We start from the raw sequence: 72,089 nt of genomic DNA on the forward strand, positions 1-72,089 counted from the left end.
CAGCCCCCCAGCCCCCTACCTGTGGGGTCACTGCTCCTCTCTGTTTCCCCTTGTTCTCTGTCTCTGCTGTAACATCCTTCGCTGTGCACCCTAGCACAGCACATATGTGACCACCGATGTGTATGCTAATTGACAATACTAATATGTGTATTTGTCAGTGGTGTGGAGTTATACACTTTGTTCTGATTTATATGACAGATGAGTTGATGGGGAAATACATTATCATTTGTTTAGTTGGTTTCCTGCTTAAATTTTTTTTTCCCATTTGTTTATATGTATGTATGTGTGTGTGTGTGTGTGCGTGTGTGTGTGTAATGTTAAATGCAATTGCATATTTTGAAGTTGTGCCTGAGAACAATTATTTTAAGAATTCTTGAAAATCTTTAGTTTTCAGAACCTGATTTTAGTCATATTTCAGTTTCACGTGAACCTTAAATTAAATTTAGACTGGAAACACTTGCATCATAACAACACTAAGTGTATTTATTTCTTTACCTACTTATTGGAATATCAGATATAGTTGTCATTAATGTCAAAATATTACTTATATATTACTCAAACTTGCATGGCAAAATTCGAAATATTTCATAAAAAGTAGTACTATTTATTATTATTATTATTATTTTTTTTTTTTTTTTTTTTTTTTTTTTTTTTCATCACGACCTTTGCTTGTCAATGAATCTCAGCCTCGAATCATCTGAATTCCTTCTTGACTTCTAAAATAATGCACAAGCTTATTGCTGCAAACACTGTTCTGGACTGGCACCGACATATTTGACCCGGTGAACAACTATATCGGCATAGAGTAATTCATCTCGCGATACACAACGTAGGCTATTTCTACCGAAGAGCTTGGTTTGAAGGAGTTTGAAATCGTTTGTCCTGCTCATTTATGGCACGGTGTAAGACAAGCTCCTTCTCAGTGGAGTTTGAGAGTGAAACAAATGCATCTTCAGGCGCTGTTATGAATGGTATTTACATGCGGTATAAGCTACTGTCTCTTGCACGTTTTCAGTTATCTTAGGTAAGCAGCGATTCATATTTATTCTCATTGATTATTTGTATTATTCATATGCATATATAGGCCTAAAATGGCAACGTCGGATTCCTAAATCTGGAGCGACTGCTGTAAATTATGATGGCATAGATAAAGAATGTAGTGCATAGATGCATTAACAATGATTAATTATCACAGACGGAGAACAAGTTAGAGAGAACAACACGATTTAATCCTATCGCACTGTTTTTAAGCAACAACGCCACACTTAAGAATGGCTAAAAGTATATAAGTATCACTTGAATACTATTCTAATAGTGGCAGGTAGGCTAGACAATTTAAATCTAAACAAACGGTAGTCCAAGATGGTCGCTGAGTCAGTTGAATTATCCTTGGCTGTAAAATGCGTATCCATTGCAGAGCTGATGTGGATCAAAGTCTGTTTGTTGTAGTTGATCATGGCGTTCGAAACTGTAGCGTCGTTGCACAAAAACATTCATACTAAGTTAAGTAAGTTTACTTTATTTGTCCACACAATGAGGAAATGTGACCTCTGCATTTGAGCCATCCAGGGTAGTGATGAACACCCCCCCTCATTCGTATGTTATGACAAAACACTTAAACAAGTGAACCAACAAGGCAGCAACATATAATTAATTATTCACATTGTCAGTATAAAGTATCAGAGTGATCAACATAAAGTACTGATTTGACCTAACATATTAGAAACATTTTCACTCCTCTTGAAGGACACAGAAGTAATTGTAAATTTGGAGAAAGATATAGCCTAACTGGAGAAATATGTATTCGAATATGATATTTCAGCAATGTAGGGCATTAATCAAAATGGCACTCACTGATATTATCTAATTTATATGATAGAAACAGACAAATTACGATTTTTGGGGTTTTGGTCACAGAAAACAAGTAACATTTCCAACATTATATTAATTAAGAGAATTCAGAGTACCCATTTAGCACACACTTCAGCTTCTACTTCTTCTACAATAATAAGGTAGTGAGTAATGTCACTCACCTGTTGATAATCCTGATAGATATTGAAGTCTGTGTTATTTACAAAGTTCTCTAAAGAATACAGTAAATCAAATCTCTTGTATTCAGATTAAGTCCTGTATCAGGAATATTCAGTGCATGCCACATACTGACCGGTTTTAGCATCCAACTCTCCCTAATATACCAGCCTGAATACATGACAAACTGGTTGTGTGGGTTTTTGTGTGGGTGTGGGTGTGGGTGTGTGTCCGTGTGTGTGTGTGCTGGAATGGGGGGGCATAACTTAGTATGATGACTTATTTGGCATATTTATCATAGCTTTGGTTTCTGTTTTCATGAAGCAATTACGCGTTGAACTTTATCGAACTTTTTTTTTCTTTTTTTAAACCCAAAAGCGTGTGAACTTATGTCAAATGTTTTCTTCCTTTCTGTTTCATGTGAAATAATATTGTAGAACTGTATTGGTATTCTTAATCCAGTGATTTTCTGTGTTTGGAGCAGCAGTTAATTAATGTATAATGATCATACAGCCTTTATTCAAAGAACAGTCTCATACTTTCTGATGCATGTTATTTAGTCATGCTCTCTGATCATGTTCATAACCTTGGTCTTCAGACCACACCTTCTGTAAGAGTTCAGAAAACTCATGTTCTGAGCTTTATTCTAATATTCAGGTAGGTTTTAGCAGTCAAACATTCTTCATGTCTGATCTCCCCCATTCATGAAGACTAAAAATAAAAAAAGACTGGACAAATCACAGAAGAAAAGGAAAGACTTAATTTTTGTGCTCACTTTTCTGTTTGTTTGTTTGTTTTTATACCCACATTAACAAAAGTTAACAAAGTTAACAAAGTAGAGATTTTTGTTTATTAGGGCCAAAAGGAAAATTCAGCCTGCAGCTGTAAGTGAACTCTGTTTATTGGTGTGACTCTACTTACACAAATACTGTCCATGTAACTTTAGAATCCCTCTTTTTGTTCCAGCATTTGTATTGTCTCAAAATTCAGCTTAATATGAGACAGTTGTACTAATAATTTTTTGATGAGTGTCAACATGCTCTGCATTGAGATGTGACTTGAAAATCACAGTTAATATGTTTGTGAATGTGTAATGAATCTGGTGACAGAGGCAGACCACAACTGCCACTGTTAACACAGTGTGTGGACACGTACGCAAAAATGTTGAGTCAACGTTACTGACAAAAGTCCTTTCAGAAATGCATGTTTTAATCTTGTCAGATAAACACAGTATTATTAGTAAGGTCACATGAAGGCAGTGGATTCACATAGGACCCAGTCCCAATAGGACGGGGGGGGGGGCGGGGGGGGTCATCTAGCTGTTTCACATTTCAGGCAATGCTATTTAGTTGAAGTAAAATTAACCTAACCTGCTACATTATAACGTATTTATCCTTTTAAGGCCAATCTGAGTTAAGCTAGGGCCTAATTAAGTGAAGCTATACACTGTCTTTTATAGAGGAAGCATTCGATTCAACTGTGTTTCTATAGGCTTTGCTGGATGTTCCACAAGCTTTTTGTCCTACAGGTTCTACAAGCAAGTCAGTGCATTCAGTAGGTAGTTTCAGAGTCATTATGCTCTGTAAATGCATTGTGGCAACAATACAATGTACTGACATTACAAAGAAAATGAAAATGTACTTTTGAATATTTAAGTATTTTTAAATGCAAGTACTCCAGTACTTTAACTCAAGTCAAAATTTAACCGAAGAACTTTTACTTATATTGGAGTAATATTTGACCAGGAGTATCTATACTTAATGGGGTTGTGTACTTCTTTGTGTGTATATATACACACACACACTAAACTGAAAAAATAATGTTATGCACAATTAACAAACTAATCACATTCTACTTCATAAAAATCCACTTGTTTCTGACCTCGGCGGCCTGCCTATGTCACGCTGGTGGAGTGGTGCAGGACCCATGCGCAAGACACGAAGACTGAAGGTGACAAAAGGAGGACTTTACTTACAAACTAAAGATCAAAATACACATGCAAACTGGAACAAAACCGATAACAAAAAGGTGCAGCATAACAGTGTGCATACAAAACACAAACAACGATAGACAAAGGACAAAGCAAACACTAGGGCTTAAATACAGAGGGAGAACTAAACAGGGCAAAACATGATTGGTACAAATTAACAAGGTTAATAAATGAGACAAACAGGAACAGGTGAGGGGCGAAGACAAACACAGAACAAGAGCACAAAGACATATTAAACTAAAAGTCCAAATATGAGGTGTAGGCTGTGACAGAGCCCCCCCCTTAAGGGACGGCTCCCAGATGTCCCCCAAAACAAAAAAACAAAGTCCAGAACAGACCGGGTGGGGGGGGGCGTGCACAGAGGGATGACCAAAGGTGCTGCTGCAGACATATTAAACTAAAAGTCCAAATATGAGGTGTAGGCTGTGACAGAGCCCCCCCCCCTTAAGGGACGGCTCCCAGACATCCCCCAAAACAAAAGAACAAAGTCCAGAACAGACTGGGTGGATGGGTGGGGTGGGGGGGGGGGGGGGGTGGGGGGGGGCACAGAGGGATGACCAAAGGTGCTGCTGCAGACGGGTCCCCTCTGCAGCCGAGCAGGTGGGGGGGTTGGCTGGAACAGGCACTGGAGCGGACTTTCCAAACGGGCACAGGAACGGGAACGGAGCAGACCCTCCAAACAGCCTCAGCGTCGGCTAGGGAGCTGAGCTGGGTCGGGGAAGCGGCCTCGGGAACAGGACAGGGTCCAAAATGAGGTGCAGGCTGTGACAGCCTAATTGACGTGACCATGCTTGACCAAGCCACGTAGCGTTCAAATTAAACTGAAGTGGGAGCACAAAGTGAGCAAAACAAATGAATTGAACAGAATGAAATGGACAGAAAATCGAATGAATCAGGACACACATTAGGAAACTTTGTAAAAATGGAGAGGTTTCTTCACTCACCTGTGACTCCCACATCATCTTCAAGTGAACCTGAGGAACATCCAACATAAAGAATGCAAAAATATGATGAAGCCTTCCTGCAGTATGGATTTACCAGTGTAATGGAAAACAGCAAGGAAGTCTAAATGCCTCCTCTGTGGAAAAGTACTATCCAGTGAGAGCATGAAATCATGATTGGGGTCGCAAGGGTTTTGTGACATCAAAGTGGGGTCACCAGCCAAAAAAAGTTTGGGAACGCCTGATGTAGAGCTTACGTGTTTTACATTCAAGAGAGAGCAAAATGGAGAGAGTGATTGAACGTTTTAGGCTGTGTATGAAACAGTAACATAATTCATGAATTATTGTTCTAAGTTCTCAGTACCTTTTAACCTCTTAAAACATGTCCTATGATGCAGGTTTTCTTTTTACTTCTGTACCTTGTCAAACTAGTTTCTAAATTTAGCGTTTTCATTCTGATTTTTGATTTACAGCTTTTGTTGCACTTATCATACTCCGTTGAGCCAAGCCTGTTATAATAGCAATGATAATAATCCTAAGAAGAGGAAGAACTGATCATTGCTCATGGCAGTCTGGGGTCACCTAAGCCTGTGTCCACACATTAACCTTGCAAATAAAGCATAACCTGAAGCTTGATGTTCATTATTTTGCCTCGCTGAACTGACCTAACGTCCAAAGGTAAACATACATCAAATGTTTTTCTTTTAGCTGCTTGCAACATTAAATTACCACTTCAGCTGAGCAGAAACAAACAAACAAAAAAATAATCAGTTGCTCATCAATAAGCCACTGTTTCACATGCAGCGTTTTTCCATCATGCTATCTGAGATTTCTAGGACTAACTCCAAAAAGTCAGTGCTAACCTCTCTCTGGGGCAGGGCTTGCAAACCTAGGTCAAAAATTTGTTGCATCGGCCCAGGGCTTAGAGGATAGAGCGATAAACACTGTGGTGCTGTAATTCTATTTTATTCTCCGGTGAACACTGAACATTTTGAAGTAGCAGCTAAATATGCTGATAATGACAATATTGTCACATGCTAAGTGATGCATTCAAGCAACTGAAATAGATGATATTTTAGTGTCACTGTCAGAAACACCTTCAGGTAAGGATTAAAGTAAAGGATGTGTCACAAGCCTCAGTGAGTATGTTTTAAGGACTTCAGCAACGGGGCCAACTAAAACAAGAGAAGTTACATTGCAACCCCTTTGGTAAATATCCGTGAATAATCATGTTTTGAAAGTCTAGGTATTTGCCAAGTTGAAAACTGTCATGTGGTTTCTTGTTCTCTTGTGCTCATTGGTGAGCTCCTTAGAATTTCTGCAGTATTTAATCTTCCTGAAGACAATAAATTCTATTGTTAAGTATACTCATATGCTATTGCTTCAAGAACGTATGCATCAACGTACATCTAAACAGCATCTGTAAGTGTGGGCAGCTTTTATAGCCTGTCTGTCAGCATCTAACCCAACTAAGCATTCCCAGGAATGTCTAAGACAACATTTGCATAACACCTACACTGAGTAAATGCCCAGACATGCTAGGACTGACTAAAACAGCTTGCTTTGTAGACAATATACTAGTAGACTTAAAATATGATGGGAAATCTCAAAAACAGGTTATAGCTACAAAATGGTCCATGACAGGAATATTTAAAGGTGATTTTCGTGATCAGCAGCCCAGAATCCATAAATTACAAGCAAAAGTGTTCAAGAAGCAAAATCTTCATTGTTCCTTGTTATGTGTAAAGTGTAGGAGCCATTACTTTATCTTGATTTATGACAAATAATCCCTATTAATATTATGACATTTATGTATTCTGTTCTACATTTAAGTTGAAATTATAATAAAATTTATCTTGCTTTATTGTTTATTGTTTAGTGTGCATTTATTATTTCATTAGTCGTTCCCACTACAGGAAAAGCGGGAATAAAATTGATTTAAGACGGAAAATGTGAGTGCGAGCGGAAACGGACTTTGACGGTGTTTGCAAATCCAAATGGAATCAGTAAGACTTTTGGATGGACTTTAAGTTTATTTTTGCAGTTTTGTGTTCATTCTATTTTTCAAATAAATTCAACAGAGGAACAACAATAAAGCATCTTCATTATAACACGCGTCAGACAAATGCACCCGATTCCCAATGAAGTGGATATAAGTGAGAAAGTTTAATGGAACACAGGAAACAAAGGAACAAAACCTGTTTTTTAAATAAATGGAAACATAAATAATCTGTTATGTGAGCATATCGAAAATTATATTTCCTGTATTCAGCACAGGAATCATGTGGATCGTGTTTTTCCATATGGGTGTAACTACCTCTTACACTGTTTATGTATACGTCAAACGTCAGTGTGTGATACATGCTTCTTGCCTCACTTCATTCCACATTAATGACTTGTATCAAACCATTGCTTGGAATCTGGTACACAAGGTTAATCAGTGCGCAGGCTGACAGAACAGTGTAGAAGGAGACAAGCTTTACAAATCATGTCGGGACAGTCCTGCAACCCGCATACCACTTTGTTCGTTAACCTCTGGAATGTGGTTTGCGCATTTTGCAGTCCAAATGCCATGACTGTTTAAGAGAATAGCCCTGATGGTTTCACACAACCACAAATGTCTCTGGCTCTTTTTGAAAGGGGAACCTGCCAGTGACCCCTTAGGAAGATCAAACTTACTGACACATTTGGCTACCCCCACCTTGATCAATACAATCTTCCATCCTCAAGGACAGGAAAGGAATCAGGCTTTGTCACTGCATTAATCAAATGATATTGTTCTGAAACCTAACAGATTACATTGCATGTACCAAAGAATTTCACCTGAAAAGGGGAGTCAATGAGTGGCAGCAAAACCAAAACCTGGTCGCCAATACCAAATTCCCGTCGCTCTACTCTCTGGTCGAACAATCTTTTCGTTTTTTGTTTTTTTTTTTCTGAGAGACTTGAAATTTTTGTTTTGCCGTTTCCCCTGCTTCATAGACTCTCTGCCTGAAACCATTAATGTAAGTAATCAGGTTCTGTGGGGGGTCAGTCAACATCCACTGATCATGCACCACAGACAAGGGACTGCGGACAGTGTGCGCAAAAACCCTCCTCCCAATCTGCTTTCATCTCTGCAGTAAGTACACAGCAACAATTTTAAAGGCTAATGAAAGTGCTCATGTTCATCTTGGCTCTGTGGATGGTATGCTGAGGTTCCCTTTGCTTTTTATAAAGTTGTTGGAGGACTTGTGCAAACAACTGAAATGTAAAATTTGACCCTCGATCACTCTGTATTATTCTGGGGATCCCAAATTCAGATGTGAAGTGGCTGATGGCCTTGACCACAGACTTTGCAGAGATAGTACGCAGTGGATAAGCAGACAGATATCTAGTTGACTGACACATTACAGTCAACAAAGAAGAACAACCTGACCTGGACCGGGGAAGAGGGTCCACACAGTCAATAATCAGATGTTCGAACAGTTGACTCACTGCAGGTACTGGACACAAAGGAGCAGGTTTTACATTTTGATTCGGTTTGCTTGTAACCTGACAAATGTGAGACATTTCTAGACATGCAGAAACATCACACTTTAAACTGGAGCACATGACTGTAAGGATTTTTCATTTAATTGTTTTATTCATTTATTTTTTGCACACATATGTCCTGCAACATTATCACGAGCTGTTTGAATTACTGATGTCCTGAATTATGAAGGCAGCACAATTTGCACAATAGGATCACCACTGAATGCCTCTCCATGAGGAGCCCACACCCTAGGTAAAAGGTCATCCTGGAGGAAACACTCCTGCCTAACTTTTCCTACCTGATATATAAGCAAAACCAGGTCGCACATGTCCTTCAGACACTGGTCATCTTTGTTTGTTTTCACCAGCTCCGAATAAGAAACAGAGAGACCAAACTTTTTACATTACAAAACTTTTCCGGAAACAGCATCACCATCAGCCAGAGCAGCAGTCATAGCATGAGTCACGGCACATACTGTAGACACAGCTTGCTCTGATTCAGTGACCTCATGTGGTCCTGGACCAGAGACTGTAGAAACCAACTGCTCTGGCTCAGCGAACTCTGGAGGCTCTAGGGATGAAGCACATGACTTTTTTGTTTGTACTGACACATCAGGTATTTGCATACGGACTGGTCTTACATCATCTGGCCACGCATGGCCACCTGCAAGGTCATTTCCTAAAATCATGTCAACTCCCTCAACTGGTAGTTCCAGACAAACACCAACATCTACATCTCCACGTACAAAATCACAGGACAAAAACAAAAACAAAAATGATTTGCAGACCCATTCCTCTGACTGGAACACAGCTCCTTGTGTCTGAGACTGGAGAAAAAGGCAGATTTGCCTCCCTCACAAAGGTAAGCAAAGCTCCTGAGTCCCTCAAAACTCTGGCTGGAACTTTCTTGTCACACCCAATTAGCATTTCAAAACTGTCAGACATGAATGGAGCATAATCCAACTCAATGTCAGAAGTGTCTATTGGCTTAACTTTCATTTGAAAAGGAGCCAACTGTTCTGCTGTGTCACCAACTGTGGGATTATGAATAGGTGCAACTAAACCAGCTGACTTTACATGGGATATTTTCCTTTTTTCCTTTGGGACATTCTTTTTTCCAGTGACCCTTTTGATGGCTTCACTTTTTCCATAAGGCTGCTGTTCCAACTTTGAGGACACACAATCTACTTTCTGGGATCTGTCCCTATGATACCGCTCACCAAGGATACGCTTGTGTGTCAGCACATATTCATCTTTCAGCACTGTAGCCTCACTAGGCCATGTGACTTCAGGTTTTCCTTTGTACATTTGGGATCAACTTCAACAGAGTAATACTGAGCAATCTTCATCAACTGTCAACAGCAACTCATCAGAGGGAGACTGAATGAAATCTCCCATGATGTAAGCCATCAACCGAAACTGACAACCTAGACAATCAAACTGAGGTAAACTCTACAAAACCTTTACATTATGCAACAAGTGGCCAGAAGAACTGGAGTCTCCCCATCCTAAAGTAAATAGTAAGATTAATTAGCTGATTAAACTCATCCCTAGTCTGTGGACAGATACTTGTGGCAGGTACTTATTCACTGTAACACAGGGGCACTACAAGGCAACTGCAAACAAGCAGCGACCCCCCCAAGAAACCCTGGATGTGATCCAGAGGCAATTGCTCCAACCACTTTCTCCGTCACACTAAAAAAACACCCAGCATATTCTCTAAGAAAAGCTGCTGCTACACCTTACAGAGGAAAACACTAGCCAAAATACTGCGACACCAAACATTTTAGCTCTACCCACATGCTTTAAAATAACGAGTCAAAATGGATTAGAACAATGCTCCCCTAACTAACAAAACGCCACTGTCATGTGTGATACTCCACAACAAATACTACCAAAATCTGACTGGACAAGACCCATTTTGTCACAACCTGGCCCAAAGGAAGGACAAAATGTGAAGACCACACATGGCTGCTTAAAGTAAAAAACATTTATTTAAGAAAACTAAATTAGATATACAGTCAGCTCATCAGTAATGTGTGTAGTGTGTGGATGTGTGAACATGTACAGGTATAAGAAAACAAACAAAAAATAAATGAATAAATAAATGAACCAAAGTTCAGCCAAAGAAAGGAGAGAGATAGAATGACTGCTCAGGCACCTCAAGGTGAGCAGTCACACCGACCCAGGAGTCAGCCATCACTCCTAATGTGCCACTCCCCAGATCCCGGTAACCAAATAAACAAGAAATTATCTTGAGGCCTAGGAACCGTCACAATACCATGTCTATGATTTGCTTTATTTTGACTCAAAAATTGAACACATCATGCAAGGGTATAAAACTAAAGTAACTTAATTTCGCTTTAAACTGAGCTCACTGAAAGTCTGTTAAAACTTGATATCTCACTAAAATCCATTAAAACTTAGGTGGCTTTGGGGGGACATGAAGAAACAATGAGTGAGTAAGTGTATTATATGAAGAGAGACAAAGAGAGAGTTTGCACTCCCGTGTTACTTGTCTGGGTGTGACTGGTGGACGGAAAATTTATACCCCGGGGTAGCACGCCCCTTTTGAACTAGCTGTCATACCATTCAGTCTGTTCATAATTCAAGTTCAACTTTATCATCATGTGTAGTAAAAGTGCAGTGAAATACTTGTGATCCAACTCTCTCTGCCTTAACATAAAGGTCACACCAGCACAAAACCAACACAAAGAAAAGAACATTACAGACCTATATAAACTATGTACAATATGCACACATATGTATAAATTATATACACAAAATACAGTACATGATGAGATTACATATTATCGAACAACATATGTGTACAAGGTTGCGTCAGCTGTTCAGCAACCTGACTGCCTGTGGAAAGAAACTGATACTGACACTGGTGGTGTGTGATTTGATGCTCTGGTAGCGTTCTTTAGATGGAGTGAGAACATGAGCTTTCCTTTTGCAGCGAGTGGTGTAGATGTTAGGAAGTTGTGGTAGTTCTGTTCCAATGATTTTTGCTTTACAGTCCTTGGGAGCAGTCTGCAGTCCTGAGCAGTCAGGTTGCCAAACCACACAGGAAGGAATGCCACCTTGGCCAGCAGTGAACCAGCCTTAACCCTTTTAAAAGTTTTACTCATGTCAGACTCCATCGCCTGTAGATTGACTGCATTGGGTGGGCACTGTGCTGCTGTCACTGGGTCCAAGCTGTGGGCTTCATAGCGAGCATAAAAGTTGTTAAGCTCAACAACAAAGGCAAAGAGGCAAAAGTGCTGATAGCCACGTTGGGTTTAGATTTGCAATCTGTAATCGCCTGCAGCCTTCTCCACATGTGCCGCAACTCACAGCCACTGTAGTTATTTTCCAGTTTGTCCCTATATTGTCTTTTTGCAGCGTTGATGGCCCTCCGAAGGTCATACTTGGATTTTTTGTAATGTCCCCCCAATTTAAAAGCAGTGGTGGCTCCCTCAGCCTCAGGTGAATGTCAGTGTTAATCCAGGGTTCCTGGTTGAGATACGAGCAAACCGTCCGTATAGGATACAGTTATCCACACAAAATCTAACATAACCAATGACTGATTGAGCATACTCATCCAAACTCAAGGCTGAATCCTTTAAAATTGACCATTCTGTTGATTCAAAGCATCCCTGAAGTTTGGATTCGTATCCTGTAGTCCAGTACTGCACTGTCCTCACAGTGGGCTGCGCGCACTTCACTTTCTGCTTGTAGTTGGGAAGCAAGAGCACTGAAAGATGGTCGGATTTCACAAGGTTGGGTCATGGGATAGCCCTATAAGCTGCCTTGATCGTGGAATAACAGTAGTCGAGAGTCTTATTGCCTGTGGTTGGGCAGTTGACATGTTGGTAAAATTTTGGTAGCGCAGATTTCAGGTTACAGTGGTTAAGGTCCCCCGCCACAAATCAAATGGCCTCAGGGTGCAAGTTCTCCTGCCTGCTAATGGCTCTATACAGTTCGTCCAGCTGCTGCTGCATTAGCTTGTGGTGGTATGTAGACAGCCATTAGCAACACGCATGAGAATTCCCTTGGGAGACAGAATGGTCTGCACTGTACTGTTAGTTGTTCCAGCACTGGTGAACAGGACCAGGAGACTTCTTCCGTGTCAGTGCACCATGAGTTGTTAATAAGGAAGTATACACCACCTCCCTTTCCCTTGCCAGTAGTCATCGTGGATCGGTCCGTACGGTGGACCGAAAAACCCTCTGGTTGTATTGCTCCAACAAACATTGTATATCACTCCACCCAAAAGCTTAACTGTTTCGAGAGAATGCGGATCTGTTTCACTTACTGCAAGTCTGAAGGGTGTCAACTTTTCGCTGCTACTGTGATAATGCAGTCTGTTTCATTTTTTTTTTTTCCATTAGCAGGGTTTAATTTGTACAGACTGACACTTTTGTACACACTGAAACAACAAAGGGATTACATGGATGTTCTGCTAGTGTGCTTGTGTTTTTATAGAATTTTTGTTAAATGGCTGCTCTAACCTCATCTAGTTCAAGAGAACACAAGGGTTTAATAATAAACATTGTCACAAAATTGTTTTAGACCAATTAAGCATAGCCAATGAGTCTAACCAACTGGATTAGATTATACACGGATTGAGAGTACAGAAACTATCTAGGAGAAAACAGTGAATGAGAAAAGTCCTTGGGCATTTCGGAGTCAGTCTGAATTAGGTTTTATAAGGCAAATTCTAGTAGGAGTTAAATCAAGACTGGGTTCTGTAACAAGTTCTGGTTTGAAATCTTAATTTTGTTCTACAGCACATTATTTCAGAGATTTGATTGTTTTAACCGATATAGAAGGTTAATCCAAATGACATTCAGAATATGTTGACAGAGATAAAGAGATCATGAAAAGCATGGCTAGGTTAGAGTAATTTCATTTATTTGCAGCAAGCATCAATTTTAAAATAAGCGTATTTGTGCAGGACAGTAAGACAGTAAGAAACACAAAAAATATGTATTTATAGCATAAATAAACTGTTTACACTTCACTGAATTTTAGATTAATACAGTGTTATTGCGATCAAGTATTTTATTTAAAAATTATGCCAAGGAACAAGTTTAATAGTTAAGACAAGTCAAAGGGATTAAGACAAGTCAAAGTTGAGATAACATAACACTGAAATATTTTAAAAACATGAATGTTATTTTCTGTGGTAAATTAAACTCACATGACAGCTAATGGAACAATTGGTCAGATTTACAACAATATTTATGATTCTATTCAGGTCTTTTATCTGAATATTCATTTTAAAGTAAACTGAACTCTAGGTAGTTCTACAAGAGTCTATACTTTGTTATTAAGACATAGATCTGTATGACAGGCTGATGGAACTGTTGCAGTTGTTGTTGTTGGTTGGGCAGTACTAGTTGTAGTATTACTTGAGGTAGGGTTTTTTTTATAGTAGTTGTAGTGCTTGTTGCTGCTGTTTGAACATTTGGTGTAGCTGTTTACACTGTAGTAATTTTTAATACTGGTTTTTTGTTGGTGTTGTAGTGCTTGTTGCTGCAGTTGTTTTGGGTTCTACTAATTGCCACATAATACCACATAAAAGTCTACCACACTGTACCATACTACAGTGTTTTATGGCATGGTAGTATGTGGTACAGGGTGATGGGCTTTCATATATTTCTGTGTGGGCACACGGCCCTGCAGTCTCATGCTCTTTTATGGGGATTGGCGGGGCATTTATCTATGCTAATTAGGAACAACTGACACGCGCTTTCAATTTACAGTGACAATGAGATTCATCATTATAAGAACAAAGATGCGAACAATTCTGCAGTTTAAGAACACGTCATGAATCTGATGTAGACTTTTTCTTAAGACTTTTCTCAAGAAAAAAATTAAGAAAAAACTTAAGAAGATATTGGTGAATGAGGCCCATCAATTTTTGAGGCACAAACCCACGCCATTACTTTTCCAATAAATCTACACAGTACTGAATCCAGGTTTGTCCTTATGCATATGCAGTTTACCATTTACATCACAAGACCTTTAAACCCACTTCATTGCTAGTATCACCTAATTTTCAAATGATTAAAGGAGACTTATTCTCATAACTGTTCAGAACAAATGTCAAGAACTGGTATTATTTGTAGCAAACCTTCACTTCAACATGAATATAAAAATACATGAGACATAAAGTCATTGAGCTTTATTTAAAGTGAACTGGCCAAGCATGTTTTGTTTTGGAATCACTATGATGCTAACACTGTAACAGTTTATTCTGATATGTAATCATACCAGTTCTTTGCTGCCTGGATGTGACCTCCATTCAGCACGAACATATTTCTATTCATCTTAGTCATTTTATTCACAGATATCTTGCCCTGTAAAGTTTTCTGTGTCTAAATTAGAGGGTAAAGTCTGAGACAAAGCTCACTGACAATTCTAATGCAAATTCAAACAAACTTTGATTACATGTTGTGTAGCTCATTTCATTTTCACTTCAGTTCTCACGCACATTATAATTCAGATCCTGTGAACAAAGTAGAATAGAAAAGAAAACCTCCATGTCCATTCAACCATATAATTGGTAGTCTCTTACATTTATCCGTAGTACAATTCGCAGTAATGGCATCCATAAAATGCATTTTTTTGCAACAACAAGCCTACATTTGTGTATGGTCATCAGAACTGATGACTCTTAGAAACAAGAGATGAGAGTGAGTCTAGCTAAAGCCTTACAAAACTGCTTACACACTGTACACTAACAGAACTCAGTGTTCACATGTTTCTATGTTCTGACCTCAATCCATGCTTTTGTACTTACATCTGTTCAAACCACTCTGAATATGGTTGATTTTCAGTGAACATAAGTATTATTTGTACATATTTAATGCTTAATGAGGATGTTGTTTCCTTCAACTGGTGGTTCTCTAAAACTCAGCCTCTTAAAAACTTAAGAAGACAGTACTACGTAATCACCAAGAAAATAAACCTGTCGGGCTTCCTCTGTCAGCTCCAAGCTTGTGTGTTTAGCATCCACACAGAATATGGAAAATAAGGATTATATATATATATATAAGGATATATATATATATATATATATATATATATATATATATATATATATATATATATATATATATATATATATATATATTTATATATACACTCAGTCTTAGTGTATCACTAATTGTCATGTTCAGTCACTGACTACAATACTTAGGAAGAACACAACAAGCCAATTTTCTTTGAAAGTGGCATTGATGCCAGACAAGATCCTGTTCACTTGAGTGCTCAAAAAAATAATTTGTTGAATGAGCACAATTGAACCATGCCAAATATTTCCATCTAAAAGAATCAAGTGAAACTAGCCTGTTTTTATTATGTTCTATGAATACAATATACATTTGTTGATGCAATGTAATCATTTCATTTAAGTTCAATTTATTTGCCTTGAACTGAATCCAAATGTTTGTAGACCTAAGTCTAGTCACATGAGCTTGTACATTGTTGGTCTTTTTTACTAGTATCAGTCTTGTTGGATGACTTAATGTGACATTTGTTGGTTTTAGTTTCGCCAAAGGTGGATTAATCTTAGATATCTAGATATACAAATACACAACCTATTTAACATTTCATTTGTTTTTGTTGCCTATTTACTCATTCTTTTATATACTCCAGTGTGGTAGAAGGAACTTTTCCAGGAATGATAATATTACTAGTACTCTATTGGCCATAAATCTTTTCATTAGCAAGAGTAAAGACCAAAAAGCAGCATGCTTAATTTAGCTGTAGGGATGGGAAGCCTGATACTGATGTTTCAAAGCTGTGCCAAGCCTTTGAAGTGCAGACGTTTCTAAACACTGCTCCAAAGTGTGGTTCAGAACGCCCATGTCACGTGACAAGGGCTAACTGAAGGTTCAGTGCGTTTCACCCATGTTTCGAATTTCTTTTTTGACAGGCACTCCTACGTTTGATTGACAGTGCCAGGACCTTTTACCCTGTTGATCTTCATATTCCATAAGCATAATCAGGTACATGCAACGTGACGGCTGGTGAGCTGGAAACAGAGGAAGCCCAAACCTCACCTTTATATCTGTCATTAATTTCCACCTCTTCCCGTTAATCTTGAACAATAAAACTAATGACTCGCAGAATAATCAACACCAGTTGCGTAAATGGAGTGAATGACTGTATCACTTTGTTACCGTTTTTTGGAAACTAGTTGAGGCCTGAGTGCTAAACATTATTGTGCATTGCACTCAATACTGATGCATTGTACATATTAAAAATCCTATTATTTATAACCTAAAGGTTTATTCTTACAAATTCAGATTGATTTTTAAACAGTAAATTAAATTCTTTAGTATTTGAATAAAGTGTTGCTTCTCCTTGCATGAACGCTCTTGCAGCTCTCTTTCTTCCACTACAGCAATTTGAAATACTTTACACTGATACTTGAAAACTACATCTGCTCTTGCATTACAATAAAGGACCTGTGCAATACTTACTGTTTACCAAAGGATTAGGTATAAAACTATTTCTTTGGGTGAAATTCCCAAAGTGGCGTTGTCGGTATATACATTGTCCCAGGGGGTGCCCTTTAACCTACCCATCTACCCTGGCCACCTCCTCCTCACCCTGGTCACGCATGCACCCTACGGTTTTCTCATTGCATTATTAAAGTAAAACTCTGCTTCAGTGTTTAACCAAAGTTAGTCTTATGTCCTTTAAAATACTGAATGTCATATAGGTTGGTGGAGTGCCATAACGCTGTACTACACATACATGTATCACTACAAGCATGAGGGACAATTCTGTGTTATCCAGAGCTGGAGCCAGTGGAAAATGAATAAGGGGGGCAACTGAAATGCAGAGAGGGGGCAGTGACTTAACCTAAAAAATTATGCATGCTGCGCAAAATTATACTGTTAACAAGTGCCTGTCTGATTTATATTTTACTGTACTGTATTCTACTTTATCAGTACTGTTACCATAGTCTATCAACTGCCTACAATCACTTGGGGAATATTATATTGTGAAGAACATCAGGAACTACTACACTCAGCAAACTAAACTGCTCAAGCCTCCATGCTTGCCTTCTCCTGCTGCCCTCTCCTCTGCCTTTGCCTTCTCTCACACACCCAGACCCTCAGGGAGGGGTGCAGGAACTGGCTTCCTGATCTCCCCCTCATGGAGCTTCCAAGTAAGCTCTCTCCCTTCTATCTCCCCCACATCTTTTGAATTTCACGCTGTTTCTGTTTCTTCCCCTTGTAAACTGCACATGACTGTTCTCTACCGTCCACCAGGCCCGCTCCAGTCCCCTTCGACTTCACCCTCGTGGAGTCCCCTGCAACGCACAAGGGTGGCAACCAGCTAGACCTTGTCTTCACAAGAGACTGCCCTATTCCTGTTTTCACAGTCACACCTCTCCACGCCTCAGATCACTTCTTCATGTCCTTCTGCTTCTCGATCACACCCTCCCTGAAATCCTCTGCTCCCACTCTGCCAGTCTCAGGTAGATGTAATCTTCGCACCCTCTCCTCTAGAGCCTTCTCTTCCACGGTCTGCTCCCCTCTCCCCTCTGCGGAAGCCTTCTCTCTTCTTCCTGTGGAGGAGGAATCCTCTACGGTCCTTTCTGCGCCGGCTTCCTCCCTGGACACACTCTGCCCCCCCGTGACCAAGCCAGCTCGTCTCTCCGCTCCCAGTCCCTGGCTGACCAATAGTATTCATGCTGACAGAGCCAAACTTCGTGCGTCTGAAAGCAGATGGCGAAAATCGAAATCTCCAGACGACCTATCCCACTACCACTTTCTTCTCTTCCCTCTACCCTATCCTCTGCCAAGTCTTCGTTCTTCAAAATATCAAAAAAGGAAAAAAAAATCCTATTAACATAGTATAACCCATAGTATAACTAAGTATTACAAGCTACTGCGCATGCTCCATACTCTCAGTAGATGGGCGGAGCTTCCCAGCATGCCTTGGGACGATGGACTGTTGTCTAGACCCAGTTCTTCACTGTTCAGTTTATGTTTCCCCTTTGTGTCTAGTAGAAGTTTGTGATTGTTTATCATTAGTCGTTGTGTTAATTAGTACTTTTGACGGTTTTAACATTAAGTGAACATAATTGTCTTCGTGAAAGATGTAATCCTCTCCCACCATGCTAATAAATACTATTGGGCAAAGTGAGAGCTCGTGGAACGCTGACATGCTTGGAGCAATTGTGCTAGAAATTTCAAAGTGTAAAAACAATTCTGTGTTGTGCTGACACCTACTGGCCACTTTGACAGTTGTCATATGTTGATGATGCTGTTCTGTGAAATAATGAATCAAACAATTGTTGACAAATTCCAAACTACTTGTTATCCTGCCGGGTTATGCCAGGCTATCAAAAGAAACAAAAGCTTTTGGATTATCAATGACAGTAAATTGGGACTGTATGAACAGTGTGTTTCGATAAATATTCCTTTTTTCTGTTGTGTAGTGTTTATTAACATCTGTGAGGCTATTTCAATTGCTTGGTATTTCAGTTTCATGTGTAAGACATGAAATTTGGGATGAGAATCTATTGACAAAAAGCTACTATGTTTATTGGGATAAATAACCACATGGGTTCTGTGGGTTTGAGTGTATTTTGTAGCTTATGAACTATAGGCCCCTTTAATGTACTTTCTTTGTGGAGCATCGTCATAGTGGCAGCTGGTGAGCTGGAAACAGAGAGCCCAAACCTAACCCTTAAATCTATCATTAATTTCCACCTCTTTCCGTCAATCTACCTTGATTAACAATAAAACTAACGATTTGTAGACTAAGCAACACCAGTCACGTAAATAGAGTAAAAGATTATCAGTGTCTTTTCGTGATAGTATCATTTCTCCTTACTGAACTGTGTAGCATTTGTTATACCCACACGTTCTTGTAATTTCTGGATAATTGAACTTTTCACTCTCTGCCCGATGTCTGGGAATATTAATATCAAATGCGCTCATCTAATTTGCAAGATTCTGGAGTTTAAATGATTGCGAAACACCGTGGACTGTCTGAAGCTTGTGTGCTACAGCAAAAGCTACAGTGTGAAATTGTTTAACAAAGATGGCAATTATCTGAATACGTACTGGAAAACTAATCCCTCAATGTGTCTGTCATTGTAGTCTTCTTGTGTTACGAAGTTCAAATTTAATAAACCAATAAAAAGTTTTAAACAAAGTGTTTATGCCTACAACTGTCACTAAGGTTACCAGAATGCTATAAAAGAGGGGCATCAGAAAAAGGCCAAGCCGGCCGCTGAGGGGACTAATGGTGGAGTTACCGAATTGGAGGGGGATCTACTTACCACCGCCACACGTGATCGTGAACATGCACGCACTCACACATACACCACACACACACACACACACACACACACACACACACACACACACACACACACACAGCAAAGGAGGTGCAAATAGAGGTTAGGTGCAATAAAAGCACATCAATTAAGCATACAGTGGCAAGGGTTAATAGTGGAGGACCCAACGATAAAACTTCCCCTCAGCACGCCCGCCAGACACTGAACACGTGCATCCGTCAGAAAAACAAACTGATGCTAAAGAAACAAGAGCAGCTGGCTTACAAAATAAACAAATTTACAGTAAAACTCAAGAAATGCGGTAAACGGTAAATTATGCGAAACACAGTACAGCAGGCAAAACAATAAGTAAAGCAAAAACAATAAGAATGGCCAAAACAATAAGTAATGCAAAACAGCAGTGGCTGTAACCCTAGGAGACAACGAAACTCTGACTGAAACTTAAGTCTATCCTAATAAAATACACTGATAGATGGTTCAATTCCATTTACCTTGGTGCCGCAGGGTAGTGCTACGTTGTGAGCAACCGCTCTATAAAACTAGGTCGGCTAAAACGAGACAATGGTAAGTAACAAGTTGGCCAACATGAGGTACTCAATTAACATACCTCCTCGAACAGGACAACCAGCGCGAACCACAAGGTGAGCAGAATCACGGATCCTGCAAAACATTAGTGGTTAGCTAACGCAATAAACCCCATTCCGATAAACAATGGCTACATGGGCACCTACCTATGGTAAAACTTACACGACCAAAACCACGACGTTACTTAATAAAACTTCTGGCAGCCCGACTGTTCATAAAAACAACCACCATCCGAAGCACTGGAAACCCCAGAAAACGTTCCATAAACCGGATGAGGTGTGGCTATTTATAAAGTGGAATTAAAATTGGGTAATTAGTGAGCGTTCCTGAGGTAAAAGTATTAACAGAACATGCCATTATAGGGAAACCTTCTCCCTATTACACATTGAGGGAGAGAAATTGGTTTTAATGCACTAAAGGAAGAATTCTTGTCTTGACAAGCAGTGTAACAATATCTAAAATATCATGTAAGGGAGAACTGTTGCACACTATTCTACACTAGCTGAGAGAGGAATCTCCTGACAAAAAAAACAAACAAAAACAAAAACAAAAAAAAAAACAATCTGTAGAGAGTTTTCCTTGTTTATACTCTGAAAAAAGAAACTAACTAACTAAAACACCTCATAAATCAATTATTTCTTTTGCATCCTGTTTGTAATGTGGTCTGCTGAAATGTTACAATACATGCATCCTGCTCTGATATGTGTGTTTGCTTGTTGCTATAGCATCTCAACTACCATCTGGTTTGCAGTATGCCTTTTCTTTGAGGAGGTCTAGGGATTCTTGTGTAAGAAAACAACTACAGTGCAGGCCATAACATACAGATGCTTTATTTTTCATCCTTTTCCAACTCAGGACTCTGTGCCCAATGTGTCCAAGCATAACCGGTGACCCTTGAGGAATCACAACTAAATTCCTTAATGGACTGACGGCTATATGTGCACATTAAATATATTTGACATATATTAATAATTAAACATAAGCTTATAATGTAACAGGTTATACTGAATCCCCCGAATCCCTCACTGTGCCATTCTTATACGCTCAACTTGTTTTATTCTTTTTTTTTTTTTCTTAAAATCTATTCAGACCATTAACATTGAGGAAAAATAAATGAGATGGGATGTAAACGTTGCTTTCAATTTATGCTCACGTTTAATGTAAGTAATGTGATGAATTAGATGTAAATAGCTTTTAACACCAGAGAAAGAAATTAGGGTATGTGTGGTTTTTCAAGCACACACAGACATTCTGTTACTTAACTTTCATACTTTGTAAATGTATGTTATTTGTTTATATTTAATAACAGCTTCACTGATCTAACATTTTTGTCATTGAATTTCACACTCATGATTATATAATTACATGTGACTGACATGAATGAATGATATTTTTATTTTGTTTGTTTCAAAATGTTCTGTTTTAAGGAAAGTGACAGAATAACATTTTAGACATTTCATTGTTTTAATTGAGAATAAAAGTATACACTAAACTGCAGCCTTAAAGTGTTGACACAGAGCAGAGAGGAGATTAAGAAAACTATGGTAATTAATTTAATTTAATTAGCAACAAATGACAAACACATAACACACATACACATACCCACACACACACATATATATATATATATATATATATATATATATATATATATATATATATATATATATATATATACGTACACACTTCCGTGGATTTTAGTTAAATATTGTGAGGTCAAGTTATTTTGCCTCAAGTTACATGTTATATAGTTAAACAATGTTAAAAGACCTTATTTTAGATAACTGAAAAAAAAAATTAAGAATAGCCTTAGAGATTATAAATTATTATAAGTTATTTTGTATGGTAAATCAACCACACATGACAGATAAAGGAACAGTTTGTTACATTTAAAACAATATTTATGTTCTATCTATATATGAATATCCACATTAAAGCAAACTTAGGTCTCCTAGTTCCACAGCAGTCTTTGCTCCGTCATCATGAAGTAGATCAGTATGAGAGGAAGAAGGAAAGTGACCACTCCCTCAGGTCTGGTCCTTGCACTGCTGGACGCTGTGGTTGCAGATGCACTGCTAGATGCTGTGGTTGCAGAAACTGTTGTTGGTGCAGCTGTGGTTGTCATCTGTGGACTGGAGGTTGCGCTGGTCAGATTTCGCTCCTCTGTAATAAGTAAATTAAATTCAGAGAGAAATGGTGAAGTTCAGTTGAAAACATATATGTATTAGGGTTACATCTATTTTAGAATAAAATCAATTTACTTAGAATTTAGTTCACTCAAAGGCAATCAATTATCGTCATTTTCTCTGCAAATGAACATTAGGTCAATATTCAAAGTGTCACTAAAACAGTTAAGAGATAGTGAATCATTAGGCAGGGGTTTTGTTGTGAGGCTAAGGTTGGAGGTTGTTTAAACCCACAATTCATTTTTTTGTCCTACAAAAAGTAAGTATATAATAGTAAGGCTATTATGAACTAAATAAATAGAAGAAAGCAGCAGTAAGACAAAAAAGTAAGACAGGACAGACAGCAAGAGACATAGGAGAAGAAAGGACTTACCAGCAGTAATACTAGATGGGATGATATTCAGGAAGACAGTGGATTCGTTTATAGCTTGTCTTAGGGAATCTGTAGTGTCTGTTATGTTGGGAACCACTGTCTGGTTTCTGAAGATCAGCTGAGTATCTACACCCACAGAGCCAGGCCTATTGAGGAAGAAAAGACAAGTGAGTAATTTGGTCATATCTCTGGAGCTCTAACATGATGATGGTCTTTGACCCCTAATCTATTTCATATGCACACAATGTGGATAACTGTGTTATAGATACTATGAACAACTTCCAAGCTCTCAGAGAACAGCCATGTAATGAATCTTTGCACACACTAGGAAGGGAGGAGGGAACACACAATTTAATGTATGATTTAACATTATGTCAGATGTTATGAGAATAAGTTGGAGTAGAGACTGGGTGAGAAGTACTGTGATATTTGCATATAATTGCCAAAGACTCACCAGAATCTGATCACAATGCATCTTAGGAAAGTCAGGGGGTATATCCGCCTGTATCCTCGATTCAGCTGCAGAAAAAAAGAAGAGTGATAATTAGTTTGGAGTTTAGTAATGCAAGTCTGGCTATTGTTAAGAGGGTATTTCATAACAAAGTGTTTTACAAAGGGCAAAATTATACCTCTGTTGTGACGTTTCTTGCAAGAGCCTGATACTCTGGTGATGTGTTATCGTTAAACGCAGGGATAAAAACTTGCACAATTCGGAAGCGAAGAATAAGGAAGCCTTCTGTTGGTGAAGGAGGATCTGTAGATGCTGTTGTAGTTGAAATAGTTGTGGTAGGGGTATTTGTGGTTGCTGGTTGAACTGTTGTTGTTGATGAAACTCTGCTTGTGGTTTGTGGACTGGTGGTTGTGCTGGTCAAATTTCGCTCCTCTGTAATAAATAAATTAAATTCAAAGAGAAATGGTGAAGATTAGTTGAAAACATCAACGTTTTAGGGTTATATCTATTTTAGAATAAAATCAGTTTACAGGAGACTTGTATATTCTGATTTTGGGATGTTGAGTTTGTTATTTGTGTAGCATGGGAACTTAGATCACTTCAATGCAATGGATTATAGTCATTTTCTATGTAAATGAAAATTAGATGATTAATCAAAGTATCATTAAATCATTAGGGGATAGTTAATATTTAGCAATTTATCAATTGAAAGTAGGAGGTATTAACATCATTAGCCATCAGGAAATTATGAGTAGCAGGTTGAAGTATCCCTAAGTAGTAAATGAGCTAGTACTATTACAGCACAATATTTTAAGATTGATTGATTGATTGATTGATTTGTTTATTTATTTTAATGTGGCAAATTGTATTGTCAGGCAGGAGTTTTGTTTTGAGGCTAAGGTTGGAGGTTGTTTAAATCTACAATTCATTTTTTCTCCTCCAAAAAATAAGTATATAATAGTAAGGCTATTATGAACTAAATAAATAGAAGAAAGCAGCAGTAAGACAAAAAAGTAAGACAAGACAGACAGCAAGAGACAGAGAGGTAGAAAAGACTTACCAGCAGTAATACTAGATGGGATGACATTCAGGAAGACAGTGGATTCGTTTATAGCTTGTCTTAGGGAATCTGTAGTGTCTGTTATGTTGGGAACCACTGTCTGGTTTCTGAAGATCAGCTGAGTATCTACACCCACAGAGCCAGGCCTATTGGGCAAGAAAAGACAAGTGAGTAATTTGGTCATATCTCTGGAGCTCTAACATGATGATCGTCTTTGACCCCCAATCTATTTCATATGCACACAATGTGGATAATTGTGTTACAGATACTATAAACAACTTCCAAGCTTTCAGAGAACAGCCATGTGATGAATCTTTGCACACACTGAAAAACTGAGATGATGATCATCATTGTGCCCCACTTAAAAGACACATTTTTGAGGAGCTATAAAACAAAAGAGGAGGGAACATACAATTTAATGTATGATTTAACATCATGTTAGATGTTATGAAAATAAGTTGGAATGGAGACTGGGTGAGAAGTACTATGATATTTGCATATAATTGCCAAAGACTCACCAGAATCTGATCACAATGCATCTTAGGAAAGTCAGGGGGTATATCCGCCTGTATCCTCGATTCAGCTGCAGAAAAAAAGAAAAGAGTGATAATTACTTTCTTAATGCAAGTCTGGCTATTGTTAAGAGGGTATTTCATAGCAAAGTGTTTTACAAAGGGCAAAATTATACCTCTGTTGTGACGTTTCTTGCAAGATCCTGATACTCTGGTGATGTGTTATCGTTAAGCTCACTGATAAAATCGCGCACAATTCGGAAGCGAAGAATAAGGAAGCCTTCTGTTGGTGAAGGAGGATCTGTAGATGCTGTTGTAGTTGAAATAGTTGTGGTAGGGGTATTTGTGGTTGCTGGTTGAACTATGGTAGTTTGTGATACTGTTGTGTCTATGCTCGTGGTGGCGATAAGTGGAGTGGTTGTTGTAGTAAGTGTTGATGGGACATTTGTTGTTGTTGTTGGCTGCAAAGTAGTAGTTGGTGATGGTGTTGTTACTGCTGTTGTAGTTGGTGGAGCTGGAGTAGTTGTTGGATTTTGTGTAGCAGTTGGGGAACGTGTTGTTGTTCTTGGTTCCTCTGCAGTGGTAACAGCAGCTGTAGTTGTTCGATTTTGTGAACTTGTTGGAGAAAGTGTTGTTGTAGTTGGAAGAATCCTTGTGGTAGTTGGCTCCAGTGTAGTAGCTGGTAATGGTGTTGTTCCTGGTGTTGTAGTTGGTGGAACTGCAGTAGCAGTTGATGAGGTAGTTGATGGATTTGGTGATGTTCTTGAAGAGAGTGTTGTAGTTTGAACATTTGTTGTGGTTGTTGGTTCCACTGTAGTAGTTTGTGATGTCGTTGTGGTTGTTATCTCCTCTGTGATGTTTACAACAGGAGTAGTTGTTGGATTTGGTGTAGTTGTTAGAGAAAGTGTTGTTGTAGATGGAACAACTACGGGGGTTGTTGGCTCCAATGAAGTAGTTTGTGATGCTGTTGCTACTGTTGTTGTAGTTAGAGAAGCTGCAGTAGTTGATGCATTTTGTGTTGTGGTTGGAGAAGCTGTTGTTGTGACTTCCATTGGTGTGGTTACGGCAGCAGTAGTTGTAGTTGGATTTTGTGTAGTAGTTGGAGAAATAGTTGTTCTTCTTTCTCCCTCTGTGGTGGTGGCAGCTGTGGTCGTTGTTGCACTAGAAGTTGTTGTAGAAAGTGTTGTGGGACCATTTGTTGTGCTTGTTTGTGGCCCTGTGCTGTTTTGTGATGTTGTTAGTGTTGCTGTAGTACTTGCAACAGTGCTTGTTGTTGGACTTTGTGTAGTAGTTGGAGAAGTCGTTGTTGTCATTGGCTGCTCTGTGGTGGCTGCAACAGTAGTGGTTGTTGGATTTGGCGATGTTGTTGTTGAAAGTGTTGTTGTGCTTGTAACATTGATCATGGCAGCCGGCGGCTCTGTGGTGGTTTGTGATGTTGTTGTGTCAGAAGCTGTAGAAGTAGCAACAGTTGTTGTTGGATTTTGTGTGGTAGTTGGAGAAGTAGTTGTTCTTGTTTCTCCCTCTGTGGTGGTGGCAGCTGTGGTCGTTGTTGCACTAGAAGTTGTTGTAGAAAGTGTTGTGGTTGTGGGACCAATTGTTGTGCTTGTTTGTGGCCCTGTGGTGTTTTGTGATGTTGTTAGTGTTGTTGTAGTACTTGCAGCACTGCTTGTTGTTGGACTTTGTGTAGTAGTTGGAGAAGTCGTTGTTGTCATTGGCTGCTCTGTGGTGGTTGCAACAGTAGTGGTTGTTGGATTTGGTGATGTTGTTGTTGAAAGTGTTGTTGTGCTTGTAACATTGATCATGCCAGCTGGTGGCTCTGTGGTGGTTTGTGATGTTGTTGTGTCAGGTGATGTAGAAGTTGGAACAGTTGTTGTTGGATTTTGTGTAGCAGTTGGAGAAGTAGTTGTTCTTGTTTCTCCCTCTGTGGTGGTGGCAGCTGTGGTCGTTGTTGCACTAGAAGTTGTTGTAGAAAGTGTTGTGGTTGTTGAACCATTTGTTGTGCTTGTTTGTGGCCCTGTGCTGTTTTGTGATGTTGTTAGTGTTGTTGTAGTACTTGGTTCAGTACTTGTTGTTGCACTTTGTGTAGTAGTTGGAGAAGTCGTTGTTGTCGTTGGTTGCGCTGTGGTGGTTGCAACAGTAGTGGTTGTTGGATTTGGCGATGTTGTTGTTGAAAGTCTTGTGTTTGTAACATTGACTGTGCCAGCCGGCGGCTCTGTGGTGGTTTGTGATGTTGTTGTGTCAGCTGATGTAGAAGTGGCCACAGTTGTTGTTGGATTTTGTGTAGCATTTGGAGAAATAGTTGATCTTGTTTCTCCCTCTGTGGTGGTGGCAGCTGTGGTCATTGTTGCACTTGAAATTGTTGTAGAAAGTGTTGTGGTTGTTGGACCATTTGTTGTGCTTGTTTGTGGCCCTGTGCTGTTTTGTGGTGTTGTTAGTGTTGTTGTAGTACTTGGTACAGTGCTTGTTGTTGCAGTTTGTGTAGTAGTTGGAGAAGTCGTTGTTGTCGTTGGCTGCTCTGTGGTGGTTGCAACAGTGGTCGTTGTTGGATTTGGCGATGTTGTTGTTGAAAGTGTTGTTGTGCTTGTAACATTTATCGTGACAGCCGGCGGCTCTGTGGTGGTTTGTGATCTTGCTGTGTCAGGTGATGTAGAAGTGGCCACAGTTGTTGTTGGATTTTGTGTAGTATTTGGAGAAGTAGTTGTTCTTGTTTCTCCCTCTGTGGTGGTGGCAGCTGTGGTCGTTGTTGCACTAGAAGTTGTTGTAGAAAATGTTGTGTTTGTTGGACCATTTGTTGTGCTAGTTTGTGGCCCTGTGCTGTTTTGTGGTGTTGTTAGTGTTGTTGTAGTACTTGGTACAGTGCTTGTTGTTGCAGTTTGTGTAGTAGTTGGAGAAGTCGTTGTTGTCGTTGGCTGCTCTGTGGTGGTTGCAACAGTTGTGGTTGTTGGATTTAGCGATGTTGTTGTTGAAGGGGTTGTTGTGCTTGTAACATTGATCATGGAAGCCCGCGGCTCTGTGGTGGTTTGTGATGTTGTTGTGTCAGGTGATGTAGACGTTGGAACAGTTGTTGTTGGATTTTGTGTAGTAGTTGGAGAAGTAGTTGTTCTTGTTTCTCCCTCTGTGGTGGCAGCAGCTGTGGTCGTTGTTGCACTAGAAGTTGTTGTCGAAAATGTTGTGTTTGTTGGACCATTTGTTGTGCTTGTTTGTGGCCCTGTGCTGTTTTGTGGTGTTGTTAGTGTTGTTGTAGTACTTGGTACAGTGCTTGTTGTTGCACTTTGTGTAGTAGTTGGAGAAGTCGTTGTTGTCGTTGGCTGCTCTGTGGTGGTTGCAACAGTAGTGGTTGTTGGATTTGGCGATGTTGTTGTTGAAAGTGTTGTTGTGCTTGTACCATTGATCGTGCCAGCCGGCGGCTCTGTGGTGGTTTGTGATGTTGTTGTGTCAGGTGATGTAGAAGTGGCCTCAGTTGTTGTTGGATTTTGTGTAGCATTTGGAGAAGTAGTTGTTCTTGTTTCTCCCTCTGTGGTGGTGGCAGCTGTGGTCGTTGTTGCACTAGAAGTTGTTGTAGAAAGTGTTGTAGTTGTTGGACCATTTCTTGTGCTTGTTTGTGGCCCTGTGCTGTTTTGTGATGTTGTTAGTGTTGTTGTAGTACTTGGTACAGTGCTTGTTGTTGCAGTTTGTGTAGTAGTTGGAGAAGTCGTTGTTGTCGTTGGCTGCTCTGTGGTGGTTGCAACAGTAGTGGTTGTTGGATTTGGCGATGTTGTTGTTGAAGGGGTTGTTGTGCTTGTAACATTGATCATGGAAGCCCGCGGCTCTGTGGTGGTTTGTGATGTTGTTGTGTCAGGTGATGTAGAAGTTGGAACAGTTGTTGTTGGATTTTGTGTAGTAGTTGGAGAAGTAGTTGTTCTTGTTTCTCCCTCTGTGGTGGTGGCAGCTGTGGCACTAGAAGTTGTTGTAGAAAGTGTTGTGGTTGTTGGACCATTTGTTGTGCTTGTTTGTGGCCCTGTGCTGTTTTGTGATGTTGTTAGTGTTGTTGTAGTACTTGGTTCAGTACTTGTTGTTGCACTTTGTGTAGCAGTTGGAGAAGTCGTTGTTGTCGTTGGTTGCGCTGTGGTGGTTGCAACAGTAGTGGTTGTTGGATTTGGCGATGTTGTTGTTGAAAGTGTTGTGTTTGTAACATTGACTGTGCCAGCCGGCGGCTCTGTGGTGGTTTGTGATGTTGTTGTGTCAGCTGATGTAGAAGTGGCCACAGTTGTTGTTGGATTTTGTGTAGTATTTGGAGAAATACTTGTTCTGGTTTCTCCCTCTGTGGTGGTGGCAGCTGTGGTCGTTGTTGCACTTGAAATTGTTGTAGAAAGTGTTGTGGTTGTTGGACCATTTGTTGTGCTTGTTTGTGGCCCTGTGCTGTTTTGTGGTGTTGTTAGTGTTGTTGTAGTACTTGGTACAGTGCTTGTTGTTGCACTTTGTGTAGTAGTTGGAGAAGTCGTTGTTGTCGTTGGCTGCTCTGTGGTGGTTGCAACAGTAGTGGTTGTTGGATTTGGCGATGTTGTTGTTGAAAGTGTTGTTGTGCTTGTAACATTGATCATGTCAGCCGGAGGCTCTGTGCTGTTTTGTGATGTTGTTAGTGTTGTTGTAGTACTTGCAACAGTGCTTGTTGTTGCAGTTTGTGTAGTAGTTGCAGAAGTCGTTGTTGTCGTTGGCTGCGCTGTGGTGGTTGCAACAGTAGTGGTTGTTGGATTTGGTAATATTGTTGTTGAAAGTGTTATTGTGCTTGTAACATTGATCGTGCCAGCCGGCGGCTCTGTGGTGGTTTGTGATGTTGTTGTGTCAGGTGATGCAGAAGTGGCCACAGTTGTTGTTGGATTTTGTGTAGCATTTGGAGAAATAGTTGATCTTGTTTCTCCCTCTGTGGTGGTGGCAGCTGTGGTCGTTGTTGCACTTGAAATTGTTGTAGAAAGTGTTGTGGTTGTTGGACCATTTGTTGTGCTTGTTTGTGGCCCTGTGCTGTTTTGTGGTGTTGTTAGTGTTGTTGTAGTACTTGGTACAGTGCTTGTTGTTGCACTTTGTGTAGTAGTTGGAGAAGTCGTTGTTGTCGTTGGCTGCTCTGTGGTGGTTGCAACAGTAGTCGTTGTTGGATTTGGCGATGTTGTTGTTGAAAGTGTTGTTGTGCTTGTAACATTTATCGTGACAGCCGGCGGCTCTGTGGTGGTTTGTGATCTTGCTGTGTCAGATGATGTAGAAGTGGCCACAGTTGTTGTTGGATTTTGTGTAGTATTTGGAGAAGTAGTTGTTCTTGTTTCTCCCTCTGTGGTGGTGGCAGCTGTGGTCGTTGTTGCACTAGAAGTTGTTGTTGAAAATGTTGTGTTTGTTGGACCATTTGTTGTGCTAGTTTGTGGCCCTGTGCTGTTTTGTGGTGTTGTTAGTGTTGTTGTAGTACTTGGTACAGTGCTTGTTGTTGCAGTTTGTGTAGTAGTTGGAGAAGTCGTTGTTGTCGTTGGCTGCTCTGTGGTGGTTGCAACAGTTGTGGTTGTTGGATTTAGCGATGTTGTTGTTGAAGGGGTTGTTGTGCTTGTAACATTGATCATGGAAGCCCGCGGCTCTGTGGTGGTTTGTGATGTTGTTGTGTCAGGTGATGTAGACGTTGGAACAGTTGTTGTTGGATTTTGTGTAGTAGTTGGAGAAGTAGTTGTTCTTGTTTCTCCCTCTGTGGTGGCAGCAGCTGTGGTCGTTGTTGCACTAGAAGTTGTTGTCGAAAATGTTGTGTTTGTTGGACCATTTGTTGTGCTTGTTTGTGGCCCTGTGCTGTTTTGTGGTGTTGTTAGTGTTGTTGTAGTACTTGGTACAGTGCTTGTTGTTGCACTTTGTGTAGTAGTTGGAGAAGTCGTTGTTGTCGTTGGCTGCTCTGTGGTGGTTGCAACAGTAGTGGTTGTTGGATTTGGCGATGTTGTTGTTGAAAGTGTTGTTGTGCTTGTACCATTGATCGTGCCAGCCGGCGGCTCTGTGGTGGTTTGTGATGTTGTTGTGTCAGGTGATGTAGAAGTGGCCTCAGTTGTTGTTGGATTTTGTGTAGCATTTGGAGAAGTAGTTGTTCTTGTTTCTCCCTCTGTGGTGGTGGCAGCTGTGGTCGTTGTTGCACTAGAAGTTGTTGTAGAAAGTGTTGTAGTTGTTGGACCATTTCTTGTGCTTGTTTGTGGCCCTGTGCTGTTTTGTGATGTTGTTAGTGTTGTTGTAGTACTTGGTACAGTGCTTGTTGTTGCAGTTTGTGTAGTAGTTGGAGAAGTCGTTGTTGTCGTTGGCTGCTCTGTGGTGGTTGCAACAGTAGTGGTTGTTGGATTTGGCGATGTTGTTGTTGAAGGGGTTGTTGTGCTTGTAACATTGATCATGGAAGCCCGCGGCTCTGTGGTGGTTTGTGATGTTGTTGTGTCAGGTGATGTAGAAGTTGGAACAGTTGTTGTTGGATTTTGTGTAGTAGTTGGAGAAGTAGTTGTTCTTGTTTCTCCCTCTGTGGTGGTGGCAGCTGTGGTCGTTGTTGCACTAGAAGTTGTTGTAGAAAGTGTTGTGGTTGTTGAACCATTTGTTGTGCTTGTTTGTGGCCCTGTGCTGTTTTGTGATGTTGTTAGTGTTGTTGTAGTACTTGGTTCAGTACTTGTTGTTGCACTTTGTGTAGTAGTTGGAGAAGTCGTTGTTGTCGTTGGTTGCGCTGTGGTGGTTGCAACAGTAGTGGTTGTTGGATTTGGCGATGTTGTTGTTGAAAGTCTTGTGTTTGTAACATTGACTGTGCCAGCCGGCGGCTCTGTGGTGGTTTGTGATGTTGTTGTGTCAGCTGATGTAGAAGTGGCCACAGTTGTTGTTGGATTTTGTGTAGTAGTTGGAGAAGTAGTTGTTCTTGTTTCTCCCTCTGTGGTGGTGGCAGCTGTGGTCGTTGTTGCGCTAGAAGTTGTTGTAGAAAGTGTTGTGGTTGTTGGACCATTTGTTGTGCTTGTTTGTGGCCCTGTGCTGTTTTGTGGTGTTGTTAGTGTTGTTGTAGTACTTGCAGCAGCGCTTGTTGTTGCACTTTGTGTAGTAGTTGGAGAAGTCGTTGTTGTCGTTGGCTGCTCTGTGGTGGTTGCAACAGTAGTGGTTGTTGGGTTTGGCGATGTTGTTGTTGAAAGTGTTGTTGTGCTTGTAACATTTATCGTGATAGCCGGCGGCTCTGTGGTGGTTTGTGATCTTACTGTGTCAGGTGATGTAGAAGTGGCCACAGTTGTTGTTGGATTTTGTGTAGTAGTTGGAGAAGTAGTTGTTCTTGTTTCTCCCTCTGTGGTGGTGGCAGCTGTGGTCGTTGTTGCACTAGAAGTTGTTGTTGAAAATGTTGTGTTTGTTGGACCATTTGTTGTGCTTGTTTGTGGCCCTGTGCTGTTTTGTGGTGTTGTTAGTGTTGTTGTAGTACTTGGTACAGTGCTTGTTGTTGCACTTTGTGTAGTAGTTGGAGAAGTCGTTGTTGTCGTTGGCTGCTCTGTGGTGGTTGCAACAGTAGTGGTTGTTGGATTTGGCGATGTTGTTGTTGAAAGTCTTGTGTTTGTAACATTGACTGTGCCAGCCGGCGGCTCTGTGGTGGTTTGTGATGTTGTTGTGTCAGGTGATGTAGAAGTTGGAACAGTTGTTGTTGGATTTTGTGTAGTAGTTGGAGAAGTAGTTGTTCTTGTTTCTCCCTCTGTGGTGGTGGCAACTGTGGCACTTGAAGTTGTTGCAGAAAATGTTGTGTTTGTTGGACCAGTTGTTGTGCTTGTTTGTGGCCCTGTGCTGTTTTGTGGTGTTGTTAGTGTTGTTGTAGTACTTGGTACAGTGCTTGTTGTTGCAGTTTGTGTAGTAGTTGGAGAAGTTGTTGTTGTCGTTGGCTGCTCTGTGGTGGTTGCAACAGTAGTGGTTGTTGGATTTGGCGATGTTGTTGTTGAAGGGGTTGTTGTGCTTGTAACATTGATCATGGAAGCCCGCGGCTCTGTGGTGGTTTGTGATGTTGTTGTGTCGGCTGATGTAGAAGTGGCCACAGTTGTTGTTGGATTTTGTGTAGTAGTTGGAGAAGTAGTTGTTCTTGTTTCTCCCTCTGTGGTGGTGGCAGCTGTGGTCGTTGTTGCACTTGAAGCTGTTGTAGAAAGTGTTGTGGTTGTTGGACCATTTGTTGTGCTTGTTTGTGGCCCTGTGCTGTTTTGTGGTGTTGTTAGTGTTGTTGTAGTACTTGAAGCAGGGCTTGTTGTTGCACTTTGTGTAGTAGTTGGAGAAGTCGTTGTTGTCGTTGGCTGCTCTGTGGTGGTTGCAACAGTAGTGGTTGTTGGATTTGGCGATGTTGTTGTTGAAAGTGTTGTTGTGCTTGTACCATTGATCGTGCCAGCCGGCGGCTCTGTGGTGGTTTGTGATGTTGTTGTGTCAGGTGATGTAGAAGTGGCCTCAGTTGTTGTTGGATTTTGTGTAGCATTTGGAGAAGTAGTTGTTCTTGTTTCTCCCTCTGTGGTGGTGGCAGCTGTGGTCGTTGTTGCACTTGAAGTTGATGTAGAAAGTGTTGTGGTTGTTGGACCATTTGTTGTGCTTGTTTGTGGCCCTGTGCTGTTTTGTGATGTTGTTAGTGTTGTTGTAGTACTTGGTACAGTGCTTGTTGTTCCACTTTGTGTAGTAGTTGGAGAAATCGTTGTTGTCGTTGGCTGCTCTGTGGTGGTTGCAACAATAGTGGTTGTTGGATTTGGCGATGTTGTTGTTGAAAGTGTTGTTGTGCTTGTAACATTGATCAGGGCAGCCGGCGGCTCTGTGCTGTTTTGTGATGTTGTTAGTGTTGTTGTAGTACTTGCAACAATGCTTGTTGTTGCACTTTGTGTAGTAGTTGCAGAAGTCGTTGTTGTCGTTGGCTGCGCTGTGGTGGTTGCAACAGTAGTGGTTGTTGGATTTGGCGATGTTGTTGTTGAAAGTGTTGTGTTTGTAACATTTATCGTGACAGCCGGCGGCTCTGTGGTGGTTTGTGATGTTGTTGTGTCAGCTGATGTAGAAGTGGCCACAGTTATTGTTGGATTTTGTGTAGTAGTTGGAGAAGTAGTTGTTCTTGTTTCTCCCTCTGTGGCGGTGGCAGCTGTGGTCGTTGTTGCGCTAGAAGTTGTTGTAGAAAGTGTTGTGGTTGTTGGACCATTTGTTGTGCTTGTTTGTGGCCCTGTGCTGTTTTGTGATGTTGTTAGTGTTGTTGTAGTACTTGCAGCAGCGCTTGTTGTTGCACTTTGTGTAGTAGTTGGAGAAGTCGTTGTTGTCGTTGGCTGCTCTGTGGTGGTTGCAACAGTAGTGGTTGTTGGATTTGGCGATGTTGTTGTTGAAGGGGTTGTTGTGCTTGTAACATTGATCATGGAAGCCCGCGGCTCTGTGGTGGTTTGTGATGTTGTTGTGTCAGGTGATGTAGAAGTTGGAACAGTTGTTGTTGGATTTTGTGTAGTAGTTGGAGAAGTAGTTGTTCTTGTTTCTCCCTCTGTGGTGGTGGCAGCTGTGGTCGTTGTTGCACTTGAAATTGTTGTAGAAAGTGTTGTGGTTGTTGGACCATTTGTTGTGCTTGTTTGTGGCTCTGTGCTGTTTTGTGATGTTGTTAGTGTTGTTGTAGTACTTGCAGCAGTGCTTGTTGTTGCACTTTGTGTAGTACTTGGAGTAGTTGTTGTTGTCGTTGGCTGGTCTGTGGTGGATACAACAGTAGTGGTTGTTGGATTTGGCGATGTTGTTGTTGAAAGTGTTGTGTTTGTAACATTTATCGTGACAGCCGGCGGCTCTGTGGTGGTTTGTGATGTTGTTGTGTCAGCTGATGTAGAAGTGGCCACAGTTATTGTTGGATTTTGTGTAGTAGTTGGAAAAGTAGTTGTTCTTGTTTCTCCCTCTGTGGTGGTGGCAGCTGTGGTCGTTGTTGCACTTGAAGCTGTTGTAGAAAGTGTTGTGGTTGTTGGACCATTTGTTGTGCTTGTTTGTGGCCCTGTGCTGTTTTGTGATGTTGTTAGTGTTGTTGTAGTACTTGCAGCAGCGCTTGTTGTTGCACTTTGTGTAGTAGTTGGAGAAGTCGTTGTTGTCGTTGGCTGCTCTGTGGTGGCTGCAACAGTAGTGGTTGTTGGATTTGGCGATGTTGTTGTTGAAAGTGTTGTTGTGCTTGTAACATTTATCGTGCCAGCCGGCGGCTCTGTGGTGGTTTGTGATGTTGCTGTGTCAGGTGATGTAGAAGTTGGAACAGTTGTTGTTGGATTTTGTGTAGTAGTTGGAGAAGTAGTTGTTCTTGTTTCTCCCTCTGTGGTGGTGGCAACTGTGGCACTTGAAGTTGTTGCAGAAAATGTTGTGGTTGTTGGACCATTTGTTGTGCTTGTTTGTGGCCCTGTGCTGTTTTGTGATGTTGTTAGTGTTGTTGTAGTACTTGCAGCAGTGCTTGTTGTTCCACTTTGTTTAGTAGTTGGAGAAGTCGTTGTTGTCGTTGGCTGCTCTGTGGTGGTTGCAACAGTAGTGGTTGTTGGATTTGGCGATGTTGTTGTTGAAGGGGTTGTTGTGCTTGTAACATTGATCATGGAAGCCCGCGTCTCTGTGGTGGTTTGTGATGTTGTTGTGTCAGGTGATGTAGAAGTGGCCACAGTTGTTGTTGGATTTTGTGTAGTAGTTGGAGAAGGAGTTGTTCTTGTTTCTCCCTCTGTGGTGGTGGCAGCTGTGGTCGTTGTTGCACTTGAAGTTGTTGTAGAAAGTGTTGTGGTTGTTGGACCATTTGTTGTGCTTGTTTGTGGCCCTGTGCTGTTTTGTGATGTTGTTAGTGTTGTTGTAGTACTTGGTTCAGTACTTGTTGTTCCACTTTGTGTAGTAGTTGGAGAAGTCGTTGTTGTCGTTGGTTGCGCTGTGGTGGTTGCAACAGTAGTGGTTGTTGGATTTGGCGATGTTGTTGTTGAAAGTCTTGTGTTTGTAACATTGACTGTGCCAGCCGGCGGCTCTGTGGTGGTTTGTGATGTTGTTGTGTCAGGTGATGTAGAAGTGGCCACAGTTATTGTTGGATTTTGTGTAGTAGTTGGAGAAGGAGTTGTTCTTGTTTCTCCCTCTGTGGTGGTGGCAGCTGTGGTCGTTGTTGCACTTGAAGCTGTTGTAGAAAGTGTTGTGGTTGTTGGACCATTTGTTGTGCTTGTTTGTGGCCCTGTGCTGTTTTGTGGTGTTGTTAGTGTTGTTGTAGTACTTGCAGCAGCGCTTGTTGTTGCACTTTGTGTAGTAGTTGGAGAAGTCGTTGTTGTCGTTGGCTGCTCTGTGGTGGTTGCAACAGTAGTGGTTGTTGGATTTGGCGATGTTGTTGTTGAAAGTGTTGTTGTGCTTGTACCATTGATTGTGCCAGCCGGCGGCTCTGTGGTGGTTTGTGATGTTGTTGTGTCAGGTGATGTAGAAGTGGCCTCAGTTGTTGTTGGATTTTGTGTAGCATTTGGAGAAGTAGTTGTTCTTGTTTCTCCCTCTGTGGTGGTGGCAGCTGTGGTCGTTGTTGCACTAGAAGTTGTTGTAGAAAGTGTTGTAGTTGTTGGACCATTTGTTGTGCTTGTTTGTGGCCCTGTGCTGTTTTGTGATGTTGTTAGTGTTGTTGTAGTAGTTGGTACAGTGCTTGTTGTTGCAGTTTGTGTAGTAGTTGGAGAAGTCGTTGTTGTTGTTGGCTGCTCTGTGGTGGTTGCAACAGTAGTGGTTGTTGGATTTGGCGATGTTGTTGTTGAAGGGGTTGTTGTGCTTGTAACATTGATCATGGCAGCCGGCGGCTCTGTGGTGGTTTGTGATGTTGTTGTGTCAGGTGATGTAGAAGTGGCCACAGTTGTTGTTGGATTTTGTGTAGTAGTTGGAGAAGGAGTTGTTCTTGTTTCTCCCTCTGTGGTGGTGGCAGCTGTGGTCGTTGTTGCACTTGAAGTTGTTGTAGAAAGTGTTGTGGTTGTTGGACCATTTGTTGTGCTTGTTTGTGGCCCTGTGCTGTTTTGTGATGTTGTTAGTGTTGTTGTAGTACTTGGTTCAGTACTTGTTGTTCCACTTTGTGTAGTAGTTGGAGAAGTCGTTGTTGTCGTTAGCTGCTCTGTGGTGGTTGCAACAGTAGTGGTTGTTGGATTTGGCGATGTTGTTGTTGAAAGTCTTGTGTTTGTACCATTGATCGTGCCAGCCGGCGGCTCTGTGGTGGTTTGTGATGTTGTTGTGTCAGGTGATGTAGAAGTGGCCTCAGTTGTTGTTGGATTTTGTGTAGCATTTGGAGAAGTAGTTGTTCTTGTTTCTCCCTCTGTGGTGGTGGCAGCTGTGGTCGTTGTTGCACTAGAAGTTGTTGTAGAAAGTGTTGTAGTTGTTGGACCATTTGTTGTGCTTGTTTGTGGCCCTGTGCTGTTTTGTGATGTTGTTAGTGTTGTTGTAGTACTTGGTACAGTACTTGTTGTTGCAGTTTGTGTAGTAGTTGGAGAAGTCGTTGTTGTCGTTGGCTGCTCTGTGGTGGTTGCAACAGTAGTGGTTGTTGGATTTGGCGATGTTGTTGTTGAAGGGGTTGTTGTGCTTGTAACATTGATCATGGCAGCCGGCGGCTCTGTGGTGGTTTGTGATGTTGTTGTGTCAGGTGATGTAGAAGTTGGAACAGTTGTTGTTGGATTTTGTGTAGTAGTTGGAGAAGTAGTTGTTCTTGTTTCTCCCTCTGTGGTGGTGGCAACTGTGGCACTTGAAGTTGTTGCAGAAAATGTTGTGGTTGTTGGACCATTTGTTGTGCTTGTTTGTGGCCCTGTGCTGTTTTGTGATGTTGTTAGTGTTGTTGTAGTACTTGGTTCAGTACTTGTTGTTGCACTTTGTGTAGTAGTTGGAGAAGTCGTTGTTGTCGTTGGATGCGCTGTGGTGGTTGCAACAGTAGTGGTTGTTGGATTTGGCGATGTTGTTGTTGAAGGGGTTGTTGTGCTTGTAACATTGATCATGGAAGCCCGCGTCTCTGTGGTGGTTTGTGATGTTGTTGTGTCAGCTGATGTAGAAGTGGCCACAGTTGTTGTTGGATTTTGTGTAGTAGTTGGAGAAGTAGTTGTTCTTGTTTCTCCCTCTGTGGTGGTGGCAGCTGTGGTCGTTGTTGCGCTAGAAGTTGTTGTAGAAAGTGTTGTGGTTGTTGGACCATTTGTTGTGCTTGTTTGTGGCCCTGTGCTGTTTTGTGGTGTTGTTAGTGTTGTTGTAGTACTTGCAGCAGCGCTTGTTGTTGCAGTTTGTGTAGTAGTTGGAGAAGTCGTTGTTGTCGTTGGCTGCTCTGTGGTGGTTGCAACAGTAGTGGTTGTTGGATTTGGCGATGTTGTTGTTGAAGGGGTTGTTGTGCTTGTAACATTGTTCATGGAAGCCCGCGGCTCTGTGGTGGTTTGTGATGTTGTTGTGTCAGGTGATGTAGAAGTTGGAACAGTTGTTGTTGGATTTTGTGTAGTAGTTGGAGAAGTAGTTGTTCTTGTTTCTCCCTCTGTGGTGGTGGCAACTGTGGCACTTGAAGTTGTTGTAGAAAATGTTGTGTTTGTTGGACCATTTGTTGTGCTTGTTTGTGGCCCTGTGCTGTTTTGTGGTGTTGTTAGTGTTGTTGTAGTACTTGGTTCAGTACTTGTTGTTCCACTTTGTGTAGTAGTTGGAGAAGTCGTTGTTGTCGTTGGTTGCGCTGTGGTGGTTGCAACAGTAGTGGTTGTTGGATTTGGCGATGTTGTTGTTGAAAGTGTTGTGTTTGTAACATTGACTGTGCCAGCCGGTGGCTCTGTGGTGGTTTGTGATGTTGTTGTGTCAGCTGATGTAGAAGTGGCCACAGTTGTTGTTGGATTTTGTGTAGTAGTTGGAGAAGTAGTTGTTCTTGTTTCTCCCTCTGTGGTGGTGGCAGCTGTGGCACTTGAAGTTGTTGTAGAAAGTGTTGTGGTTGTTGGACCATTTGTTGTGCTTGTTTGTGGCCCTGTGCTGTTTTGTGATGTTGTTAGTGTTGTTGTAGTACTTGGTTCAGTACTTGTTGTTGCACTTTGTGTAGTAGTTGGAGAAGTCGTTGTTGTCGTTCGCTGCTCTGTGGTGGTTGCAACAGTAGTGGTTGTTGGATTTGGCGATGTTGTTGTTGAAGGGGTTGTTGTGCTTGTAACATTGATCATGGAAGCCCGCGTCTCTGTGGTGGTTTGTGATGTTGTTGTGTCAGCTGATGTAGAAGTGGCCACAGTTGTTGTTGGATTTTGTGTAGTAGTTGGAGAAGTAGTTGTTCTTGTTTCTCCCTCTGTGGTGGTGGCAGCTGTGGTCGTTGTTGCGCTAGAAGTTGTTGTAGAAAGTGTTGTGGTTGTTGGACCATTTGTTGTGCTTGTTTGTGGCCCTGTGCTGTTTTGTGGTGTTGTTAGTGTTGTTGTAATACTTGGTACAGTGCTTGTTGTTGCAGTTTGTGTAGTAGTTGGAGAAGTCGTTGTTGTCGTTGGCTGCTCTGTGGTGGTTGCAACAGTAGTGGTTGTTGGATTTGGCGATGTTGTTGTTGAAGGGGATGTTGTGCTTGTAACATTGTTCATGGAAGCCCGCGGCTCTGTGGTGGTTTGTGATGTTGTTGTGTCAGGTGATGTAGAAGTTGGAACAGTTGTTGTTGGATTTTGTGTAGTAGTTGGAGAAGTAGTTGTTCTTGTTTCTCCCTCTGTGGTGGTGGAAACTGTGGCACTTGAAGTTGTTGCAGAAAATGTTGTGTTTGTTGGACCATTTGTTGTGCTTGTTTGTGGCCCTGTGCTGCTTTGTTGTGTTGTTAGTGTTGTTGTAGTACTTGGTACAGTGCTTGTTGTTCCACTTTGTGTAGTAGTTGGAGAAATCGTTGTTGTCGTTGGCTGCTCTGTGGTGGTTGCAACATTAGTGGTTGTCGGATTTGGCGATGTTGTTGTTGAAAGTGTTGTTGTGCTTGTAACATTGATCATGGCAGCCGGCGGCTCTGTGCTGTTTTGTGATGTTGTTAGTGTTGTTGTATTACCTGGTACACTGCTTATTGTTGCAGTTTGTGTAGTAGTTGGAGAAGTCGTTGTTGACGTTGGCTGCGCTGTGGTGGTTGCAACAGTAGTGGTTGTTGGATTTGGCGATGTTGTTGTTGAAGGGGTTGTTGTGCTTGTAACATTGTTCATGGAAGCCCGCGGCTCTGTGGTGGTTTGTGATGTTGTTGTGTCAGGTGATGTAGAAGTTGGAACAGTTGTTGTTGGATTTTGTGTAGTAGTTGGAGAAGTAGTTGTTCTTGTTTCTCCCTCTGTGGTGGTGGCAGCTGTGGTCGTTGTTGCACTTGAAGTTGATGTAGAAAGTGTTGTGGTTGTTGGACCATTTGTTGTGCTTGTTTGTGGCCCTGTGCTGTTTTGTGATGTTGTTAGTGTTGTTGTAGTACTTGGTACAGTGCTTGTTGTTCCACTTTGTGTAGTAGTTGGAGAAGTCGTTGTTGTTGTTGGCTGCTCTGTGGTGGTTGCAACAGTAGTGGTTGTTGGATTTGGCGATGTTGTTGTTGAAAGTGTTGTGTTTGTAACATTGATCGTGCCAGCCGGCGGCTCTGTGGTGGTTTGTGATGTTGTTGTGTCAGGTGACGTAGAAATGGCCACAGTTGTTGTTGGATTTTGTGTAGCATTTGGAGAAATAGTTGTTCTTGTTTCTCCCTCTGTGGTGGTGGCAGCTGTGGTCGTTGTTGCACTAGAAGTTGTTGTAGAAAGTGTTGTGGTTGTTGGACCATTTGTTGTGCTTGTTTGTGGCCCTGTGCTGTTTTGTGGTGTTGTTAGTGTTGTTGTAGTACTTGGTACAGTGCCTGTTGTTGCACTTTGTGTAGTAGTTGGAGAAGTCGTTGTTGTCGTTGGCTGCTCTGTGGTGGTTGCAACAGTAGTGGTTATTGGATTTGGCGATGTTGTTGTTGAAAGTGTTGTTGTGCTTGAAACATTTATCGTGACAGCCGGCGGCTCTGTGGTGGTTTGTGATGTTGCTGTGTCAGGTGATGTAGAAGTGGCCACAGTTGTTGTTGGATTTTGTGTAGTAGTTGGAGAAGTAGTTGTTCTTGTTTCTCCCTCTGTGGTGGTGGAAGCTGTGGTTGTTGTTGCACTTGAAGCTGTTGTAGAAAGTGTTGTGGTTGTTGGACCATTTGTTGTGCTTGTTTGTGGCCCTGTGCTGTTTTGTGATGTTGTTAGTGTTGTTGTAGTACTTGCAGCAGTGCTTGTTGTTGCACTTTGTGTAGTAGTTGGAGAAGTCGTTGTTGTCGTTCGCTGCTCTGTGGTGGTTGCAACAGTAGTGGTTGTTGGATTTGGCGATGTTGTTGTTGAAAGTGTTGTGTTTGTAACATTGATCGTGCCAGCCGGCGGCTCTGTGGTGGTTTGTGATGTTGCTGTGTCAGGTGATGTAGAAGTGGCCACAGTTGTTGTTGGATTTTGTGTAGTATTTGGAGAAGTAGTTGTTCTTGTTTCTCCCTCTGTGGTGGTGGCAGCTGTGGTCGTTGTTGCACCAGAAGTTGTTGTTGAAAATGTTGTGTTTGTTGGACCATTTGTTGTGCTTGTTTGTGGCCCTGTGCTGTTTTGTGATGTTGTTAGTGTTGTTGTAGTACTTGGTACAGTGCCTGTTGTTGCACTTTGTGTAGTAGTTGGAGAAGTCGTTGTTGTCGTTGGCTGCTCTGTGGTGGTTGCAACAGTAGTGGTTATTGGATTTGGCGATGTTGTTGTTGAAAGTGTTGTTGTGCTTGAAACATTTATCGTGACAGCCGGCGGCTCTGTGGTGGTTTGTGATGTTGCTGTGTCAGGTGATGTAGAAGTGGCCACAGTTGTTGTTGGATTTTGTGTAGTATTTGGAGAAGTAGTTGTTCTTGTTTCTCCCTCTGTGGTGGTGGCAGCTGTGGTCGTTGTTGCACCAGAAGTTGTTGTTGAAAATGTTGTGTTTGTTGGACCATTTGTTGTGCTTGTTTGTGGCCCTGTGCTGTTTTGTGATGTTGTTAGTGTTGTTATAGTACTTGCAGCAGTGCTTGTTGTTGCACTTTGTGTAGTAGTTGGAGAAGTCGTTGTTGTCGTTCGCTGCTCTGTGGTGGTTGCAACAGTAGTGGTTGTTGGATTTGGCGATGTTGTTGTTGAAAGTGTTGTGTTTGTAACATTGATCATGCCAGCCGGCGGCTCTGTGGTGGTTTGTGATGTTGCTGTGTCAGGTGATGTAGAAGTGGCCACAGTTGTTGTTGGATTTTGTGTAGTAGTTGGAGAAGTAGTTGTTCTTGTTTCTCCCTCTGTGGTGGTGGAAGCTGTGGTTGTTGTTGCACTTGAAGCTGTTGTAGAAAGTGTTGTGGTTGTTGGACCATTTGTTGTGCTTGTTTGTGGCCCTGTGCTGTTTTGTGATGTTGTTAGTGTTGTTGTAGTACTTGCAGCAGTGCTTGTTGTTGCACTTTGTGTAGTAGTTGGAGAAGTCGTTGTTGTCGTTCGCTGCTCTGTGGTGGTTGCAACAGTAGTGGTTGTTGGATTTGGCGATGTTGTTGTTGAAAGTGTTGTGTTTGTAACATTGATCGTGCCAGCCGGCGGCTCTGTGGTGGTTTGTGATGTTGCTGTGTCAGGTGATGTAGAAGTGGCCACAGTTGTTGTTGGATTTTGTGTAGTATTTGGAGAAGTAGTTGTTCTTGTTTCTCCCTCTGTGGTGGTGGCAGCTGTGGTCGTTGTTGCACCAGAAGTTGTTGTTGAAAATGTTGTGTTTGTTGGACCATTTGTTGTGCTTGTTTGTGGCCCTGTGCTGTTTTGTGATGTTGTTAGTGTTGTTGTAGTACTTGGTACAGTGCCTGTTGTTGCACTTTGTGTAGTAGTTGGAGAAGTCGTTGTTGTCGTTGGCTGCTCTGTGGTGGTTGCAACAGTAGTGGTTATTGGATTTGGCGATGTTGTTGTTGAAAGTGTTGTTGTGCTTGAAACATTTATCGTGACAGCCGGCGGCTCTGTGGTGGTTTGTGATGTTGCTGTGTCAGGTGATGTAGAAGTGGCCACAGTTGTTGTTGGATTTTGTGTAGTATTTGGAGAAGTAGTTGTTCTTGTTTCTCCCTCTGTGGTGGTGGCAGCTGTGGTCGTTGTTGCACCAGAAGTTGTTGTTGAAAATGTTGTGTTTGTTGGACCATTTGTTGTGCTTGTTTGTGGCCCTGTGCTGTTTTGTGATGTTGTTAGTGTTGTTATAGTACTTGCAGCAGTGCTTGTTGTTGCACTTTGTGTAGTAGTTGGAGAAGTCGTTGTTGTCGTTCGCTGCTCTGTGGTGGTTGCAACAGTAGTGGTTGTTGGATTTGGCGATGTTGTTGTTGAAAGTGTTGTGTTTGTAACATTGATCATGCCAGCCGGCGGCTCTGTGGTGGTTTGTGATGTTGCTGTGTCAGGTGATGTAGAAGTGGCCACAGTTGTTGTTGGATTTTGTGTAGTATTTGGAGAAGTAGTTGTTCTTGTTTCTCCCTCTGTGGTGGTGGCAGCTGTGGTCGTTGTTGCACCAGAAGTTGTTGTTGAAAATGTTGTGTTTGTTGGACCATTTGTTGTGCTTGTTTGTGGCCCTGTGCTGTTTTGTGGTGTTGTTAGTGTTGTTGTAGTTCTTGGTACAGTGCTTGTTGTTGCACTTTGTGTAGTAGTTGGAGAAGTCGTTGTTGTCGTTGGCTGCTCTGTGGTGGTTGCAACAGTAGTGGTTGTTGGATTTGGCGATGTTGTTGTTGAAGGGGTTGTTGTGCTTGTAACATTGTTCATGGAAGCCCGCGGCTCTGTGGTGGTTTGTGATGTTGTTGTGTCAGGTGATGTAGAAGTTGGAACAGTTGTTGTTGGATTTTGTGTAGTAGTTGGAGAAGTAGTTGTTCTTGTTTCTCCCTCTGTGGTGGTGGAAACTGTGGCACTTGAAGTTGTTGCAGAAAATGTTGTGTTTGTTGGACCATTTGTTGTGCTTGTTTGTGGCCCTGTGCTGTTTTGTGGTGTTGTTAGTGTTGTTGTAGTACTTGGTACAGTGCTTGTTGTTGCAGTTTGTGTAGTAGTTGGAGAAGTCGTTGTTGTCGTTGGTTGCGCTGTGGTGGTTGCAACAGTAGTGGTTGTTGGATTTGGCGATGTTGTTGTTGAAGGGGTTGTTGTGCTTGTAACATTGTTCATGGAAGCCCGCGGCTCTGTGGTGGTTTGTGATGTTGTTGTGTCAGGTGATGTAGAAGTTGGAACAGTTGTTGTTGGATTTTGTGTAGTAGTTGGAGAAGTAGTTGTTCTTGTTTCTCCCTCTGTGGTGGTGGCAGCTGTGGTCGTTGTTGCACTTGAAGTTGTTGTAGAAAGTGTTGTGGTTGTTGGACCATTTGTTGTGCTTGTTTGTGGCCCTGTGCTGTTTTGTGATGTTGTTAGTGTTGTTGTAGTACTTGGTACAGTGCTTGTTGTTCCACTTTGTGTAGTAGTTGGAGAAGTCGTTGTTGTCGTTGGCTGCTCTGTGGTGGTTGCAACATTAGTGGTTGTTGGATTTTGCGATGTTGTTGTTGAAAGTGTTGTTGTGCTTGTAACATTGATCATGGCAGCCGGCGGCTCTGTGCTGTTTTGTGATGTTGTTAGTGTTGTTGTATTACCTGGTACACTGCTTGTTGTTGCACTTTGTGTAGTAGTTGGAGAAGTCGTTGTTGTCGTTGGCTGCGCTGTGGTGGTTGGAACAGTAGTGGTTGTTGGATTTTGCGATGTTGTTGTTGAAAGTGTTGTGCTTGTAACATTGATCGTGCCAGCCGGCGGCTCTGTGGTGGTTTGTGATGTTGTTGTGTCAGGTGATGTAGAAGTGGCAACAGTTGTTGTTGGATTTTGTGTAGTAGTTTGAGAAGTAGTTGTTCTTGTTTCCCCCTCTGTGGTGGTGGCAACTGTGGCACTTGAATTTGCTGCAGAAAGTGTTGTGTTTGTTGGATCATTCCTTCTGTCATCGATTGGTTTTGTAGTGTTTGTACAAGTACAAGTACAAATACAATGATCTGTAGTCCTTGGAACAGTAGTAGTTGTTGGATTTTTTGTAGTAGTTGGAGAAGTCATTGTAACAGTAGTGACCGGTGGATTTGATACTGTTGTTGAAAGTGTAATCTCTGAAGCTGTAATATTTGTCGTTGTTTGTGATTGTGATGGGATTGTCATGCAGAAGACCGTGGTTGCTAGGCACAGTAGCCTGCCTCTCCATGACACCCCCATATTGTCCAGTTCAGTGTGACCTACAAAATAGCAATGTTGTATTATTCATGTACACACTTGCAATTTTTGAATATATACAACAAAAGTGGTCCATAGCATATCTCTCCACTGCCAGGATGTTTGTTTTTATCCATTATTCAAATCCCATGCTCTCTTTTTCATTCAAGCAAAGGAAATGTTTATTCCATAGTTTTTTGTTTATTTTTATCTTGGCTTTCTTTAGTTTGTTTTTGTTCCTTGTTATCACAGAGTTTACGTAATCAATACTATTTTTAAAATACTTCAAAGGTAATGATGCTTGCAGTCTAAAATCAGTTTTTTTCAGTTTTTCATGTTTGATGGGCATCAAGTGTTTCATGTGCGTATTTCCTACTCAGCAAAAAATATTTTACCATTCTAAGTGTCTAACATCATCCTTCCAGTTATTTCTTGCTCCTACCACTGCCGTCCTGAAGACAAGTGCAAAAATCAGTATAAATCTACAGGGTTTTTCATTTTAATGCCAGTTAAGCATTCACTTTACAGCTGTTTTACTTGGACCTCTGATATGCCAGACACAGTTGTTTTGTTGTTATGCCCCAGCCAATTATTTGTGCAGTACAAATACAGACAAGTCATATGTATGTTAGGTGCATGTTTCTCTAAGCACCCTACTCCACCCACACACAACCATTTGCCACCCCCCCTCCCCCATTGTGCAACTGCTTCTCTCTGTTTCCCTTGTTCTCTGTCTATGCTGTTATGTCCTTCGCTTCGGACCTTAGCACAGCACATATGTGACAACCAATGTGTATGCTAACTAACAATACTAATATGCGAATTTGTCAGTGGTGTGGAGTTATACACTTTGTACTGATTTATATGACAGAGGAGTTGATGGGGCAATACATTATCATTTGTCTGGTTGTTTTACTGCTTAAGATTTTTTTTTGTTCATTTGTTCATGTGTGTGTGTGTGTGTGTGTGTGTGTGTAAAGTTAAATACAATTGCATATTTTGAAGTTCTGCCTGAAAACAATTATTTTAAGAATTTTTGAAAATCTTTAGTTGGCTTGAGCACAGAACCTGATTTTAGTCATATTTCAGGTTCATGTTAACCTTAAATTAAATTTAGACTGGAAACACTTGCATTCTGACAACACTAAGTTTATTTATTTCTTTACTTATTTCTTTACTTACTTATTAGCTGTAGTTGTTGTTATTGACAAAATATTACTTATACATTACTGAAACATGCATAGCAAAATACGCAATAGCAATGCCATTTCTCCAAAGATACTGGCTTCTGTTTTGGACTCGCACTGACATATTTGCCCTGATGAGCCCTCTCAGAATGACTCTAACATTATTTTAGATCAGAATGATATATACCGTCAAAGTGTAGGCTATATGTGAGGCGAGCGGTGAGGGGTTCTGATTTTTTTATTTTTTTTTTTTAAGAAGAGGATATTATTAGGCTATAGTTCTTTCACTGAGCAATTCTTTTTAATGTTTTCAAACATATTATTTTGTTTGATATCTTAATTTAAATATTTTCATGTTAAATAATTTACTGACTGCAGGCTTTCAATGATATACAACTATATCGGCATAGAGTGATTCATCTCGCGATACCCAATACAGGTTACTTCTGCCAAAGATCTTGGTTTGGAGGACTTTGAAATCGTTTGTCCTGCTCATTTATAGGACGGTGTAAGACAGGTTCCCTCTGCCGGGAGATCGCGTACATGAACTTTGAAAGTGAAAAAAAAAAAAAAAGCATCTCCAGGCATTGCTATGAATGGTATTTACGTACGACATAGGCTACTGTCTCTTGCACTTTTTCAATAATCTTAGGTAAACAGTGATTCATATTTATTCTTACTGATTATTTACATTACTCATATGTAGGCCTAAAATGGCAACGTCGGATTCCTAAATCTGGAGCGACTGCTCTAAATTATGATGATGCACAATATCATGCATAGCGTTATTCAGACGGTCAATGCTCATCAATAGGCTATGAGCGGTAAGTTGAAATCATTCTGCCAACGCGTTCAATTTAAAATTTAAATTCATAAGTACAAAAATGCAAGCTGACAATGCTGTATCTTAGAAATATTCGCTACTGACTATCATTTTATAAAATATTTCCCTACGTTATGATGTGGGTGATAATGTACAGGGCTGTTGTATAAAGTTTTAATGACCTGACGAGGCTTGCGCATTGAAGTTCATTGGTACGCAAAGAACGGCGGAACGGGAAAGTCGTCTCAGCAGGCGACCTGCTGATGCACATACGAGCCGTGAATCTTGATTCCCTGACCCACAAAGATATGATTTGCCTAATTTCCTTCTTATTAAATGGAGTTTGGGGTCCTGTAAGTAAGCACGTATCCGATGCATGAAATGCATATAACTGCCTTGTATGTGGCATGGCATGAGCGAACAGTGTTATCAATAGGCTATAATATAATATAATATAATATAATATAATATAATATAATATAATATAATATAACAACAAAGAATGACAATCTAGCCTGTTTTATTTTATCTGTTCTTGAAGTGACCGCAGTAGTGACCGTACACGAAAGGTGAGAACCTAAAGTTCATGTTCGCGAGTACTCGCTAGTAATAACAGTGGGAAGGTGATGGCGTTGCTCGGTCCTCTTGAACTGATTAAATTAACGTGACGCTACCTTTAGGAGCGATATGATTTTTAAGCAATGTACCTAAAGGTATCCTGAACTTTAAAGGGCCCGCAGTCCCAGGTGAAGGGCTGCGCAATACTACGGAATGCAGCATGGTTATTTAGATCAGTTTAGATGGTAGGTGTCGACACCATTCAATACCCTCAGAAATCCATCTTCCGTGTGCTTCATGACACTGCGTTTGAGGTACAGAGTCTCGTTATTGCTATGGTTGCAGCACCCACTTTCGCGAACTTTGTCAAGTACCAACTGTATGATGAAAAATCTTAAGTGAGGTAAGACAGAAGTGCGTTCAAATCTGCAAACTGACGCATTCTTTGAACTTTTAAATTTGAACGGTGTTTAGATTAGCATACTCCGACGATATTAATCCTCTAGGCTACCAATAACAGCCGAGGTATCGTTTCAAAATGTAAATACCTAACATTTTAGCTGTATGTTGTGTATGCGAGTTATCTTAAACTAATAGCCACAGAGAGCAATACAAACGCTTAGTTTACGCTAAGGATTGAGGATAGCATACAAAAAAAGACACTCTCAGAAAAAGTATCAAAGTAACTGACAGTTAGACAAGTTAACCATGTGAACTGTAAAAAGATTAAATAAAATCGACAGTATAACCTCTGGGATAACTCCTATCTGGGCACACATCTCCCTTAGTATAGCGTACATGTCTGTTCGCCGAAAACTACCTCAGACCATTTGTGTGTGCCTGCAAACGTTCGAAGTGAACTCAACGCAAACGGAAAACTTCGAAATTGTCCACAAACTTTTGCCTCTTGTTTGCTAATTTGAACGCACCTCTGCTGTAAATACACACACACACACACACACACACATCAGCGCGATCTTGAGCAAGTTCGAATTTTTAGTGCCTGATATTTGTCAAAGTTCAAGTTTATTTAGTGCCCAGTTTCACTATTTAAAGTCCCAGAGGGCTTAATATAGTGATGGGAATTCCGGCTCTTTTTAGTGAGCCGAATCACTTGGCTCAGCTCAGCAATAAGAGCCGGCTACAAACACTAAACACAGTGTATCTGGTCCTTGCGCATGAATATATGTTACTAATATGTATCTAATGCTACTGTGACGTCCATATCAAATATAATAAAATAATAAAACAACTCGTTTCAAAAATGCAAACCATTCCAAACAAAGCACACTCAAAACAGAATGCACTCAAAACAGTCATAATGCAAAAACACTAGCGGACGAAATAAAGACAACAAAAACATGACACGGGGGATGGCGATGGTGAAGAGGATGACAGGGAGGAATGAAGAGGATGGAGGGGGAGCGGTGCACACAGTCACACTCACACAAGGCATTCATAACTCAAGCATTGAGACTGACACACGCGGAAGACTGGGGCTGCAGGGGTATGTCTGTATGTCTGAAAATTCACATGCGAATTTTCAGACATACTTTGTCTCATCAAGGCATCCCATTGAGACAAAGCACTCTAGCAAGTTGAACACGAAGGCAGCAACATCTAACCAATTAATCACATTATCAGTATTAAAATATCAGAGTGATCAACATAAAATATTGATGTGACTCCAACATATCAGAAACATTTCCACTCCTCTTGATGGACCACCAAGTAATTGTAAATTTGGAGAGAGATATAGCCTAATTGGAGAATTATGTATTGCAATATGACATTTCAGTATTGTAGGACATTAATCACATTTGCACTCACTGATATGATCCAATTTATATGATACAAACAGACAAATTATGATTTGGGGGATTTGCTCACAGAGGAGAAGTACAGTATCCATCATTATATTAAGTAAGAGAATTTGGAATATCCATTTTGTACACACAGTCTTTTACAATGATTAGCTAATGAGTAATGTCACTCACCTGTTGATAATCCTGATGGATATTGTAGTCTGTTTTATTTACAAAGTCCTCTAAAGAATAGAGTAAATCAAATCTCTTGTATTCAGATTAAGTCCTGTATCAGGAATATTCAGTGCATGCCACATACTGACCGGTTTTAAGCACCCAACTCTCCTAATATACCAGTCTGAATACATGGCAAACAGGTTGCGTGGTTTGTGTGGTATGTGTGTGTGTGTGTGTGTGTGTGTGTGTGTGTGTGTATGTGTGTGTGTGTGTGTGTGTGGGGGGGGGGGGGGTGTACGTGTGTGTGCTGGAGTGGGGGGGCATAATTTACTAAAAAATGAGGATGTATGGGCTGGAAGGACATACAAGCATCCCTCCTCTCTCTCTCTCTCTCTCTCTCTTTCTCTCTCTCTCTCTCCCTCCCTCTCTCCCTCTCTCTGACTCCCTCTAATCCTATCCTAGTTATGGGCATCTTTGTTTGTTTATTTGTTTGCATGTGCCTAACAAAAAATGGGGTATGAGCGTGCAGGTGGACCTCATTGTGCTTGATCTCAAAATAGTATTGCAATTTTTTTTTTTTTTTTTTTCACTTTAACATTTCTTCTTTTTATACACAACCAGACTTGTTGACCCCAACACCTGTTTTCCCTTTGTATCATCTTCAATAAAGCATTATGGTATTGTAATGACATTATGGTTAGTTAGTGACATGCAAGCTTCCACACACATAAATTTTTTTTTTTTTTTAGCAATTCCTTATTTCTTCTTCATAATCATACCTTTATCAGAAAACAGTCAGGTGGCATTATACAAGATGCATCAACACACAAACACGCAGATGTAATGACTAAACATTTGACTTTCATTTTCAGTTGTCCATACTTCTGCATGCAGTACCGAGGGCAATTAACTTCTACTGACAGACAGAAGAGTACGATGACTTATTTGGCATATTTATCATAGCTTTGGTTTCTGTTTTCATGAAGCAATTACACATTGAATTTTATCAAACTTTATTTTTTTTTTTTTTTTTTAACTCGAATGTGTGTGAATTTATGTCAGATGTTTTCTTCTTTTATGTCCCATGTGAAATAAGATTATAGAACTGTATTGGTATTCTTCATCCAGTGATTTTTCTGTGTTTGGAGCCTTTATTCAAAGAACAGTCTCATGCTCTCTGATGCATGTTATTTAGTCATGCTCTCTGATCATGTTCATAACCTTGGTCTTCAGACCACACCTTCTGTAAAAATGCAGTCGCTGACTCATGTTCTGATTCAGAGATTTATGCTAAGAATCAAGCAAACAGCTGTAAGCAGTCAAGTGTTTTTTTTTATGTCTGCTTTCCCTCATTCATGAAAACCAAAAAAAAAAAAAAAAAAAAAGGGTTGGGACTTAATTTTTGTGCTCACTTTTCTGTTTGTTTATTTTGTTTGTTTTTTGTTCTTTGTTTTTATACCCACATTAAAAATTTAACAAAGTAGAGATTTTTGTATATTATGGCCAAAAGGAAAATTCAAGCTGTAGCTATGTTCTGTACGTAATTACGTAATTGAACTCTGTTGTTGACTGTTCTGCTTATAGGTGTGACTCTACTTATACAAATACTGTCCATGTAACTTTAGAGTCCCTCTTTTTGTTCCAGCACTTGTGTTGCCTCAAAAGTCAGCTTAATACGAGGCAGTCGTACTAATTAGTTTTGATGAGTTTCAGTATGCTCTCTGAGTTTCAACCTGCCCTGTGGGATTGCTTAAATTAGGTCACCAGACAAGTCACATAACTCTTAACTGAGACTGACTGGATAGTATGGACTGTTTATTGGAGATGAGAGCTCCTTGTTACTGTATTCTATGACAGTTTTGAAGAAAGAACAAGGACAGATTACTTGATTGTTTAGCTTGGGATGCTGGAAAAACTGAAAGGCAGAGTTGGGTTTATGGTGTAATCCAACAAATAAATAAAAAAAAATAGACTCAACTGGGCATTTATGTTTTTACTGGGTATATTCTTAACAGGTGTGTGGCCTAGTGTTTTATCACCAGTGACCAAACAACTAAAGCTAATTGACAAACAAATAAAATACATGAGAAATTATGGAAACATAGGGAAACACAGGCAAAGTGCACTCATGTTTGAACAGGATCTTTGTAGTGGCCTTATGGGGAAGCCTCAAATATCTTGCAACTGACCCGTACAAAAAAAAATATATACATCAAATTGAAAAATAATGTTACACACAATTAACCAATTAATCGTATTCTACTTAAAATAAACTTGTTCATGACCTCGGCAGCCTGTCTAATGGACGCAGCCATGCTTGACTATGCTACATAATGTTCAAATTAAACTGAAGCAGGTGTGCAGAATTGGCAAAACAAATGAATTAGGACAGTAATTCTCATTATTAGGACAGAAGTTAGGAAACTTTGTAAAAATTGAGAGTTTTCTTAGCCCACCTGTGACCCCCACAACATCTGCAAGTGAAACTGAGAAACATCAGTTGAAAAGAACGAAAAGTATGGATTTACCAGTGTAAATCCACAGTATGGATTTACCAGAGTAATGGAACACAGCGAGGAAAAGCCTGATTGCCTCCTCTGTGGAAACGTACTATCCACTGAGAACATGAAACCATGACTGGAGTCGCAGAGTTTTGTGACATCAAAGTGAGGTCACCAGCCAAAAATGTTTGGGAACGCCTGATGTAGAGCTTACATGTTTTGCATATGAGAGAGAGCAAGATGGAGAGAGTGATTGAAAGTTTTAGGCTGTGTATGAAACAGTAACATAATTCATGAATTATTGTTTTAAGTTCTCAGTACCTGAGAACTTAAAACATGTCCTTTGATGCAGGTTTTTTTTTGTTTGTTTTTTTGTTTATTAATAATAATAATAATAATAATAATAATAATAATAATAATAATCATGATAATAATTGGTCTCATTGGTTTTCTTTGGACTGTTTGTGTACTCTGTCAAACTAGTAAAACTGAGCGTTTTCATTCTGATGTTTGATTTACAGCTCTCTTTGCACTTTGAAACACTATCATACTCTGTTGAGCCAAGCCTGTTATAATAATAATGATAATAATATCGAGAGGAAGAAGAAGAAGAAGAAGAAGAAGAAGAAGAACTAATCATTGCTCATGGCAGTCTGGGGCCACCTAAGCCTGCATCCACACATCAACCTTGGTATAAAGTATAACCTGGAGCTTGCTGTTCATTATTTTGCCTTGATGAACTGATCTAGCTTCCGCAGATAAACATACGTCAAATGTTTTTTTTCTTTTAGCCGCTTGCAACATTAAATTCCCGCTTCAGCTGAGCAGGGGGAAAAAAATAATCTGGTCAGTACTAACCCCTCTCTGGGGCAGGGCTTGCAAACCTGAGCCTAAATTTGATGCTCACTGTCTCAGCTCAGTGCTTAGAGAACCTTTAAACCTGAGCTAAGGTGTAGAGTGGAAAACCCTGCAGTGCTGTAATTCTATTTTATACTCTAGTGAGCACTGAATATTTTGAAGTAGCAGCTAATTATGTGTAAGGATTAAAGGAAAGGAGGTGTCACAAACCTCAGAGAGTATATTTTAAGGACTTCTGCAATGGGGCCAACAAAAATAAGAGCAGGAACATTGTATTAAGCAATGCATTTTGCCTCACTTCATTCCACGTTAATGACATGTATCAAAGCATTACTTGGAATCTGGAACATAAATTTAATCAGTGCACAGGCTGATAGAACAGTGTAGGAGGAGACAAGCTTTACAAATCATGTCGGGACAGTCCTGCAACTTGCATACCACTTTGTTCGTTAACCTCTGGAATGTGGTTTGCGCATTTTGCAGTCCAAATGAAATGACTGTTTCAGAGAATAGCCCTGATGGTTTCACAGAAGCACAAATGTCTCTGGCTCTTTTTGAAAGGGGAACCTGCCAGTGACCCCTTAGGAAGATCAAACTTACTGAAACATTTGGCTACCCCCACCTTGATCAATACAATCTTCCATCCTCAAGGACAGGAAAGGAATCAGGCTTTGTCACTGCATTAATCAAGTGATTTTGTTCTGAAACCTGACGAATTACACTGCATGTACCAAAGTATTTCAACTGAAAAGAGGAGTCAGCAAGCGGGAGTAAAACCAAAACCTGGTGGGGAGGATTCAGACTGTTCATAAAATCTAGTTCAGTTAAAAATAAAAATACAAAAAAAGAGAGCAAGAGACAAGTGAAAAGTACAGTATGAGGATATGGAAATATATTTCGTAATTAATTGTATGGCAATATTAAATCAATTTGATTCTTTTATTTGCAATGAATATTGGGTTAGAACACAACATTTGGCTGATTTACATGCCTTCTGGCATAAATAATGCCCACTTCCGGTCTGCTATCTGAATACAGATACGGAGAATGATAATTTTGTTGGCTAAACAGATACAGATACAGATACAGACAATGACATCTCTGTACACCTCTAATGAATATATGCAGTTAAACCAGCTGACTTCACATGGGATATTTTGCTTTTTTCTTTCAGCAAAGGACAATCTTTTTTCCAATGACCCATTTGATGGCAATAATTACACACATTTGGATCCATCCACTTTTTCCATAAGGTCGTGTTCCAACTTTGGGGACGAAGAATCTGCTTTCTGGAATTCGTCCCTATTATACTGCTAACCAAGGATACGCTTGTGTGTCAGTACATATTCATCAGTCAGCACTGCAGCCTCATGAAGACATGTGACTTTGTGTTTATTAATATATGTTGCGCTGTAATCAGCCACAGACTGTCTGAACTGTTCTAGAACAACTAGATGAAATAGCTTTTCAAAAGTTTTCACACCAGATGAAGAGCACCAGCGATTAAAATTTTAGGTCAAATCCCGTGCAAATTCCACATGTGTTTGTTTACCGGTCTTTTGCTGGGCCCTAAAATGCTGGCAATATGCTTCAGGAACTCGTATGCCTTCAAGACAGCTGGTTTTACCGTATCGTAATCTTCACAGTCCTCAGAAGATAGAGTGGAGTAAGCTTCTTGTGCTTTACCTGTAAAGACACACTGTAACACTAAAGTTCGCTCCTCGTCAGGCCAGCTTCCTGAATCAGCAACACACTCAAACAAGCGAAAAAAATTGTCTGCACCATTTGCATTGAAATTTGCAACAACCTCAAGTTACTTACAACATCAAAACGAGAACCTCATTTAAAGCAGATGGAGATATTTTACCTTCCTTAATCAATGCCAACTTTTGTAGTTCCAAATCCAATTTCAGTCGTTTGTTTTTTGTATTTGACTTTTTTCCAATTCCTTTTTATGTTCTAACTTCAAAAGCAGCAGTTCTTTCTGCTGTTCAAATGCTAAGCGAGCCATAGAAGTACTTCCACCACTCTTGCCTCCCAAATCCATAAGCACACCACATCCTTGCAAGTCAGCCTTTGTGATACTCTTCAGGTTTTCCTTTGTACATTTTGGATCTTCATCAACTGTTCCTTGGTACATTGGCCATCATGTAAGCCATCAGCCGAAACTGGCAACCTAGACAATCAAATTGAGGTAAACTCTACAAAACCTTTACGCTATGCAACAAGTGGCCAGAACAACTGGAGTCTCCCCGTCCTAAAGTAAATAGTGAGATTAATTAAACTCATCCCTAGTCTGTGGACAGATACTTGTGGCAGGTACTTATTCACTGTAACACAGGGGCACTACAAGGCAACTGCAAACAAGCAGCGACCCCCCCAAGAGACCCTGGATGTGATCCAGAGGCAATTGCTCCAACCACTCTCTCCTTCACACTAAGAAAACACCCTGCAACAGATTCTCTAAGAGAAGCTGCTGCTGCACCTTACAGAGGAGAACACTAGTCAAAATACTGCCACACCAAACATTTTAGCTCTACCCACATGCTTCAAAATAATGAGCCCAAAATGGATTAGAACAATGCTCCCCTAACTAACAAAACACTACTGTCGTGTGTGATACTCCACAACAAATACCACCAAAAATCTGACTGGACGAGCCCCCATTTTGTCTCGACCCAGCTCAAATGAAGGACAAAATGTGAAGACCACACATGGCTGTTTAAAGTAAAAATACATTTATTTAAGAAAACTAAATTAGGTATACAGTCAGCTCATCAGTAATGTGTGTAGTGTGTGGATGTGTGAACATGTACAGGTGTAAGAAAACATACAAAAAAAAAAAATAAATAAAAAAAATAAATAAATAAATGAACCAGAGTTCAGCCAAACAAAGGAGAGAGATAGAATGACTGCTCAGGCACCTATAGGTGAGCAGTCACACTGACCCAGGAGTCAGCCATCACTCCTAATGTGCCACTCCCCAGATCCTGGCAACCATATAAATAAGAAATTAGGCCTAGGAACCATCACAATACCATGTCTATGATTTGCTTTATTTTGACTCAAAAATTGAACACATCATGCAAGGGTATAAAACTAAAGTAACTTAATTTCACTTTAAACTGAGCTCACTGAAAGTCTGTTAAAACTTGATATCTGACTAAAATCCATCAAAACTTAGGTGGCTTTGGGGGGACATGAAGAAACAATGAGTGAGTAAGTGTATTATATGAAGAGAGACAAAGAGAGAGTTTGCACTCCCGTGTTACTTGTCTGGGTGTGACTGGTGGAGGACAAATTTATACTGCAGGGTGGCACGCCCTTTTGAACTAGCTGCCATATCATTCAGTCTGTTTTTGCTAACTCTCCAACTCTCTCTGCCTTAAGAAAAAGGTCATATCAGCACATTATCAACACAAAGACAAGAACATTACAGACCTATATAAACTATGTCAGCTGTTCAACAGCCTGACTGCCTGTGGAAGGAAAGTGTTACTGAGACGGGTGAAATGTGTGATTTGATGCTCTGGTAACATTTTTCCATCAGTGGGGTTTGATTTGTACAAATTGACACCTTTGCACAATAAAGGGATTACATGGATGTTCTGCTAGTGTGCTTGCGTTTTTATAGAACTTAGAGAACTACTATCAGGTTTGCAGTGTGGCTTTGTAAGGGAATCTATGTGAGGGAATCTACAGATTCTGGTGTAAGATGGTGAAAAGTCTCCAACCCATAATGTGTACATGTGCTTTATTTTTCTCACTTTATCCATCCTGCCCAGCAGCATGGTGCCTGCTCAGTCCAAGCACGACAAGTGATTTTTCATGAACCTCTAGTAAGTTCAATAATTGACTGAGAGCTATGTCCTTCTCATTAAAGGCCAGCTCCTGCGAAGTTTGTGGGTTGACCAGTACAGTCATTAGCAACAGTTTTAGGGGTGACTTGTGTCCAAAATGAATGTGTGGGTCTTATATATATATTACAATAAATATATTGTTAAATGTTAATAAAGGAAAAAGCTGTAATGATCATATTTCTGTGCTATTCTTTTACAAATCAGTTTGTTCAAATTTCATTAAATTTCATTGTATTTCTTTCTGTTGTAACAGTACTGAATCCACTATTACATAACTGGTGTAATGTAAAGTGTGCTTATTCGTGTTATTGTACAGTCCTCGTTGTTCTTCAAAGGCAAAGATTACATGTAGTTTTGCGAATGTGACACAAGACAAGAGGAATTAGTACCATTATGAGCATTATTCTGCAATTCTGAGCTTAAATGATGGAGCAACAACAACAACAACAACAAAAATCCAGACGTTGTTGTTACAATGCTCTTTTCAAAGTGAAATGCAAACAGACCCAGAATGTCAGTGGTGACCTTTTAGAACAAGATGTCTGGGAGCTCGAGTAGTTGCATTGGTGGAAAGTGACCTAAGCAGTGGAACTAAGTTGCACATTCACGAAGTCTTACATTGTGTTACATGTGTTTACAGTGGCATTAATGACTAACATATAATTTACAAAGACATTCTTTACAAAGGAACTGGTGGCCTAACCCCACACCGAAAGAAAGACAGACATGGTCCTGAAGTCAACATCCTTTGTTGCCAATGCGTGGCTTCACTCTGCGTATAGGAACAGGCAGTAGACATGGAGCAAGAATTTATGATAACCAACTGAGCATCAAGGAGGCATGAAATCACTCTTAAACTCTATTCCTCTACTCTATGCTTCTGAAGATTATCATCTGGCTACATCACATCCCTTCAGCCTGTTCATTGATCAATAAAGCAAGACACACTATGAATCCTAGCAATGCAGCTGGAAGCTTAACCTGTAACATAACAGAAGTATCGTATTGAAGATAGCACTCTGCTATTTCTGAAGTCTTTCATATTCCCAATGCTTCTCCATTTGCTAGTATTCATCTTCATTAACTGACCATAGTCTGTTCCTTGGTTTACAGTTAAGTCTCATCTTTGAAAGTCTGTTTAGTGAACCTTGACCTATTGTTGTGATCTTATTTTGAACAACGTGGCTTTAATTTTGTTCTACAGCATATTACTTCAGAGATTTTACTGTTTTAACCGATATAAAAGGTTAATACAAATGACATTCAAAATATGTTGACAGAGATAAAGAGATCATGAAAAGTGTGGCTGGGTTAGAGTAATTTTATTCATTGACAACAAGTGACAACATTAAAATAGGCCTACTTGTGTAGGACAGCAACAAACATATAAATTCTATATTTATAGCATAAATAAACTGTCTACACTTTATTCAGTTTTAGTTTAATCGTGTGTGTTAATGCGATCAAGTAATTTATTTAAAAATAAGGAACAAGTTTAATAGTTAAGAGAAGTCAAAGGGATTTACTTGAGATAACATAACGCTGAAATATTTTGAAAGCATGAATGTTATTTTCTGTGGTAAATTAAACTCGTGACAGATAATGGAACAGTTGGTCAGATCTGCAACAATATTTATGATTCTATTCAAGTCTTTTATCTAAATATTCATTTTAAAGTAAACCAAACTCTCTTTAGTTCTACAAGAGTCTTTACTCTGTAATTAAGACATAGATCAGTATAACAGGCTGATGGAACTGTAGCCTTCGGTGTTACAGTTGTTGTTGGGTGGGCAGGACTGGTTGTAGTATTACCTGAGGTAGGAACTTGGAGGAACTGTTGCTGCTGTTTGAACATTTGGTGTAGCTGTTTACACTGTAGTAATTTCTAATACTGTTGTTGCTGTGTTGTAGTGCTTGTTACTGCAGTTGTTTTGGGTCCTAGTAATTGCCACATAATACCACACTATACCATATAATACCACACTGTGCCACATAAAGGCCTACCACACTGTACCACACTACAGCACACTGTACCACATAATTCCACACTATACCATATAATACCACACTATACCACGCTGTGCCACATAAAGGCCTACCACACTGTACCACACTACAGCACACTGTACCACATAATATCACACTATACCACATAATACCACAGTATACCAAACTGTACCACACTGGACAGGTTGCCAGTACATCGCAGGGCAGACACACTCCCCTGACCTGCATGTCTTTGGACTGTGGGAAGTAACTGGAGCTCCTGGAGGAAACCCATGCAGACACGGGGAGAACATAGAAACTCCACACAGAAAGGAGTGTGGCCGCCCAGCTGGGAATCGAACCTGGGACCTTCTTGCTGTGAGGCGACAATGCTACTCACTGAACAAAAGACCACCCTATACCACACTGTTCCACATTATACCATACTGTACCACATAACGCCACACTCTACCACACTACCATATGGCATTATGTGGTATGCTGTGGGATTATGTGGCACTGTGTGTTGTACTGTGTGGTACCATGTGGTATTATGTGTTACACAGTGGTATTGTGTGGTACTATTTGGTATTATGTTGTATTATGTGGTACAGTGTGGTATAGTGTGGTATTATATGTCACAGTGTGGTACATTGTTGTATTATGTCGTATAGTGTGGTACTGTGGTATAGTACAGTCTTATGTGGTGCAGAGTGGTATTATGTGGTACAGTGTGGAATAGTGTGGTATTACATAGTATAGTGTGTCATACTGTGTCGTATAATGTGGTATCATGTGGCACAGTCTGGTGTTGTGTAGTATTATGTGGTGCAGTGTGGTACAGTGTAGCATAATGTAGTTCAGTGTGGTATAGTGTGGTACACTGTTGTGTGGTGTGGTAGTATTTGGTACAGGGTGACAGACTTCCATAGATTTCCGTGTGTGCACATGGCCCTGCGGTCTAATGCCCTTTTATGGGGAGTGGCAGGGCATTTATCTATGCTAATTAGGAACAAATGGCACGCACTTTCAATTTACAATGACAATGGGATTCATCATTATAAGAACAAAGATGCGAACAATTCTGCAGTTTAAGAACACGTCTGAATCTGACATAAACTTTTTCTTAGGACTTTTCTCAAGAACAAATTTAAGAAAAAAACTTAAGAAGATATTGGTGAATGAGGCCCATTCATTTTTGAGGCACTAACCCATTTTCTTTTCTTCTCCTACCACTACACCATTACTTTTCCAATAAATCTACACAATACTGAATCCAGGTCTGTCCTTATGCAAATGCAGCTTAACCTTTACATCACAAGACCTTTAAACCCACTTCATAGCTAGTATAACCTAATTTTCAATGGTTAAAGGAGACTTTTTCTCATAACTGTTCAGAACAAATGTCAAGAAATGGTACTATTTGTAGCAAACCTTCACTTCAACATAAATATAAAAATACATGAGACATACAATAAAGTAACTCAGCTTTGAAGTGAACTGGCCAAGCATGTTTTGTTTTGGAATCACTATGGCGCTAACACTGTAACAATTTTATACTAATATGTAATCATACCAGTTCTTTGCTGCCCGAATGTGACCTATATTCAACACAAGTATATTTCTATTCACTGTAGTCATTTTATTCACAGGTGTCTTGCCCTGTAAAGTTTTCTGTGTCTAAATTAAAGGGTACAATCTGAGACGAAGCTATCTGACAGTTCTACTGCAAATTCAAACAAACTGTGACTACATGATGTGTAGCTTATTTCATTTTCACTGCAGTTCTCACGCACATTATAATTCAGATCCTTTGAACAGGATAGAACAGAACAGAATAAAACAGAGTAAAACAGAACAGAACATAATAGAATCGAAAGGAAAACGTCCATGTCCATTCAACCATATAACTGATAGTATTTTACATTTATCCATGGTATGATTCGCAGTAATGGCATCCATAAAATGCATTTTTTGCAACAACGAGCCTACATTTGCATATAATCATCGGAACATACTGCATCAATGACACATGCTGTTCAGGTTTTTTTCATGGTCAAACCCAGCCTGAATCACACATGCCCTGACTTGTTACTGATTACTTTTATAAACAAGAGATGAGAGTGAGTCTAGCTCAAACCTTACAAAACTGCTTACACTGAACACTAACAGAACTCAGTGTTGACGTTTCAATGTTCAGACCTCACTTCATGCTTTTGTAGCTACATCTGTTCAAACCACTCTGAACATGGTTGATTTTCAGTCAACATAAGTATTATTTTTACATATTTAATGAAAGAGAAGGTGTCTTGTTATTAAAGTGAACTGCACACTCAAATACATACAGAGGAGAAATGCATACTTTGCAATGTGAAATTCTGTAATAGACGGTGGAGGTTCAAGAAGAGATGACACTCATTCAAGGCTTTTCCAGCTTTTGCTTAATGAGGATGTTGTTTCCTTCAACTGGTGGTTCTCTGAAACTCAGACACGTAAAAACTTAAGAAGACGAAACTACATAATCACTAAGGAGATAAACCTGTTGGGCTTCCTCTGTCAGCTCCCTGCTTGTGCATTCAGCACCCACACAGTATATGGAAAATAAGGACTGTTCTAGGGAATTAAACTGAACAACCATCCGAACATCACTGGAACATAAACAACACCCAGTTTGCCTTAAACATACTGTGCCACCCATCAGTAGTCTCATTAACAGCAGCATGGGTAGGAACCAGGTTGTAATTTTGTACATGAGCCTGTGAACCTCACAGGCAAGGCCATTGTGTGGATGACAATATGGATCAAATACTGGTCAAGACGGCATGAGGGTCCTCTGTGGTTTGTAAAGGAATACTGGAGGATCAATGGACCTATTCAATGGATCAAAGAAAAAAGAAAGAATAAAAAAAAGATGTGTGATGGAGCAGTCTAGTCAGTGGACTGGCAGGTAAAGGCATCATGTGTAGTCCTGAATTCCGTATCATAATGACATCATTATGACTGCCATTACAGTTGGCTGAGGAATTTCATTTCTGGTTTGTTATATTTTTTGATGCTTTTCTCTCCAAAGCTATGGTTTTATAGAAATATTTTGTTGAATAACATGACTTATCCGAGTATGCACAAGTTAATCTTGATACATCAGAAGGAAAAAGAAACTTCAAAGACAAGATCAGCATCATTAAACTCATAATGCACAATGGTCTCCTAAGCACAAAGGTAAATGTAAACTTTTTTTTAATACTTAATCTTAGTGTATCACTAATTGTCATGTTCAGTCACTGACTGCAACACTTACGAAGAACACAACGAGCCCATTTTTTTTTAAAGTGGCATTGAGGCCAGACAAGAGCCTGTTCACTTATGAAGAACAGTCACTTCCACTAATGATAACTTTTTGCAAGACTTAGAAATGGGCATTTCAGATGCCCCAGTGTTTTGTCATCAATGCAGACAGCATACAAGGGTCCCACCAATATTTCAAATACCTAGAGGATGTCAGACAAATCAGAAACAACAATCCACTCTTCGAGTACCAAAGAAATGTTGATGTCCTCTTTGGGAAGCATTTTTGTTACCCCCCATGCTTAGGACCCCCACTTCAGTGCCCTCTACAGTGGATTAGTTAGCTAAAAGAAAAAACAAACAAAAAGCAAGCAAGGAATTCAGTTCTTTATATGGGGGCAGGTTATTGTACTGTTATCATGGGAGTTTGCAATGAACGCACCGTATACACAAGGTATTTATCAGTTTAAGTGTTCACCTCAGATAGCAGGCTCATTCTAGCCATTTGCAGTGGCTCTGAAAGACAGGGTATAATCAGAAGTGGTTTGGTTGCCCTGGGTGAACTTCTCCTTTTTCTCTCAGCAGGATAGTCAAACACAGATCAGAACGAGGCTTCAAGACTTCTTCACCCCCTCTCTCCCAGACTGTGGTGGCCCACTCAAAGGCTTGCCTGGCTAATCTGAAGGTCCCAGTGGCCACCTATGTGGTACCTGGAAGGGAAGGGTGCTGAGTAAAATATAATTCACACTAACAGGAAGCACACTCAGATGCACCACCCACAATGATCAGGGAGTTTCACTAATGTTTCAGAACAAGAAGCAACCATAACCTGCCCAATGACATTGCCTAGGGCCAAACCTAACCTGTTAACTCTTGCTGCTGCTGCTACCAGTGCTCGGGGCTGGCATCGCTGAGGTTGAGTCAGAAGAGGTTGTGTTGTCTTCTGCCACAAACTGGAGCAGAAGCTAGATACATGTGTGAAACAGTTGTTCGTAAGAAACAGCAGTAGCGCAGGGTACAATGAAGCTGGAACAAACAGGATCAATGGACAAGGCACAAGATGCTCAAACAAACTGCCCAGACCAGGCTCAGCGGTGTTATCAGAAAACGTTCTGGTCTTTTAACAAGACCTCTGAAACATAAGTCACAGTCTTCACAAAGAAACAATAGTGATATTATACAAACTAAAGACTGAAGTAAGGAGAGAAGGTGTGACAAACCAAAAGAAATTGTACAGAAACATGTGTGAACAATAACTGAATGATGAGGTGATCAGACCATTGATCAATTGGCCATATGCTGAATGCTGAATGGCAGAACCAGAGGGAGGTCGTTACAGCTTTTCAAGTGTCATAAGTTTTACCATCAGAGAATTTTTAAATTTCTTTTCTGTGCAGGGTTCAAAAATCATGGTGTCTGAGACATAAGTCAATCAGTTCATAGATAAACTTTCAGATCTCTAAGCTGACATCTTGAAATGTCAGCTTAAAAAAAGCTCTTGTAAAAATGGGTGCTTGACCCACGAAAACCTCCTCACTCCCCTACATACTATTCATCCATCATTAAATAATTACATTTTGATTCGTTATTGTATATTTTCTGGTTAATAGTTGACTGCTGATAATTGTTCTGAAAATGATTGCTCAAAAATACTAATAAAAATATATATATAATAGCCTTTGTTATACAGCATAACATGCTAGAATACACACTATTTAATAATATAGTATAACTTATATACTATATCACTAAATAGTGTATATTCTAGCATATGATACAGCATAACATGCTAGAATACACACTATTTAATAATATATTATTAAATAGTGTATATTCTAGCGTAGAATATAAGGCACAGTTTGCTTTCTTAATATCATCTTTCCATACATTTCATATCATTGCCCTAAAATTAAATCCTAAAAGTATAATGTTGTTTTCTTTTCAATTATGTTGTTTAGTCTTTTCAGAGATGTCACATACAAAAAATCTAACATTCCAATTAACTATATACATGCTTTCTGACTACAATTTATACACACAATTATACATTTAAGGATAACCACTTGCAACTCCTTGATTTCCACGTTATTAAAGACTGTAATATTGTGTACCAATCAAAGGCTCTCTCCTACATTCAAAAAAGGATTTTCAGTGGTTGTTCATTTTACTGCAGAAAACTACATCAATACAATGCAAATACATTGATTCTTCTGTCTGACCATGAATCTTTAGTGTTTTATTAACTTCAAGAGATTAAACTATTTGTAATTGATTACTAATTCTTCCGGCTAGCTCTCAGTGAACTAAACAGATAGCTGATATATCTGGTGTATTCAAGTAGCAAACAGGTCTTACACGAGCTCTTCTCGTTTGGTTGATTTAAGGGCTTTCCCCTGCATATTGCAATTTTTGCCGAATTTAGCCTAGTTTTCAGTGGGCTAATGAGCTAGCTAACATTGCTAGCCACTCAAAGGTTGCCTACAGGTTCTTATCATGTCATGTTGCTCTGTTTCTAAAGCACTTTAACAGTAGTTATTGTGTATCATACCTAAATCTAAACTGTAGAGTAATGAAGGGCACCCTTATTTTCAAAAATATATGTTGTAACATTTCCTGACCAGATCTTTGTCAACTAACTTCATATTAGCAATGCATTTTCCCTTTACTCAAGTGAGACTTCTTTCTCCTCTGTTAACAGACATTTGCAAGAGTTTTGAACTCGGAGAACACACAACTGGTAAGAATATATTTGTGTAGCCTAACTGAACGAAATGGTTGTCATGCATTGAGAGGGCATGAGCTGCAGCTCCAGAAATCACCTCTCATTGCTGACTTTAAAACCGGACGACTAGCTCTTTTTAGATCAAAGGGCGTAAGTGAATGCAAGTGTTATATGTATAAATTAAACACGACATTCAATGACATTAAACTTTAAAGACATATTTATTAAATTTCTTCTGAATGAACCATTGTGTTACTCTGAATGCCTTCTTAGGTCAGCGCTGAATTTGAACCAATCACAACTGTCCCTCTGGTGTCACAGTTTTTCTCTACGCTCCACTAAACTTCAGACAGTGTTTGCTGGATGAGGAGGGGCCCAAGGTCCAAAGTATAAGGGCTCTCATGATGCCCATCATAGTTCTTGAGGACCGTGGCAACATACCATTTGCTGCAGCAATGCTGTTTGGGTTCATTTGTGCTTTGAACCTGAGCTGCCCCCCTGAGCTCAGATACTCCTTTGAAATCATCCAGAAACTCTTCCTCAAGCTGAATGCCAATCAGCTATCTTGGAAAGCAGAGGTACTGAAGATAAAGCTCCTCAGTGAATGAGATGAAGCACCAATAGCAGCAATGTTGGAAACAACTGGATTAGACTTTTCTGTTTTTATGAAATTCTTATGAAGCGCACTTCAGGAGAGAATGTTTTTTTTTCTTCAATTCAGTGTTGGCAATGATCTTGCTTTTTGTTATAATGCCCTGATTGTGTCGTGTGTTAGAGGCATTACATTTTATTGTACTGTTCAGTACTGCAATTTTCATGCTGTGTTCATGTTTACCAAATGTAAATAAATTAAACAAATTAAATAAAATTAATGAAGATTCATTAAGATTCATTGGAAAACATTAATGACTGTAACAGTAACAGAACGCTTCCATTGCAGCGAATTCCGCTTCGCTCTCATTCAAGGAGTATGGGGGTGAAATCCACTCTGACTGGGTGAAATCGGAGTGAATCCGGCAAAGCAAGGGAAACTGAGATGGCGAATCCCCAACTTTATGCAAGTGGGAACCACGTGAGAACCAATCAGTTCAGTGTGTGATGTGTTTGGTATGGGACGTTCTCTAGAGAGAACTATTTGTGCCATGCTAGTCACATGACTTTACTGACGTAGCTGTTGACCTTATTGTCACTGATAGCTGACCACTTGTAGAAATGGCGCAAAATCATGACCGTCTGACATGAGTGGCTAATAAACTGAGTTTCAACCAGAGAGTGAGTAGTTGGTCAGAGATCATTCTAGTAGTAAGACATGGATGTTGACTTGGATTTTTTATTGCAAAATGATTTTGTTAAGTTGCCATTTGAGCAAATAGGCCAGGCTAGCACTGCATATATATATATATATATATATATATATATATATATATATATATATATATATATATAAAGAGAGAGAGAGAGAGAGAGAGAGAGATTGATACTGTGACTACCGTGTTATCAAGAGGTAGCCTTGCATCCAATGTCCAGATTGTGTTGTACATAAGTAAAGTAACTGGCCAGGTATAACATCCCATTCTGTAGTTGACAGATGAGTCATTTATAATTTTATTTTTGTTTGCTAGCATTGACTAATACCTTGTAAGACCTTTGCGAGTGTACTGCCCTCAATTCCCATTGTCTTCATTTGTAGCCTCAGGGCTACCTAGCATGCACTGCAAGACATTTGTAACCTGGATTATATTGTCCTTAGTTTGGCTTTGAAACATATTTTATTTGTTTTTATAGTGAGTGGTGACTTGATTTAGATAATGAAACTGACAATATTAAACACAGAATTAAGTTAAGTTTCTGTGGTTGCACACACACACTGTGACCAGGGAGCAGTGAATTTGTCCTCTGCATTTAACCCATCCAACACACCAGTAGTGAACACACACACCAGACACAGGAGCAGTGGGCAGCATTGGGGTTAAGTGCCTTGCTCAAGGGCACACAGCCGTGGATGTTGGGCCTGGTAATCAAACCAGCAACCCTCCAGTCACAAGCCCGTTTCTCTAACCTTTAGACCACGGCTGCCCATTAGTAATGATCGTACTTTGAACTGTTTAGACACACTGTTACAGTGAAATGTATCACTGTAGCCTAATATTTATACCACAATACCAAGTGGTTCATGTCATTACCAAATTATTGTTGGACAACTCCTATCAAAGTTGCCATGTGGCGCTACTGCCAGGCCCAGTTCTGCCCAGTAAAGTTGCCGCTGACTAGAATTGATTCTGACTAGAATCACAAACGCATTTGAAAGTTATTAAGGAGTATCTAAAACATTTGTGTGTACAGACAACAACAACAACAACAATAATAATAATAATAATAATAATAATAATAATAAACAAATAGAAGATAAATAATTGCAATTATGTACACCAGACATTATACAAATAAGCTGACCAAATACTAAATAATTAATTGAAGAGTACACTATTGCTTTTATGAGGCTGAACTTGATTTGGTTGTGTATTCACAACAAAAGGTGTTCATGCTGTTCCAGAAAGACCTTGTAAAGTTCAAAGAAATTGTACCTACTGTATGGAACCACTGTCCACAATTCAGTTGAGTTCATCTATTTTTTTTAATGTAAATGAAGATTCATGAGCACATCATGATTTTAACACAGTTGTTCCAAGACAGCACTGTAAACATATGATGACATAAAACACCTGAACGAATTTAAAGAAGCTATTGTTCCATTAACACCTCCCTCATATACATCAGTACAAGGTGGCCAGCATCCAACTGCCATGAGGTGTCACAGGCCTATGTGGATGGATTGTGGTGCTTTCAGAGGGAAGTACCAAACCTAGATATGACCTATCTGTATGGGAACAAAATAAAACATTGACAAAAGTAGGCACAACAGCAAAGTAATAAAATAACTCTTAAACCACTTCAGAATTATACCTCTGACCGTAATTATATCTCCACTTACATGAATAAGTAGTACTTGCTATTCATGTTCCTGTTTAACCTAAATAATATTTACTAAAAATATGAGCCATCCTCTTAATCTTTTATCTAATTCTTTATCTTTTTTTCCTAGAAAGAGTAGGTCGTTATGTTACTTATATCGTTTCTATTCGTCGCTGAACCCATCATCGAACCACTTAGATTCTCTCTCATCTTTTAAAGTGATGCACACAGACCCCTTCCTGGTAACACAACGGCACAAGTCCTATTCACGCAGTCTCGTAAAATCTCATGAAATGTTACGTTCATGTCAAATAAATTACCAGGCGTCTCATGAACTATCACTGTATTGGAACAAACACCTCTTATGATGTATGCGTACTTTTGCCAAAGTGCTTTATACCAAGCGGAGTTTGAAATTTGTCGTCTGGCTCATTAATGACGTAGTGTAAGAGAGGCTTCCTCTACCGGAAGAGTTCATTGTTATTCAGAAGTGGAAAATGTCTCCTGAGTCTTAAATGCACCTCACCTATTTCAGGAGCAATGACTTACACTAGGTATGTCTAATACACAATATACAGCATGTTTTATATTATGCAAAGCAGTGTTTATTTTTATTTGCTATTTACTATTTACATTGTTCATACTTTATATGAAACGGTAGCGACTTCAAAAATAGGCGCGACTGTGTGGTTTATGGTTATATACAACGTTGCACGTGGCGTTACTGGGTGGATCAGTAGACAACTGCACATGACACATTTGCGTGTCTCATTTCAAATATTAAAATATGAGTAAAGGCATGAGTAAAGATCGTATTGGAAAACAAACGGGGGATTGTTACTCGTGAATGTGCAATGTTGCAGTTACATGTGCAGTTGTTACAGTGAATGTGCAATGTTGCAGTTACATGTACAGTGTGTACAAAGGGGCAGAGAGCAGCGGTCATAAAGTGCACTGTACATTATTGCAAGATGACAGTAATGGGACAGCAGCACTAACAGCTGTGTCGTGTGTGCGGAGTTGAGAAGTGTTCGTTAAGTAATGTGTGGGTGTCAGTCAGTGGTCCTCCAGTCAAAGAGGTTGGAAGGGACCATGTGTGAAAGAGTCATTCATAAGCCTATTTGCCTGTGGGTATAAGCTGTTTGTCAGTCTTGATGTCCTGGACTTCACACTTCTATAGTGCTTGCCTGATGGTAGAAGTGTGAAGAGGTTATGTTGGGAGTGTGTCCTGTCCCTGATGATGTTGTGGGCTCTCCTGATGACCCTGGTGTTGTAAGTGTCCTGCAGCAGGGAGAAGGCTGCTCCTGAAATGGACTGAGCAGTTTTAATCACGCGCTGGAGAGCCTTCCTGTCCTGAGCAGTACAGTTTCCATACCAGACTTTGATGGAGCTGGTAAGGACATTCTCGTTCGTACTCCTGTAGAAGTTGCTGAGAACTTTGGCTGGCATGCCAAATTTCCTCAGCCTTCTTAGAAAGTACAGTTGTTGCTGGGACAATGTTGTTCTGTGTGTTGTAAGACCAGGTGAGATCCTCACTGATGTGTATGCCAAGGAATTTGAAGGTTTTCACCCTTTCCACCTCTGTCTCACCTGTGTTGTAAATGAAGTTGTAAATATGGAGGTAGGTATAGCCAGTTTCAAGAAATATGTATTTCATTATAGTGTGAAATTAATCCTAATTACCTAAATTAATATTGAATAATTTAGCACACCTATTAGGCTTGTGATACACAGCCAGCACAATATTTTAATATATTTATGCCATGAACAATATCACTCAGCTATTGATAATCTGATTTTCCTGATAGATGGCTTTGTTTATGAAGTCATGCAATCTCACGCAAATCCCAGCAAGCTTAATGTAAGGAAAGGGAGGTTAGGCAGTGGGGGACAGGTGGGTTCTGAAGAAGTGGGTTTTCAGTTTCCTGTGGAAGATGGTAAGAGATTCCGCAGTCCTAACTGCATTAGGGAGGTCGTTCCACCACCGCGGGGCAATGGCGGAGAAGAGGCGTGGTCGGGAGGAGCGGCTGCCGGGTTCCCGAAGTGAGAGGACCGTCAGTTGACCAGGGGTCGTAGAGCGGAGGGTTCTAGTAGGGGTATACGGAGTTATTAGGGACTGAAGGTATGATGGGGCAGAGCCTCTTGTGGCCTGGTAGGCCAGCACCAGTGTCTTGAACTGGATGCGGACAGCTACCGGAAGCCAGTGGAGCGCAGTAAGCAGTGGAGTGACATGAGAGTGCTTAGGGAGGTTGAATATCAGGCGTGCAGCGGCGTTCTGCACGAGCTGGAGCAGCCTGATGGCACAGGTCGGCAAGCCAGCAAGTAGAACATTGCAGCATATTGTTTTCTGGTTTGTGCGAAATCGTTAAGAATAATATTAAAACCAATCCGCACCTGGGGCGTCATAAGCGGGAGTTTTGGCTCTCAGAATATCTGTTAATCAACACTGTCTACGTTATGTCAAAAGACAGACAGAGAAGGTCTCCGGCCTTTCTCTAGCTGATCCATATAAACTCTGGATGAGAATAAGCAGAAACACGTTCCCGTCCGTAAGAGAGGGAGCTCATAGCCAGCCCAATCCATATTCTTTTTGCATTAAAATCTGACTCCCGGTTATGATGTCACACTGTACCACCAGCCAGTCTTATGTCTAGATCACAAGGTACGAAACGTGATAATGTTTAAGAAGTAGGGCAAAGTGTACACTGGCTGTGCAATGTATTCTGTGGATTTGGGAAATCGGAGTTTCTTTGTAATTGCATCTAAAGTAGGTTACTCTAGACACTGAAAATCGGTTCCCGCTGGTGCTTTGAAGACTCCTGCTATCCAGCTCTGGTGTCTGTGTTTTGACAGTTTTGATTGCATCAAATTAGAAGTTGCAAAGTTGCACCGTCACATGCGCTATGATATCCTGGTAACGCCACCGCCTTTAGGCTTTCCGTTTCTGTCTCAAACTGCGGGAAATGGTGCATTTAGCTGCTAGAATTAAGAAAATTTTGTTAATGCTGGGTTTACCCTGTGTTCTTGACACCCCCCCCCCTCCCCCCCCCCCCCCCCCCCCCCCCACTTTGAAACTTGTTCTGTCGCCGCTGGTCTGCACATCACTCAGCTGAATTGGTTTAGTCTTGACTCTTGTTTGACAGTGTTGGAGGATGGGTAATGTATTGATGCTCGAGTGACGCTCAGCACAAATGGATATTTGTCTTTGTTACTTCTTTTTGATTCTTATTTTTGTATATATTTGTTATATATACGAAATGCCAAATTGTATATTTGTACAGTTGTAAATGTTATGATTATGTATGTTGTTTCAAAAGTCTGAATAAAAATTGCAGTTAGTGCAGAATGGTGCTTTTTTCCACTGATGTTATGTTATATTGTTTATTCCTGAAGAGCAGACAGCCCTTCTTCATAAATAAAAACAAAAGAGGGTATTCGTTTTTTGGTGGACATCATTGCAGATGGCCCTGAGATGGTACGGCAAGGTGACTTTTTGTCTTGCTAGTATTACATTTTGTGAAACACATTCATTCTAGGAAGCCACTGACTGTTAATGTCATCTTTCGTGAAGTAGGTATATGCAAGGACTTCATGCCTTACTGGATTAGAAGTTTCCACATACATAAGAACAATGTTTCATAGGTATGCACTTCATTTTTCCCATGGTGAAAACAATAGTGCTATCTATTAACATCAGCTTGTACCTCCTCCACTTTACATAGCAACAACAATACACATACATGCAACAGTGTACAAGTACCTGACTCTCCTTTTAATTGCGTGACTCCTAGAACACAGTACACTGATGTTAGATGCAAATGATAAAGAAGAATGTGATGACCAATATAGTAGGTTCATCATAGCTGCGCTTTCACATCTATCTTCAAGTGTGTGTTTTTTGAGGGTTTTTTTTGTTGTTGTTGTTGTTGTTGTTGTTGTTGTTGTTGTTTTCATTTACAGTAATGTGTATTAATGAACATCTGACATAAAACATTTAAAAAGATAGCACATGAATCACCCAGTTACACTACAATCACTTCTTTAATTTTTAGTTTGGGAATGTTATGAAGAGCTGTTTGTCTGTTTGAAGTTGTTTTGCCTGTTCTGTGTGACAGAAGGGTTTAACCGTTTGACAAGCTGCCAAATAATTAAGCAGGCTGATGAAAATTCTCCATTTTGACTTGAAAGGTTTGGAAACATTCTTACACCTTTTTTTTTATAGTGCAGACAAGAACCTTATGTACTTTTCAACATGCTCTCTGATCATGCCATTACCTGAGCCCCCACTTGGTTATGAAG

At 40.3% G+C, this 72,089-nt stretch overlaps 1 protein-coding gene across 1 annotated transcript; it reads right to left on the reverse strand.

Annotated features, from left to right (window-relative positions):
• Positions 1-22,328: 22,328 nt before the first annotated feature.
• Positions 22,329-45,047, reverse strand: LOC115823832 (myb-like protein M). Its single transcript, XM_030787855.1, has 13 exons — positions 44,842-45,047; positions 44,461-44,619; positions 43,045-43,097; positions 38,633-38,706; positions 38,530-38,540; positions 36,890-36,965; positions 32,819-32,929; positions 25,576-25,721; positions 25,214-25,455; positions 24,966-25,030; positions 23,391-23,455; positions 22,937-23,082; positions 22,329-22,540 (listed from the first exon to the last, which is right to left on the reverse strand). Exons 1-13 carry the CDS (start codon positions 45,045-45,047, stop codon positions 22,329-22,331), a joined length of 1,566 nt encoding a protein of 521 aa, XP_030643715.1.
• Between the last annotated feature and the right edge of the window lie 27,042 nt (positions 45,048-72,089).

Source organism: Chanos chanos, chromosome 11 (genome assembly GCF_902362185.1).
Source record: "Chanos chanos chromosome 11, fChaCha1.1, whole genome shotgun sequence".
Classification (NCBI taxonomy): domain Eukaryota; kingdom Metazoa; phylum Chordata; class Actinopteri; order Gonorynchiformes; family Chanidae; genus Chanos; species Chanos chanos.

What these genes read in the sequence shown, in the direction of transcription:
- LOC115823832 (XM_030787855.1), bottom strand. Translation starts at nt 45,047, where the DNA reads ATGGAGAGGCAGGCTACTGTGCCTAGCAACCACGGTCTTCTGCATGAC. An exon ending in AACAACACTTTCTCCAACAA is followed by an intron (nt 25,456 to 25,575) that starts GTTCACAAAATC and finishes CAACTACAACAG; the next exon opens with CAGTAACAACACCATCACCA. An exon ending in CCCATCTAGTATTACTGCTG is followed by an intron (nt 22,541 to 22,936) that starts GTAAGTCCTTTC and finishes TACTTATTACAG; the next exon opens with AGGAGCGAAATCTGACCAGC.